The sequence below is a fragment of the Helianthus annuus genome, chromosome 11, assembly GCF_002127325.2.
Source record: "Helianthus annuus cultivar XRQ/B chromosome 11, HanXRQr2.0-SUNRISE, whole genome shotgun sequence".
In the NCBI taxonomy this organism is placed as follows: Eukaryota; Viridiplantae; Streptophyta; class Magnoliopsida; order Asterales; family Asteraceae; genus Helianthus; species Helianthus annuus.
This window is the reverse complement of record NC_035443.2, coordinates 147,372,043-147,444,131: the sequence shown is the minus strand read 5'-3', so window position 1 is coordinate 147,444,131 and position 72,089 is coordinate 147,372,043.

The window sequence follows — 72,089 nt, the reverse complement described above, 5'->3', positions numbered from 1 at the left end:
CCTGACCCATCACATCAGCGGCAGCTTCGGTTAGCTGAAAGGAATAATTATCTGTTGGAGTGGGTGGCTGCGGCGCTGCAGCAGCAACGACAGCATGACGGGTTATCTCCACTACCCTTCATTACGGATGCGGAATGGGATCAGCAGCAGGAGCAGGAGCAGTAGTATTTTATGATTTTGTTATGTATGCACAAACTTTTGTTGTATTGTTGTATATATCAAACTCTTGTATATTCTGAAAGGTTATATATATACTATGGTTTACATATAAAATTCTGGCAGGTTATATAAAATTCTGACAGGTTATGTAAAATTCTGGCGGTTTAACATGTTCTGTTGTGAATAAAAAATTGAGGAAGCTTATATACGCTGCGTATTGACCTATACGCAGCGTATATAATCCTGGCATACGCTGCGTATAGATCAATACGCAGCATATAACCTAACTAGTGTATATAAGGAATTAAGTTTCATCTTCTAACAGCTCCTAGTAGGAGGATAAACTGGTTAAGGCGTTGCGGTTCTAAACGAGAAGTCACGAGTTCGATCCATACAAGGGCCGGTTCTTTAAAGAAGACCCCCTTTTACCGATTTTTTATATATTTACACTTTGGTCCCTGAAGTTTCAAATTTTACAAAAATAGTCCTTGAAGTTTCGAAAATTGTCACAAATGGTCCCTGCAGTTCTGAAAATTGACACAAATGGTCCCTGAAGTTTCAAAAATTGACACAAACGGTCCCTGAACTGTTCAGTTAAGTATGCTAACGGAGTTAGTGTTTAAAGAAGAAATCTTTATATGAAAGTTAACCTGGCTAAACAATTCAGTTAAAATAGCTTCATTAATGACCATATTAGTCCCTGAAGTATGAGTTTCATAAAATGACCAAATAGGTCAATACGCAGCGTATATTTTTTGATCGGCGGGTAACAATTACGTAAACATACTTCTTTCCCGTTTCTTGTACCCAATTCTTAAAATCATACTTGAAAAAAGTTACGCTAAAAAAAAGTATATAAACCTGGAAAAAATTTGACACTTCAAACCTACCAAAAAGACACCAAATTTGCAGCTGTTTTATATACGCTGCGTATTGACCTATACGCAGCGTATATAAACCCCTGGCAAAAATTTGACACTTCAAACCTACCAAAATGACCCCAGATTTGCAGCTGTTTTATATACGTTGTGTATTGACCACTATGCAGCGTATATACACCTTGTTTTCTGTGCAATGATTGGTTATCAGGCTCTGAGATCTAGGGTTTATCTACGCTGCGTATTGGTCAATACGCAACGTATACGGGTAACCCTATACGCTGCGTATTGACCAATACGCAGCGTAGATAAACCCTGATTTGCTAGGGTTTTGCTAGGGTTTGGTGTGCCAATAGGCACACCCTTGTGTCTCTTTTTATTAGACTTGATCGATCAAATTGAACCCTATTCCTTGGAATTTATCTTGTAGTTGTTGTTCATAGTTTTAGCCACTTGGGTGAAAGAGCCTGCCATATACTCGGCCATTCTTATCGAAACAAGCTTCTTTTTTGCCTGCAAAACTGTTGCAGCTTTAGCAGCAGTTGACCCTCCTCCCATTGATTTAGTTTTTTACAAAACCTTTCTCCAAATACAACTAACAATTATAAATGTTCTATTTGAAACCAAACACTTAATACAATTCTGATACGATTATGCGCTTTAATATATATATATATATATATATATATATATATATATAGTGGTAGAGTTTCCCACACCTCCTATATCAGGTGTGTGAGCCGTGGTCTTCAAACTGGAACTAACACAAACCTACTATTATTATTTGTTTTTTTAAGTGACAAATGTCTATTAATGTGAAAGAACATATAATGTCTTAAATCATAAGAATTCTATTTGGTAAGTATGAAACACTAAAAACATACTTTTTATTTACAGTAACAGGAAGTTTTTTATACACTGTATTACATAGTTATAAGCTAAAAGAGACATAACAGTATAACACACAATACACAGTAACTATATAGCACTTCAATCAACGTAAACCCCGTTGATAAGGATTTATCTTTTATTTTTATTCTTCATATTTTTACCCACTTTGGAGACAGAACCTGCCACAAACTCACCCATCATGGTTGAAACATGCTTCTTTTTTGCAGGGATAACGGTTGCAGGTTTGGATTTTGTTGTTCCTTCTCCCTTCGTGTTTTTCTTGTAACAATCTTTTTGCGCTTTGCCTGCCATTTGATATATTCTTTTGCCAAGCTTTTCCCAGTCACCTTAAAGTCTTTGTGTATCAAACCAAATAACCTTAGCAATTCACCAAGGATGATATGTTATAATATATAGAGATAGAGTTCCCAACATCTCCACAAATGATGTGAGTAAGCCATTGTCCTCGAAGTTACACATATTTTTCATACTTGTTGCTAGGGTAATTTACATATTTTGTGGTGTCTTGGTGTTTCTAAGTATTTGATTTTTTAAAGTTTCAACCATCAAGGAGTGTTGCGTGGGAACACTTATCATCAATATCCTAGAACTTAATCTAAAACTTCATGGATGTTGTAAGCCTAATTTCAATGTGTGGGTGAATGGGCAAAACTAGTATCAAATGGCAATCAATTGGTGTGGGCTACTGTGGGTTAAATTTGAGTCTACATGGTTGTAGGGCTAATGCTCCTCTAATTATAGTTCCCATGTGAATTTTGTTTTCCTTTCTATGCAAATATATTGATCGAGATGGATTTTTTAAGGGCTGATAGATTTTAATTCCTCTTATCCTTAATTAGTTTCCTCAAACAATTTATATCGCCAAACAAAGTGCACTACTACGTGTTGGATTCAAATCTAAATCATCATTTTAACATGTGAATATCAAACAAGTACATGGTTAATCTGGTGCTATTTCATGTAATGCAAGATTCCAAGATACCACATAATTTGTTTTCAAAGCTCTCTCTGTAAAAAATCGTTAATAAAATACTAAAAATTGGTCGCTGTAGGATTATGTTTATGAACTTTAAAACCTGTTTAACACTCCACACATGACACATTACAATATTATAATTGCATGATTTATGGATTTCATCATATGGTACTCTTCCCCTTTTGTGATTAATTACCTCTTTCTTTCTGGATTTACGTCCTAGTACGTCTTTATATGCTTATTCTATGAGTAAATATTTTTTAATTAAAGACGACAAAATGTCTTAAACCATAAGAATCCAGTCTCATAATATTGAATAATAATAATAATGAGACACTCTCATAATATTGAATAATAATAATGAGACACTGAAAAACAAACTTTTGCTACTGAAAAAAATATATAACATATATTATTCACAGTTGTTGGTTAATGGGTTTAGATAATTAAGTCTTTGCTAGGAGTACAACTTTTTTTCAACGCTAAAAGAATATAAGATGTCTCAAATCATAAGAATTTAATTTCATACATTTAAACATATCGTAACTAAGAACAATAGAAACATACTTTTGCTACAGAAACATGATACAATTAATAAACTCCATTACATAGTTTACAACATAACACATTGTTATAATATATATATATATATATATATACACACACACACTCATAACTAGCATTTTAATCAATAGGATGTTCCCTGGGATTTATCTTTTTTTATCCTTCACATTATTAACCATTTTTGTGACGGAACCTGCCACAAACTCACCCATCCTTGTGGAAACATACTTCTTTTTGGCAGGGATAACGGATGCAGGTTTCACCTTTGACGTCCCTCCTTCCTTCGTGTTTGTTTTATGGTAGCTTTGCTTGTTATCTGCCATTGCTATTTTCTTTTGCAAAGCTTTTCCCGATCACCGCAGACTATTCTATTGCTTTGTATCAAACCAAATAACCTTTGCAATTCACAAAGGTTGATATGTTAGTCGTGTTTATATAGAAGTAGTAGAGTTCCCACATCTCCACAAATGATATGTGCGAGTCCACCAATGTCCTCGAACTTGCACATAATTTTCATTGTTGTTGTTTGGTAATTTACATAGTTTGTGTGTTTCTTAGTATTTGATTTTCAAGTTTCAAATATTGATGATTGTTGTGTGAGAGCACTTATCTTTCATTATCCTGGAACTTTATCATAAATTTCATGGTTGATGTAGGTAGAACTTCAATTGTATAAAGATGTCATGGTTGATGTAGGTAGAACTTCAATTGTATAAAGATGGGTGTGCATGGGTGTGTGCTAACGTGTGTTACATTATAGGCTACAAACAACAACTACTAGAAAAGGGCAAATTTTCCTATGTAATTTTCTGATAAAATATTTTTGTTTTCGGAAATTCCTACAAATTTTCTAAGAAAAGATTATTTTTTTTTTTTCAAAATGAAATGGCAAAGAGGTGTGGTTTCTTTTTTTTCTATCTTTTTTTTTTGTGTGGTGGATGTGGGCTAATGTGGGTCACGTTAGAGGCTACATGGTTCAAGGGCACGTCAAATTAGTTCCCATGTGAATTTTGTTTTTTTTATTTTTGTGTGAACGTATTGGGATAGATTTATATAGAAATGACAAATTATAATTCCTCTCATCTTTAATTAATTTCTCCTAACATTTTCTACCGGCAAGCAAAGTGAAATGCTATGTGTTGGATTCAAACATACATCATTTTCTTTATCTTGTTACATATGTGATAATTAAACAAGTACGTAGTTTGGATGCTATTTCTTGTAATGCGAGAATCCAAGATGTTATATAATTGGTAGAGGCATATGCCTATTAAAGGAGAGGTCCTAGGTTTAAACTTAGGCAAGTATGTTTAATTTAAGATTATTAGTGTAATAAAGTAGGAGCAAACGTTGTCAACAAATAACAAAATATAATTGGTCTTTAAATGTACCTGGTATGTGCTAAAAATCATTAACTAAAAAAGTGAAAAATTGGTTGTTGAAAGATTATGTTTTTGTCAAGGTAAGAAGTATTAAAAATGAATCACCTTTGTTTAAACATAACTAGTTAAATTACCTCACGCGTTGCGGCGGGAATTCCACCGGTATTAGTTCGATTTTGTCTATTACGGTATCGATAAGGTACTCTGAAGTCATGATATGCTAAAAGGATGCCTACACGTATTTTACATCTTTCGAAAACTATATAGAATGAATACGTGTACCGGTTCTGAATGTACTTGTACTTATACTGGTACCCAAGCTGTATATATATCATATAGTAAATATTTAAAAATAGCTTGTTAGACTCATGCATGCTTCGCAACGGCTAAAATTGTAAACAAATAAAAAGAATAAAATTAAGGATGTCGCAATTGTATATTCATGGAGATGAGTGGCTAGAAACACGAAAGCAAACGTGAAATTTCCCCGCCCGATACGGCGGGAATACAATATATGTCTAAAGCATAATTTTTTTTTCAATGGTATCAAACTAAATTAAATAAAAGTTACAACCTTAAAATTGTGTGTGGTGTGCGTGAAGCGTGATGCTAAAAGAAGCCCTTGGCGAGTCGCTCTTTGAATCAACAGAGGAGCTGCTCTTCACCTCGTTGATCTCGCTGACGATCTGTGGAATGACCTTAGCCATTTCCTTGGCGACTAGAGAGGCGATGCGTTTGTCAGCGTGGTTGCAGCGAGTAGTGTGGGAAGTGTGGGAACCAAATGACGACATTGTCTGTAGCAGACATCGTCACATGGTTTGAGTTTCAATCATATCGAGTATAGTTTTGCGTATCACCAAAAACTGCTTTGTGTAAAGCACAGGAACATGTCTATCACATAGGCACATAATCCACATAAACACATAAGCACATAAGCACATAAGCACGTAATCCACGTAAGCACATATTCAACTATATTTTGCACGTATTCACCTACATATTTTGCACGTATTCACCTATCTTTCAAGTTCGCGAAGCGCGTTCGAGAGTTGAGAGTGCGAGTAGCTATAACGAATAACATAAGTGAGTATCATAGCATGCGACGGTTCAAAGACTGGTTGCGATTTGTTAGCGTGTTGAGATAATAGTGCAGTGCGAATTGTGCGCGTTTAGTAAAGCGAAAAGCGTAAGGTTTCCAAAAATCGAAACATATAAACACATAAAACCACATAAAACACATAAAATTGGTAATTCACAGAGTCAGCGGGATTGTCCTGCAGCCGCTAAAAATAGATTGTCCTGGGTGTTAGACATCGGCTACCCAAAGAGACTCGACTATTCACAAGGACTTTGAGTACACGCTTTGGCCTAGTAGACTGTGCTCTCTCACCGACATACGGTGAATGGCACTCATCCCTTTCGGTTATTACGCGACTCAGGTCATTGGAATCCATCGAGACTTTGGTGAGGGTTTTGTAAAACCAAAATAGAGAGCGAAACAAGTCATTAAGATGCGGGTTTCACCCCTAACTTAACAACTTTGTTCCTGTTTGTGTGGTAAACCACGAGAGGTAGATAGGGAGAATTTCATCGAGATATGGATTTCACTCCTGACTCAACGCAAATTCTCGTGTTTATAGTAAAAATGCACGTATAGCGAGCGATTTTATCGAGAGTTCTCGGTTTTCACACCTAATCTCGACTAAATCACTCTGTTGTGTTATGCGAGTGTTTTCAAAAATCGTGTGTGTCGCTAGTCTTAGGAAAGGCTAAGTGGTACTGTTCGACCTTAGGAAAGGCGGATAGAGTGTAGTATGTTCGTGAGTCAAGAGAGTAACAGAAATAAGCTCGTGCAGAACCCCTACTGGGCTCGCACAAGGCGGTCTGTTGGTACTTAGACTATAGACTAGGTCAATTCTAAGACATCGAACCCGGACTAGGTCGTGTCTTACCTAAGTCCCTATAGTTATGGCTCGGATACCAATCTGTCACACCCCAACCGATGGGAAACATCGGGCCGAGACACTGAGCGAAACAGATTGTCCAAGAGAATCCATAACACTATTAGTGACAATATATTTAACGTTCATGTCCCATACCATAAACATATAAAGCATTAATAGTTATTACAGACATTGTTTCTCAAAGACAAATAATTGTTCCGACAACTCAGATTTTATTCATGGGTTTCTAGACCACCTAACTTGATTCCATAACGATCAGCAATCATAGTATCCTAGACACCTGTCACATACGTTAAAATAAAGTCAATTCACATAGTGTAAAGGTGAGTACAAAAGTTTAATAGCATAAAGTATAGTGAAAGCGATTTACGCATAACCAGCATGTAACACGTAAAAATGTGAAGCAAGTAAGCTATCGACAATGAAATATGCAACCGACATGACTGCGAGTTGTAGAATGCGCAACACATTTTCACCACTGTGACCAAGTGAAGTAAAACCCATAACAACACCTGTCCACGGCAGGTACTGAGTCCAAACTATAGTACTATCATTGCTATGGTGTCAGGCAACAATCACTGTGTAAACATAACATACAAGCATTCATCGTATAACATGCAGAGCAGTTAGCGTATAAAAGTGTTTGTGTCGTGTGTCGAAGTGATTTGATATAGGTAACGTATGTAACACCCAAAAGTGCGTTAAGCAAAAAAGGATCGAGTATACTCACAGTGCGTAGGTAGTGCTAAACATAGACTGTATTGGATTGAAGGGAGAGCTTAGAGTTAGCCTGAGCATAGAACGACAGTGTAAGCGTTGAACAACGTATAACGGTGCATCGAGTGAGATGATTGATCGGATGGTGGTTCGATTGGATGACCGTCCGGACGGATAACCATTCGGTCGGTTGGTCATTCGATTGAGGAAGTATATTTGCAAAATGTTTGAACTTTTGAAGTTTTAGTTGTAGTATAAATAAGGTCATTCGATCGGTTGGTCATCCTGACGGATGACCATTTGATCGGATGGCTATTCGATTGAGAAACTGATATTCTTTGAAGTTTTGAAAAATTGTTTAAGTAAGTTCAACACTTTGAAGTTTAACACCTGGTCGAATAGTCATTCGATCGGATGTTCATCCGATCGGATGGCTCCGATTGAATGACTATTCGATCGGCGAACTGGTGTTTTTGAAAATCTTTAAAATTTTCTAAGCTAAAATTTTTGCGGTTTAACCGAGACGGCATGATTGTGTGTTAAACAACGGAAACCTTGCCAAGTCCAACTAAGTCGATCGGATGGGAATCACTCCGTTTGATCGCACTAAACTGCTCAAGGTGAAGTCTCATGTTCAACCCGTGAATCAGTCGTCTCTTCGGTAAAATCCGTTCTCAGACCGGTTCTCGGCTAGAGTATGAGTGGAGAACCTGAACAAGCCTAGATTCCATCGGTTTTGAATAGAAGAGTGTAAAAGAGTTGAAAGAAAGTTTGAATCAGTTGTTAAACGTTTAGATTTAGTCGAAATCAGTGTAAAAGTATGTAGAAATCCTTTAAATCCGAACCATTCTTGGTGAAATGAGGTTAAATGTCACACCCCTAAAATACCAACTACGGAAACCCCGCTAGGCGTGTGATGTACCAATAACGAGCCACTAATCATGTTGAACTCATACCAGGTTTTCAAATGAAGTTGCCAATTATTAATGAAATGTACCAACAATAAGTTTAATAAAAAATCCAACAAGTTCAGCAGAAGCAATAAGTAAATCATAGTTTAAATGTTTCAAAGCAAACATGTAATATCAATAATTCCATCACATGTTTCCACTCAGATCCACCCATAACCACTCCAGCCACTCCAGACAGCAAGTTCCAAATCCAAGAAATCTAACGACCTGCGAGCATGCAACAAGTGTATCAGACAAAGCTGGCGAGTTCATAGTTTTGTGAAAACGTTAGTTACCAAGTGTTTAGTTAATAATGTTGATAATAAATCAAGTACCATACAAGATGGCTACCAGATTGTTTTGCCCGTCCCCAATGCCCCCTATCTAAGCATTGGTCATGATTTAAGGTCATTAGTTCACACCCGTCCTCTCAGGTACGGTGTGAGGTTGCCAAGCCTAATAGCGCTATCAACTAATACCCCGTTACCTCTCAGGTAACTATTCGGTATAAGATGGGACTTAAAATGATAGGAAGAGTGTATTATCTAACATTACAGGTTTACCCAAAAGATTTATCCCTCTCAGGGATACCCATTTGACTATCCCACCCACCGGGACGCATGCTCAAGAGAAATGAACTCACCTTTGGTTTGCTCGGTAAGATTAGTTACTTGTTTATCAGTTGATCACCGAAACCCTACCGTGGTTACCAAAGACAGTCAGTTTCGTGTATTCATAATTCATGTATTCATCGCACACATTACTCAAGTAACAACAAGCCTAGCACATATCATTACGTAAGTCATAGCAAGTATCCGGGTCATACTTATATTCACAACACAAGTTCATATTGCACCATAGCACATGTCAAGTGGTTTGGTTCACATTCAAGTAACATATTAGTTGTGGCAAGAAATTATGCAACACAATTAGGCGATTATCGTCGTGTAATCATTTAGCAAGTATTTGAGCCTCACATGAGTTTACATTACCACTTCATGTTTCTAATACACAATTAACCCTCCAATGCATCATCCTTATAGGTGTGCGGCCCATTAGTTCGGGCCCAATGAAGTATACGGCCAAACCCGAGTGTTCAGCCCAATATTTAAACCGTTTCATACGACCCAACCAGCGCAACCCAGCCAAACACTGGAGGGTGTGCAGCTCTGCTGCCATCGTGCGGCCCAATGTGTACCAGCCCAAGGAGCCCAAGGACAAGACAACCCAAAATACTCACCAGCCCGCCAGTGGGCCTTGCGCGGTTGCAGCCCAGATGTGCAGTGCATAACTGGCCCAGTCCACCCTAGCCCACGGACCGCATCAATGTGCAATTGATCTACCTTCTATCTTTACACACTCAATTAACAACACAGTTAATTTCTACTTCAATTATACAACCGGTTTCAACATCATCATTGAAAATCAACCTATACAATTACCACCATCTTTACGATAACATTCATCATTGTGCCATCCTAGTTTCGTTTACATATCATCCGAGTAACAATGCAAGTCGGCTCATTCAAAATAATCTAACATGTACATTATCCTAGACATCGAGTAACATCATGATCAGGTTCTAATTTCATGAAAATCACTATCATCCTACAATACTAATTCATCCTTTAACATCCTGAATGATTTCTGGTTCACAATCATATTGTCATAACACAATTAATCACTGAACAATTCTTGTTTATCACCCACATTACTCGTGTAACACATGCCAATGATTGATCACATTAAATTCCGTTTACAACCAAAACTCTAAATCATGTTCGGCCCTATTCTTACCAATACCATTTAACATGTAAACACATAACCACTACACAAGAAACAATCATATCAAAGGTGAAATCATACTAACCAAATTATGAGATGTTAAGGAAGATGTTAGAGCCGAGAAGGGAGCTTCAATCACAAGGGAAAACTACCGTTGCTGATTAGAGAGAACTAGGGTTTGCAAATAATGAGAAAACGAATTCTATGCATATCCACATGCATACCCGTACATAAAAGGGAGCTGGGTTGGGCTCGGTTTGGGTTCGGAAGGGATTTGGGCCGAGAGTTAAGAGAACCACATGTTAAGCAGTGTGCGACCCGGAACTTGTTCGGTGGTTAGCTATTGTAAACACAACCCCTAAACGGCTTCCATTCATTTGTAATATCGAATTATATAAACCAACTATATTAATTTCATATAATAGACACAAGGTCACAACATATAAACAGAAGTAGTGCATAGGTAAATAACCTTAGAAATTCGGGTTGTCACATCATCCCCAACTTAAAAGAAATTTCGTCCAGAAATTTGATAAGCAAATCTCAGAGGAGTGAAGTGGCAGATTAGGATGACTGTAGATTTTCCTCAGGTGCCACATCATCCCCAACTTGAAGAGGAATTTCGTCCCAAAATTCACGAATAATACTAGAATTAGATTGGTCATCCGGGAAAAGTTGAGGATATTTGAGCTTCATCTGATCCTCGCGCTCTCACGTGAACTCCGGTCCACGTCTTGAGTTCCAACGTACCCTTACAATCGGGAATAATCAACAACACCAAGTCCCCCTCGGTTACATATCCGGGTAAGACACCGAGTCCTTGACCACTTCTCATATACCTTCTTTTATGAATTAAAAATTTGAAAAGGGTGAGGCCCAAGTGGATCCGAATGAATCTGTGTGGCTGCCATAAGGTTTGTGTTAGGCCACTCCAACATGTATCATCACAAAGTTGAACCCGATCGATCTTGTTGAGACTAGACCCATTGCTAGACATAAATGTTAAACCCAAACTCCACAAACTAGAACCCGATAGACCACTACTAGAATCATCGCTGGACGTAAAAATTAGCTCCCATTGGACTTCTCTTTTTCATTTCTATGAAAATATATTTGGATAGATTTATAATGGAATGACAACTTTTAATCCTCTCATCTTTAATTAGTTTCCCCAAACAATTTCTACTGAGGAAAGTGCACCACAACGTGTAGGATTCAAACCTACATCATGATTTTATCTTTTAAACATGTGAATATGAAACAAGTATACATTTCGGATGCTATTTCCTCTAATGCAAGATTCCGAAATACTATGTTTGCTCTTCGGAAGTTGTCTGGCGTGTGCCTAAAAATCATTCACTAAACTAGTGACAAATTGGTCATTGGAAGATTTTGTTTTTAAAAACTTTAAAAGCCGCAGATTAATTAACATGACACACGACATGTTACAATATTATTTTTCACGGGTTTCATCTCTGTCCTCTACCTGTTTCATGATTAACATCTTTATTTCTGTATGATTTAGTTCTTAAATCCTAACACAAATACTTGCACTTGGAAAGACGGGTACAATTGAGAATAATCGACAACACCAAGTCCCACTCGGTCACATATCCGGGTAAGACACCGAGTCCTTGACCACTTCTCATATACCTTCTTTCATGAATTAAAAATTTGAAAAGGGTGAGGCCCGAGTTCCCGAATGAATCTGTGTGGCTGCCATAAGGTTTGTGTTAGGCCACTCTAACATGTATCGTCACAAAGTTGAACCTGATCGATGTTGAGACTAGACCCATTGCTAGACATAAATGTTAAACCCAAACTCCACAAACTAGAACCCGATAGACCACTACTAGAATCATCGCTGGACGTAAAAATTAGCTCCCATTGGACTTCTCTTTTTCATTTCAATGAAAATATATTTGGATAGATTTATAATGGAATGACAACTTTTAATCCTCTCATCTTTAATTAGTTTCCCCAAACAATTTCTACCGAGGAAAGTGCACCACAACATGTAGGATTCAAACCTACATCATGATTTTATCTTTTAAACATGTGAATATGAAACAAGTATACATTTCGGATGCTATTTCCTCTAATGCAAGATTCCGAGATACTATGTTTGCTCTTCGGAAGTTGTCTGGAGTGTGCCTAAAAATCATTCACTAAACTGGTGACAAATTGGTCTTTGGAAGATTTTGTTTTTAAAAATTTTAAAAGCCGCAGATTAATTAACATGACACAGGACATGTTACAATATTATTTTTCACGGGTTTCATCTCTGTCCTCTACCTGTTTCATGATTAACATCTTTATTTCTGTATGATTTAGTTCTTAAATCCTAACACAAATACTTGCACTTGGAAAGACGGGTACAAGTTTTTTTAAATGTTAAACGAACACAATATGTCATAAATCATCATAATTCAATTTCAAATGAACATATATTTACAATAAAGTGTTGAAAACATATTGTTGTTACATAAATGTAAAACAATTTATACACTATTACATAGATTATATAAGCTGCATCACAACACACAATTCCAAAGCAACAATATACAAACAACGAGCATTTCAATCTATTATTAAGGTGAACCTTTTTGCTAAGGATTTATCTTATTTTTATTCTTCAAATTCTTAGCCAATTTAGTAGCAGAACTTGCCATAGTCTCACCCATCATCGTGGAAACATGCTTTTTTTTGGAGGGATAACGCTTGCTGGTTTCTCCTTTGTCTTCCCTCCCCACTTTGTGTTTTTCTTTCTGGTAGCTATCTCCTTGCGCTTTGTCTGCCATTGATTTTCTTTTGCCAAGCTTTTCCCAATCACTAATCACTGTAGACTATTGTTGTGTATCAAACAAAACAACCTTAGCAATTCACAAAGGATGATATGTTAGGTTATATACAAGTAAAGTTCCCCACATCCTGGAACTTACAAATATTTTTCTTTCTTCTTGTTGGGTAATTTACATAGTTTGTTTGCGCTTGCTGTAAGTTATTTAGTATATTTGAAATTTTCATCTTTCAAGTGTCATGAAGTGTTTTGCGCGAACATTTATCCATCAACATCCTAGAAGTTAATCTTAAATTTCATGGCTATTGTATGCAAAATTACAAGGTCTGCGTGGAAGGGCATAACTAGTATTAAATGGGAATCTGGGTGTGGATGGGTGTGGGCTATTATGTGTTACATTAGAGGCTACTTGCTAGTCTAATTAGTTCCCATGTGAATTTTGCTTTTCATTTCTATGTAAATATATAGGGATTGATTTTTTGAGGGTTAATAAATTTGATTCCTCTTATTCTTAAATAGTTTACTCAAACAGTTTCAATTGCCAAGCAAAGTGCACCACCATGTATTGGCTTCAAACATAAATAGTTTGTCTAATTAGTTCCCATAGAATTTTCCTTTCAATTCTATGTAAATATATTGGTACAGATTTTTTAAGGTTTGATATATCACCACATCTTCAGCAAATGTCCTGTCCTGGAAACGTCCACATATTTTTCATCATTGTTGTTGGGTAATTTACATAGTTTGTAATGCCTTAGCGTTTCTTAGTATATGATGTTTGAAGTTTCAACCGCCATAAAGAGTTGTGTGCGAACGCTTTGTGAAAGCACCGGATCGATGACATACATCAAACATTGCACTTGATTCAAGACATGAAGAATAAAATATGAAGAACATGATAGAAAGATGTAGAAGATGAACTCTTTATTATGAATCAGTCATCACAGATTACACAAACCAAATGAGTATACATCATCTACAAGCTGGTTTAGATCACAAAGATCTAAACCGTAGCTTTCTCTCACTAACACATAGTCTCTCTCTCTCTAGAATTCACACAGAAGAGTGGGAGAGGTGCACTCAGCTGCAAGAGTTGCACAAAGCTTTCTCTAAATCGTTGCCCTAATCTACACAATACACACATATATATAGGCTAGGGACTAAACCTCGGACAAACCAATTCTACACCAAAACTCAGACAAAAGTTCTCCCTAGGAACTTTTTGGGACAAGTTGTCCCTAGGAACTTCTTAGGGACAAACTTTACATAAAACTCTGACTAAACAAAAACCCTTCCAAACCTTGGACAAGTTGTCCCTAGGAACTTCTTAGGGACAAATTCTCCCTAGGAACTTCTTAGGGACTAAGTTTGGGCACTTGTACAATAAAGACCCTAACAATTGGAAGCCATACACTTTTCACCCAAAGTGCATTAACAAATCCCCCTTGATTAATGCAGGTCTTCATGTGGTCTTGAATTCTTCGTTATGGTTGACTTTAACTTGGACTTCTGCTTTGGTTGACCAGAACTGATAAGCGACAGTTACCCGGCAGGAACTGCACTTACACGCTTATGTTTCAATATCCTAGAACTTTATCTTCAATTTCATGGTTGTTGTAGGCATAATTTCAATGTGTGTGTGGATGGGCAGAATTTGTATCAAATGGCAATCAGGGTGTGGGTCGGGCTGATACGGGTTACATTACAGGCTACATCCTCGTATACTCAGTTCCAATGTAAATTTTCCTTTTCATTTCTATGTAAATATATTGGTATAGATTTTTTAAGGGCTGATAGCACTACTAAATGTTGGATTCAAACGTAAATCTTTTTATTTTTTATTTTTATAAACATGTGAATATTAAACAAGTATATTATTTGGATGCTAACTCTTGTACTTCAAGATTCCAAAATACAATCATGGTCATCAAAGGTGTCTGGTATCTGGTTAAAGATCATTAACTAAACTAGTGAAAATTGGTAATTGCAATATCATGTTTTTGAATGTTTTTAAAACCTGTTTAACATGATTCATGGATTTATTCATCGTTCTCTTCACCCTTATATGATTCACCTTTTTTTTTTCTTTACGTTTTAGTCTATATACTTGAGATATAATGAGTAATTCTTTCTATTGTCAAACATTTAACACTTGTGTCTCTTTTTATTAGGGCAATCAAAACATACTACTAGCTGCAAGCACTTGATCGATCAAATTGAACCCTATTCCTTGGAATTTATCTTATAGTTGTTGTTCATAGTTTTAGCCACTTGGGTGAAAGAGCCTGCCATATACTCGGCCATTCTTATCGAAACAAGCTTCTTTTTTGCCAGCAAAACTGTTGCAGCTTTAGCATCAGTTGACCCTCCTCCCATTGATTTAGTTTTTTACAAAACCTTTCTCCAAATACAACTAACAATTATAAATGTTCTATTTGAAACCAAACACTTAATACAATTCTGAAACGATTATGCGCTCTAATATATATATACTGGTAGAGTTTCCCACACCTCCTATATCACGTGTGTGAGCCGTGGTCTTCAAACTGGAACCAATACAAACCTACTATTATTATTTGTTTTTTCAAGTGACAAATGTCTATTAATGTGAAAGAACATATAATGTCTTAAATCATAAGAATTCAATTTGGTAAGTATGAAACACTAAAAACATACTTTTTATTTACAGTAGCAGGAAGTTTTTTATACACTGTATTACATAGTTATAAGCTAAAAGATACATAACAGTATAACACACAATACACAGTAACTATATAGCACTTCAATCAACGTAAACCCCGTTGCTAAGGATTTATCTTATTTTTATTCTTAATATTTTTACCCACTTTGGAGACAGAACCTACCACAAATTCACCCATCATGGTTGAAACATGCTTCTTTTTTGCAGGGATAACGGTTGCAGGTTTGGATTTTGTTGTTCCTTCTCCCTTCGTGTTTTTCTTGTAACTATCTTTTTGCGCTTTGTCTGCCATTTGATATATTCTTTTGCCAAGCTTTTCCCAGTCACCTTAGAGTCTTTGTGTATCAAACCAAATAACCTTAGCAATTCACCAAGGATGATATGTTATAATATATAGAGATAGAGTTCCCCATATCTCCGCAAATGATGTGAGTAAGCCATTGTCCTCGAAGTTACACATATTTTTCATACTTGTTGCTAGAGTAATTTACATACTTTGTGGTGTCTTGGTGTTTCTAAGTATTTGATTTTTTAAAGTTTCAACCATCAAGGAGTGTTGTGTGGGAACACTTATCATCAATATCCTAGAACTTAATCTAAAACTTCATGGATGTTGTAAGCCTAATTTCAATGTGTGGGTGAATGGGCAAAACTAGTTTCAAATGGCAATCAATTGGTGTGGGCTACTGTGGGTTAAATTAGAGTCTACATGGTTGTAGGGCTAATGCTCCTCTAATTAGTTCCCATGTGAATTTTGTTTTCCTTTCTATGCAAATATATTGATCGAGATGGATTTTTTAAGGGCTGATAGATGTTAATTCCTCTTATCCTTAATTAGTTTCCTCAAACAATTTATATCGCCAAACAAAGTGCACTACTACGTGTTGGATTCAAATCTAAATCATTATTTTAACATGTGAATATCAAACAAGTACATGGTTAATTTGGTGCTATTTCATGTAATGCAAGATTCCAAGATACCACATAATTTGTTTTCAAAGCTCTCTCTTTAAAAAATCGTTAATAAAATACTAAAAATTGGTCGCTGTAGGATTATGTTTATGAACTTTAAAACCTGTTTAACACTCCACACATGACACATTACAATATTATAATTGCATGATTTATGGTTTTCATCATATGGTACTCTTCCCCTTTTGTGATTAATTACCTCTTTCTTTCTTGATTTACGTCCTAGTACGTCTTTACATGCTTATTCTATGAGTAAATATTTTTTAATTAAAGATGACAAAATGTCTTAAACCATAAGAATCCAGTCTCACAATATTGAATAATAATAATGAGACACTGAAAAAACAAACTTTTGCTACTGAAAAAAATATATATACTTTAAATTGGACATATATTATTCACAGTTGTTGGTTAATGGGTTTAGATAATTAAGTCTTTGCTAGGAGTACAATTTTTTTCAACGTTAAAAGAATATAAGATGTCTCAAATCATAAGAATTTAATTTCATACATTTAAACATATCGTAACTAATAACAATAGAAACATACTTTTGCTGTAGAAACATGATACAATTAATAAACTCCATTACATAGTTTACAACATAACACATTGTTATAATATATATATATATATATATATATATATATATATATATATATATATATATATTTATATATATACACACACACACTCATAACTAGCATTTTAATCAATAGGATGTTCCCTGTGATTTATCTTTTTTTATCCTTCACATTATTAACCATTTTTGTGACGGAACCTGCCACAAACTCACCCATCCTTGTAGAAACATACTTCTTTTTGGCAGATGCAGGTTTCACATTTGACGTCCCTCCTTCCTTCGTGTTTGTTTTATGGTAGCTTTGCTTGTTATCTGCCATTGCTATTTTCTTTTGCAAAGCTTTTCCCGATCACCGCAGACTATGTTATTGCTTTGTATCAAACCAAATAACCTTTGCAATTCACAAAGGATGATATGTTAGTCGTGTTTATATAGAAGTAGTAGAGTTCCCACATCTCCACAAATGATATGTGCGAGTCCACCAATGTCCTCGAACTTGCACATAATTTTCATTGTTGTTGTTTGGTAATTTACATAGTTTGTGTGTTTCTTAGTATTTGATTTTCAAGTTTCAAATATTGATGATTGTTGTGTGAGAGCACTTATCTTTCATTATCTTGGAAGTTTATCATAAATTTGATGGTTGATGTAGGTAGAACTTAAATTGTATAAAGATGTCATGGTTGATGTAGGTAGAACTTCAATTGTATAAAGATGGGTGTGCATGGGTGTTTGCCAACGTGTGTTACATTATAGGCTACAAACAACAACTACTAGAAAAGGGCAAATTTTACTATGTAATTTTCTGATAAAATATTTTTGTTTTCGGAAATTCCTACAAATTTTCTAAGAAAAGATTATTTTTTTTTTCAAAATGAAATGGCAAAGAGGTGTAGTTTCTTTTTTTTCTATCTTTTTTTGTGTGGTGGATGTGGGCTAATGTGGGTCACGTTAGAGGCTACATGGTTCAACGGCACGTCAAATTAGTTCCCATGTGAATTTTCTTTTTTTATTTTTGTGTGAACGTATTGGGATAGATTTATTTAGAAATGACAAATTATAATTCCTCTCATCTTTAATTAATTTCTCCAAACATTTTCTACCGGCAAGCAAAGTGAAATGCTATGTGTTGGATTCAAACATACATCATTTTCTTTATCTTGTTACATATGTGATAATTAAACAAGTACGTAGTTTGGATGCTATTTCTTGTAATGCGAGATTCCAAGATGTTATATAATTGGTAGAGGTATATGCCTATTAAAGGAGAGGTCCTAGGTTTAAACTTAGGCAAGTATGTTTAATTTAAGATTATTAGTGTAATAAAGTAGGAGCAAACGTTGTCAACAAATAACAAAATATAATTGGTCTTTAAATGTACCTGGTATGTGCTAAAAATCATTAACTAAACAAGTGAAAAATTGGTCGTTGAAAGATTATGTTTTTGTCAAGGTAAGAAGTATTAAAAATGAATCACCTTTGTTTAAACATAACTAGTTAAATTACCTCACGCGTTGCGGCGGGAATTCCACTGGTATTAGTTCGATTTTGACTATTACGGTATCCATAAGGTACTGACACTCTGAAGTCATGATATGCTAAAAGGATGCCTACACGTATTTTACATCTTTCGAAAACTATAAAGAATGAATACATGTACCGGTTCTAAATACTTACACTGGTACCGAAGCTGTATATATATCATATAGTAAATATTTAAAAATTGCTTGTTAGACTCATGCTTCGCAACGGCTAAAATTGTAAACAAATAAAAAGAATAAAATTAAGGATGTCGCAATTGTATATTCATGGAGACGAGTGTCTAGAAACACGAAAGCAAACGTGAAATTTCCCTGCCTGATACGGCGGGAATACAATATATGTCTAAAGCATAAATTTTTTTTTTACAATAGTATCAAACTTAATTAAATAAAAGTTACAACCTTAAAATTGTGTGTGGTGTGCGTGAAGCGTGTGTAGGTCCCTTTTCGCGGAGGATAACGAACCTAAACCTTGTTATACAAACCTACTAGCGAGTGCGGAATCCAAGCTAGCAAGCAAACCGAGTTAGTAGCAAGTAGAGAAACAAACACACAAGTTCACCGATTAACACAACTTGTATTAATGCAATGAGGGTTCGGTTACGAGCTCAATGTTTACAGAAATGTTCTATAAACTCTCTAAGTGTGTGTGTGAGTTCTGGACAGAATGCTCTCAACACTCTCTATCTCTCGGATGTGCAAAATGGCAGAACTTGCTCACACATACACTGCATGGGTATATATATACCCAGCCCATGATGCCAGATCGAAGGATCCGATAGATGGTCCGAAGGATCATCTATCGATCACAACATGTTCGAAAGATGAGCATTGACCTCGAAGGATCATCCTTCGAGGTCTAATCAGTCGAACCATATCTTTCGTGCACCTCGAAGGATTAACACCATCCTTCGAGGAACTATCCTTCGATCAGAACATCTTTCAACATACAATCTGTTGTCCAAGTCAAACCGGAGGATGGTTGACTTGGTCAACTTACAACACAAAACAGGACATCGTTACATACAGACCGAATACAGACAAAGTACAGACACAAGTGCACCAACAAACTCCCCCTTGGCTGTAGCTTTGTCTTTATCTTCTATAGTTGTAGACTCGTCTCGAACTTCGACGGTCTTGGGTCTTCGAGTTCTCAAAACTCTGATGTCCTTCTAAGTCTTCAATGTCGGAGGATCTTCAATGTCTTCACGTCTTGAAAGCAGAGAGTGTATCAACAAACTACCCGTATCATGTAGGAAGTGTGTTGACAAACTCCCCCTTAACATAAGCTCCCCCTTGAGTTATGCTCGTGAAAAGACTTTATCTTTATGAAGTGAGATCCTTGTGGTGTTGATGATGGCCAGCGGCAACTCGATCATCTTCATCTTTTGAGCGCCTTCTCGTCGTGTCTTCATTCCAAAGCTTGTCATCGACCATGTTCTCCTAGCCTTTAGAATCTGCACATGCAAGAAATCTAAACGCATGATGAGAACAACTGCCTGGAATATAGTATACACAAATGACACACGAATGACCATGTCACAATCAAACACCGTCCGACAGTTTGAAAGTTTAATAAATTTATCAATTTTAAATTCTAACTTTCAAAATCTGCAAATTTTTGACCGTTTATGAAGATTTAGTCAGTTCGGTTTTCAGTCAGGTTTCAGGTAACGAAGACTTGAGCTCCAACATCGTACGATCGAAAATAAAGTAGAAATAAAATCTTTTTGGCTTTTATAAAGTTTAAGACAACAATTTAAAATCCTTTGAGTGTTATCAAACGACATCACCGCTAATGTCGTGCTGATATGCACCAAACGACGAAACTGTTTAAAAGAAAACAATAAAAGTTAAGCAGTAAATAAATATATACAGACATTCTTTTTGCGAGTTTCGAGGGTAAGAGAATCATATCAGTATACGGTCATGCCAAAACACTCTTGTTGTTCAATTAATTAACATTAAGATAAGCATCCTATAACAATTATCGGTATTGTTGTCCACTTAAGCTCAACTTATCAGATGTAATCATGGCGAGGGGATACGTTAAGGTATGATTTATACTTACCGACCGGTGTTCATCCACATCACGACACATTCCCGTATCAAGGTATGCACGAGAGTTCATCTTACCGGTGAGTATACCGATTATCATCTGTTTGACCGTATAAATTGTGAGATACTCACTTATTTTGATTTGAAAACAAGTCCTATGTGATATAATCACTTATTGATGAGGAACTTGATTTTGTATGCATGAGGGCACAGGTGCAAGACCGTGAACAGGTCAGTACTTCCGTACAGCAGAGAGACGAACTTGACACCCGGATAAATGTGATATATTATCACTTATTTGATTTGGACATGTGATTGTTTATCACTTATTGAGGTCGAATGCAGTATGTAAATATGTACACGTATGTATAGTATCATGGAAGATCTAGACTTGCGTCCCCGTTATTTTTCGGTAAAAGATACAACCATGATACCCAGATGATAAGCAGCATAAAGACCGAATATCTCAGAACCTCGGCAATCTATCAAACGAAATTTCGGTACTAAGACCATATGCCAATGAATGGTTCCCACCTGGTCTTCAGTCGATTAAGATTTATATCACCCTGCACACTTTAAAATGATTGTGAGCCTACCGATACATCTTATATAGAGCTGCTTATCGTTTTGCATTTAAGGTTTAAAGAGGTTAGGATAGACCACTGATGTACTATCATTTTCTCTTTTGCTCGCCAGGAAACTCATTTTTGTTTTTCTATTGTTTTTGTGTTTTTGAAATTTTTCGATGTTTTTGGATTTTCTGATTTTTGGATTTACTCCCCCTAAAATCAACAAACTAAGATAAATTTAAAACACACAAAAATATTTACAAAAATGATTTTCCGATGTTGGTTTTACTCTTGCTTGACCTTAATGCCGTTTACCAATAATAAAAAGTCAAATCTTGATTTGTCAAATGCTTTGGTAAATAAGTCGGCACGTTGGTCATCGGTGTGGACCTTAACAACATCGATTAGCCTTTTCTCAAAGCAATCACGTATGAAGTGATATTTGATTTCGATGTGTTTGGTCTTTGAATGCTGCACAGGATTTCTAGTGATATCTAAAGCAGCAGAATTATCAACGTAAATAGGAGTAGTTAGGAATTCAAAACCGTAGTCCCGCATTTGTTGTTGGATCCAAAGAACTTGGGAGCAACAACTTGAGGCAGCAATGTATTCAGCTTCGCATGTTGATGTAGCTACACACGTCTGCTTCTTGCACTGCCATGTGACTAGGCGATTTCCTAAGAACTGACATCCAGCCGTTGTGGATTTACCGTCGATTTTGCATCCGCCAAAATCAGAATCACTGAAAGCTACCAATTCAAAGTTATTATCCCTAGGGTACCACAGACCGGTGTCAGGGTACGCCTTCAAATAACGAAAAATCCTTTTAACAGCAGCAAGATGTGAGGCCTTCGGGTTAACTTGATATCTAGCAAGCAGGCACGTTGGGTACATTATGTCTGGCCTTGATGCTGTGAGGTACATGAGAGATCCGATCATGGCGCGATAGATAGAAGGGCTAACAGCTTCTCCCTTCAAGTCTGGAGTAATTCCGTGATTAGTTGGCAATGGGGTACCAATGGGCGTTGCATCAGACATCTGGAACCGGCTCAAGATGTCACCAACATATTTAGTCTGATGGATGAATATCCCAGACTCCGTTTGTTGTACTTGTAGGCCCAAGAAGAAGGTCATTTCCCCCATAGCACTCATCTCGAATTTATCCTGCATGATGCGCTCGAATTCCCTACACAAGACATCATTAGTAGAACCAAAAATAATATCATCAACGTATACCTGTACCAGAAGAAGATCTCCATCTTGTTCCTTGATGAAAAGAGTACAGTCGATAAGACCTCTACGAAAACCGTTCTCCAGCAGATAGTGAGATAAGGTTGCATACCAAGCTCGTGGTGCTTGATGAAGACCATAAAGAGCTTTGTTGAGCAACCAAACCCGATCGGGATGGATAGGATCTTCAAAACCTGGAGGCTGTTCGACGTACACCTCTTCTTCAACCACACCATGTAAGAATGCACTTTTCACGTCCATCTGATAGACCTTGAATCCCTTGAAGGACGCATAGGCTAGAAAGATTCGAATTGCTTCGAGACGTGCCACTGGTGCATAGACTTCGTTGTAGTCGATTCCTTCAATCTGACGAAAACCTTGAACGACTAAACGAGCTTTGTTTCGGATAACAACTCCGCGGTCATCCTTTTTGCATTTGAAAACCCAACGGGTACCAATCTTCTTGTATCCAGCAGGTTTCTCTACGAGTTTCCAGACACCCAGCTTCTGGAATTGTTGCAGTTCTTCCTGCATTGCTTCAACCCAAGCATTATCTTTCAAGGCTTCTTTCCACGTTCTAGGTTCTTCTTGTGAGACATAACACACGAAGGACCAGTCGTTTTGTTGCCCGGATTCTCGAATAGCTGCATACAAGCCTGCATTGTTGTTGTTTCGCAACATGTTTCTTGTTTGTACGCCACTTTGCACATTTCCAATGATGTTTTGTTGAGGATGGGTATTATGAATCCTTGTTTCTGGATTATCTGGAACTGGAACATTTATACCCAGGTTGTTAAGATTAAGATCAACAACCAATTCAAGACCCGGAATTGACGAAGAGGATGATGCAGTAGTCTCAGCTGTTCTATGTGTATCCACTGGAGGAGTACCCTCTGAAGTACCATGAACTGCTGTTGTTGGAGCTTCTTGATCTGCATCTAGAAATTCATCATCCTCTGAAGATTCGTTCAATTTGTTTGCATCATGAAAATCCTCATTGTTGAGAGTATTATTGTTCACCGAAGAAGATGGTTCTTGATTAACAAGAATTGGACGAACCACCGGTGAAACTGTTGCATTGTCACTCTCGAAAAACATCCTAGCCGCAGCATTTTCTTCAACGGCTTCAACATTGATCGAATTGAAAAAGTCATCGTACTCAAACATCCAAGGTTGACCCGGATTTTTGACTGGCAAAGTGTGCCGTTGTACTCTGACCTCAGACCATTCCTCGACCCTTTTAGTCTCTAGATTCCAGACTCGTAAGTTAGGGGTGGCATACCCAAGAAAGTATCCATCAATCGCTCTTGCCCCAAACTTTCCATTAGGATCGATGATTGTGCATGGAGCTCCAAACGGTTCTAGATAAGACAAATCTGGTTTCCGTTTTTGAAGAAGCTCGAAGCAGGTCTTGTTGTGTCTTTTGACTGTAAGGACTCGGTTCAATGTATAACATGCAGAGGCCACAGCTTCAGTCCAGAATGGAATGGGTAGCTGCGACTCTACCAACATTGTCCTAGCAGTCTCGATCAATGTGCGGTTTTTACGTTCAGCGACACCATTCTGTTGAGGAGTATAAGCTGCTCTAAACTCATGAAGAATACCCTTTGAAGTGCAGAACTCCGCCATGGAATGATTCTTAAATTCAGTACCATTGTCGCTACGTATCCGCCTAACCTTCAACTTATACAAATTCTCAATCTGAATGATTAAGTTTTTGATAATACCAAAGGTTGCACTCTTGTGTGCCATGAACGCAACCCAAGAAAATCTTGAATAATCATCAGTAACCACGAGGCAGTATTGGTCACCCCGAATACTCTTGTGCTTGACAGGACCGAACAAATCCATGTGCAAACGTTCAAGAGGAACTGCCACTGTGTTGATCTTCTTTGTAGGGTGCTTCTTCTTTGTTTGCTTTCCTTTCTGGCACGAAACACAGATGTCTTGAAGATGGAAATTTTTTAGGGGAACACCATTCACCAATTCATTTGAAACCAAATGATTCATTTTTCGTAAGTGAATGTGACCCATTCGTCTGTGCCAAGAGATAGTGTCTTTTTCTGTGGCTTTGGAAACGAAACATGTTGCTTGTGCAGACGTAGTAATAGCCTGGCTCATGTCAAGGACGTACAAATCATTTATCCTTGGAGCCGACAAGAGAATCCATTCTTTTGGAATTTTGAAGCCGGGTTTCAGCACATAACATCCATTAGCATCAAAGTGTACTGAAAATTTCTTGTCACAGATTTGAGAAACACTAAGAAGATTGTGATCAAGTTGTTGCACAAAATTGATCTTGTCAAAGCTGACAATCCCGTTAGATATCATTCCTTCACCCGTAATGTATCCACCTTTATCTCCAGCAAAAGCAACATAACCTCCTCTAATAGATTTAACGTCGTAGAGAAGCTTCATGTCGCCGGTCATGTGCCTGGATGCGCCACTATCAACAATCCAATGACTACTGATAGTTCCTCCTGAAGCACCCTGCACATGAACTCAAATGAATTAGTTGGAGATGGGGACCCAAGCCATTGTGGTCTTGGGTCTTCCATTTTCATCAATGACAATAACTTCTTGTCTTTGATGGTTGGTGAATTGTGATAGTCCCCTTGATTCAACAACCGTTTTTGGTTTCCAAGTCTGTTTGGTTTCACCAGTGTTTTTCTTTAAAATTTTAACTTCTTGATGATTTGAAGTTTTAGAATTGTCTGGTTTTACAACAACAGATTGTTTTTGAACCACATCGGTTTTAATCGCTTTTTCAATCTTTTTGACCTGTTGGCGTTTCTGTTTCTTTTCCCTTTCTTTTACAAGGCGGGGATCTTGTTTTGTGGAAACAGTTGGCTTACGGTCAGTTTTGCCACGGGGATCATCGACCTTTCCTTTTTGTTTATGAAGATATGGACAATTACGAATAATATGTCCAATGGTTCCACACTCAAAACATGATCTTCGTTCTACAAACCCCGAAGTATCATGTGATCGCTTAGCCGATGATGTTGAACTTTGTGAACCCGAGGTACTAGGTTTTGAACTACTTGGTTCATTTCTTTTCTCGACAATAGCTTTCTTGACAAAATCTAAGTTAGATTGATTTTCAAACTTTTCAATTTTGTCCGTTCCCGTCGATTTCACAAAGTTAACATTTTTCCTCTTCTTTTGGTTCGGCTTCTTGTTAGCTTGAGCCGGTGTTTTACCTTTGGGTTTGGTGTGATTTTGCTGTGTTGGCACTGTTGGCAATTTCTTGTTGCCAAATTGCTTTCGAACTTCAGCCTTTGGGATTGGAGGACACTGTGTGACTGTAACTTTAGGTCCTGCCTTTCCCAAGAACTTACTCGTCGAATTCTCAAAGACTTTGCAGATTAAGGATTGATTAACATTCTTAATGGGAAAATCTTTGTCTGAGTAAATTTTATCATCACCAACTAGAGTGTACAGCAAATTCACACTCTCCGACTCCTTCTCAGATGAGGACTCAGTTGCAACAGTCTTAGCGGGTTTGACAGGGGGATCACATAGAATGTGATTCTCAAGAGGTATGTCCTCATTTTTGACTACCGCATCAGACTTTGCTGGGACAGTATCGTCAGATTCATCATCAGACGAATCAGCATCCTCAATCACAACTGGAGGATCTTGATTCTGTTCAGCACTCACAAATGTATCTGCTGACACATCTGAATCTGAGGATACTTCCTTTTGGTATCCGAGTCCTGCAGCAAACTCCTTAACATCTAGAGGCACAGAAGGTTCAAAGAAAACTCTGTCCTCTTCATCAGGCATGGCGTCATAATTATGTCTCACTGGTGGTGGACACTTCTTGTAGCCTATGCATGTGACATCTCTCTTTTCCTTCTGAACATCAATGATGTGATCTAACACATAGCTAGAGCTCAAATAACTGTCTAGCTTGAGTCGGATCGCATCACTTTCGGTTTTCACACAGGCCATCTCTTTTTGCATTGTTTCAAGACGAGAGATATACAAATTAATGTCCGTCTGTTTTCTTGAAACCATTTTTGTCAATTCAGTTTTATCTTTCTTTAATGTTTCAATCATTGACTTAAATTCTTTTTCATGGTTTTCATGAAACATGTTGGCTTCTGTGCATTTTGAGAGATCCACAGTCAATTTCTGATTGTGGAGAAATGTCACATCATATTTTTCTTGCAAAGCGTCATGCTTACTTTGCAAGTCACTCAAATTCTCATTCACAGTAGTATGTTTGTCTTGCAAGTCAAACAAACTAGCTTGTAAAGCATCATGTTTGCCTTGCAACTCAGACATACTTTTCTCCATTTCAGCACATCTAGCATGCAACCTAGCACATTCATCACAATTAACAGCAGTGGGTTCATCGACACATACCTGACTTGATGAACCGTCGACATTAGCCATAAAGGCTGAATGGAGAGAAGACGAAGTATAAGCAGCTTGATCCACCAAAATAGATCTTCTTTGAGTTTCTGCTGCAGCTTCCTCCAAGAGTTCATCAATATCTGCATCGATTGCTGCATTCGATGTCTCACCCACATAATCATCACCAGAATTGGAGGATTCTTCATCAGCACTCCTGCTATAACCAGAAGAGTCTTCATCTTCAGACGATTCACCACCACTGGCAGAAGATTCTCTACCACTGGTGTGAACCAACTCTTTCACAATTTGAGCAAGACATGCTGTTTCATCAGGAGCATCACCACCCAACTGGATTGACCAGTCACAACCTTCATCCACCTGAACTGCAAGTGCTCGGTTGGTTTGGTTATTTGCAGGCACCAATGAACGCTCAGTGTTTCTGTTCTGATTCTGCTGGTTGCCTCGGTTTCTGAAGGGATTTTGATTCCCGTGCTGTGCTGGCTTTGTACATTCCCTTTTAAAATGGCCCCGTTCACCACAGTTGAAGCACTTAACAGCCGGCTTATCGAACCCATACTTGGTGTCTCGCTTACTTTCCAAGCTGGTTCTGCCAGTACTTTCCATCCAATCCTTTGCTCTTCTCACAGCACTCGCAAAGGCCCACTTGATATCCATCAAGTCCATCTCTTCCTTATCAATCTGCCTGTAATCTTCTTGTGTCAGATTAATGTTTCCAATCTGACCTTCTATTAACCCACAGTACGCGCTCACTACAGTGTTAAGCAGCTCCATGTGTTCCTTCCCTACTTCTACACTGATTTTAGAGAAGCTTGACGTGTCGAGCTGTACTGTACTTGACTTTGATTGTTGACCTGCAGCAGATGATGTTCCTCCATAACACGCATATTGTGGTTGTTGAGTAGGAGGAGGAGGAGGTGGTTGTATTGGATTTCCATACAGATCTGTGGTTGGAGGCGGCTTTACAGGAACTTGCACTGGATTGCCATACATATCCGTGCTTGTGACAAACGCCGTTTGAAGTGGAGCATGTGAACCGGCTTTTGCAGATGAAGTAGTGGAGGTGCCATAATACATCTCTGGATTCTGTGGCACTGCAACTCTCTTTGCCTTTAACGTTTCTTCCTGATCCTTGTTCTCCAGAAGCTGCACGAAATCGTTGATATTTGTAGTTTTCAACGTTCCGTTGTACTTCAAGATTTCCAGGAAGTTATTCCATTGAGGAGGCAATGCATCGGCAAACTTCTTTACCACCTCTGTTGGAGTCGTTGTGACTTCAAAGTTGGTCAGCTCAGTAAGTAGGTGATAGAAACGGCTTGTCATATCTCCCAAGGACTCCTTATCCATACATGTGAAGCCATCGAATTCTTTCTTCAGTAGATCTCGTCGTAGTTGACGTGTGGCTTCATTACCTACTCCTCTTGTCTTCAATGCATCCCACAGCTTCTTCGTAGTCTTGAAACTGACGAACTGATGATAAATATCCTTGCTCAGTGCTTGAGTGAGAATAGCGTATGCTTTCTTTTCTAAGTCATACGTCTTCTTTTGATCATCAGGAAGATCGGCAAATGTAGCTGTCGAAGAAGCAGCAATCTCGATAGATTGATCGAATTCCGTAGTGAACCGCAACCACAACTCTGTATTTTGACCAAGAATGTATGTATGGAAACGATCTACCCATCCCGGATATTCATTAAGATGCATCAACTTTGGAGGCCTGTTCAAACTTCCGGTTTCACTTTCGCTTAGAAGAAGACTTTGAATACTCGGAGTTTGATTTGAAACAAACGCCCATTGACCAGCTGGAGTGGCATTTGTTTGTGAGGATGTAGATACTGGTGATTCGGCCCATGATGGAGATTGACTGGTATTCATGTATTTTCCACTGTCTGGAGCCGGACTTCCCCACCAACTTGGATTCATGATAGATAAGCAAAATAAATCCTAAGAAAGAATGCTCCGAAAGATACACAGACGAAAGATCCTGGTCGAAAGATCTGAAATCACAGAAATTTGTTAACAATAAACAGACCACAATCGAAAGATATAACCTTGTTCGAAGGATCAACATTACTCGAAAGATTACTGTTGACTCTCGAACAATGATCTCGAAAGACTCAAGAACACGAAAGATTCCCTTTTGAAAGATCCTTATCTTTCGTGTTAAATCCTTATCTTTCGAACAACAGATCTCGAAAGATTCACCAATACGAAGGATCCTAATCTTTCGGACACTAGTCTTTCGAAAAGATTCCTTTCTCGAAGGATATAATTCAAACTTTGAAAGATGAATCGAAAGATAGTAATCTTTCGACCCTTTCTTGATCGAAAGATGATCTTTCGATATCGAAAGATATCCTTCGAGACTTCTGACACAAACTAATCTGATGTGAAAGGTTGGTGAAAAGGTGACAGGTTGGTAGGTCAACTTTCGGCAAGATGGTATGTGCAGGCTGTCCTATCACCACCAACTTTGAAAGTTTGCCAAAAAAGTTTGCCAAAAATGACAACCTTATCTTCAACACCAGTCACCGGAATTTTGAACCGGAATATAGCCGGAAAATTCAAAATCACTTAAAACAATTTTTCAAGTTACCCAACCCCACTTTAAACACTCCCGGTTAGTTTAGACACGTTTTTACTCAAAGAAAATGCAAGAAACCAAGTAAAAACAGGTGCAAAACCAAGTGTTTCAACACACCAAAACTTGTAAAAACCCGGTTTTAAACAAGGTTAAGAGCCTTAGCTCTGATACCACTTGTAGGTCCCTTTTCGCGGAGGATAACGAACCTAAACCTTGTTATACAAACCTACTAGCGAGTGCGGAATCCAAGCTAGCAAGCAAACCGAGTTAGTAGCAAGTAGAGAAACAAACACACAAGTTCACCGATTAACACAACTTGTATTAATGCAATGAGGGTTCGGTTACAAGCTCAATGTTTACAGAAATGTTCTATAAACTCTCTAAGTGTGTGTGTGAGTTCTGGACAGAATGCTCTCAACACTCTCTATCTCTCGGATGTGCAAAATGGCAGAACTTGCTCACACATACACTGCATGGGTATATATATACCCAGCCCATGATGCCAGATCGAAGGATCCGATAGATGGTCCGAAGGATCATCTATCGATCACAACATGTTCGAAAGATGAGCATTGACCTCGAAGGATCATCCTTCGAGGTCTAATCAGTCGAACCATATCTTTCGTGCACCTCGAAGGATTAACACCATCCTTCGAGGAACTATCCTTCGATCAGAACATCTTTCAACATACAATCTGTTGTCCAAGTCAAACCGGAGGATGGTTGACTTGGTCAACTTACAACACAAAACAGGACATCGTTACATACAGACCGAATACAGACAAAGTACAGACACAAGTGCACCAACACCGTGATACAATTTTATTAATATTTAAAGTTCGTTTTACGCGTTAGTTAAGTTTTAAATTTATAAAATACGATATTGTACTAACACTAAACACACACTAGGGCAAGTGCACCCATCGCGAGCGTAGTATAGTGTTGGTAAGATACCAAGGTTGTCCAAGGACACAAGAGCTTTTAATACCGGTTTATTGTCAACGTCTAATCGATCTAAATTTTTTGATAAAAGTTTTTAAAACTGAAAATAGATAAAAACTGAAAATAAAAATAAAATAAAAATGATAGACAAGATAGAATCACTTGGATCCAACTCCTCTTTAATGTACCCTTAGATGATTTTTGCACTTTTAGACTTTTTAAGATATTATCTTAGTTATAGTAGTAGGCCCCTCTTTTGAAGGTGACGTCACCCTCAACCCAGTGGTTTGAGTCAGTAGGGATACAATCCCAAAGCGTCGAAATATTGAAAGATAATTAAATAAGTTATTAATGCAAAAAGTGGTAGGCCCCTCTTTTGAAGGTGACGTTACCCTTGGCTAAGTGGTTTGAGTCAGCAAAGATACAATCCCAAGAAGTCGGTTTAATGTTTTAATAGTAGTTTACATATGAGGGGTTCAAGCTATTCGCACCCTTGCTATCCAATACCTTTGGGGCAATGAAGGAGGTCCTAGTAAGCTTGAACCAAGTGCTTGCAGGATCTATACACTGAACGAGACAAGAACTTTACCAAACCACCCTTCTAACCCCCTTCCAAGTAGTTAACGTGCTTTATATAGACCGTAAAGACACGAATGAGCAAATCAATGACATCATGAAGAAATGGTAAAGAAAATTCACTTTCAACATATGAAACTAGTTATGAAAGTCATTAATACATACCCAATTAAAAAGTGCTGAAAGATTAAAAATCAAAAGTAATACATTAAAAACTTGTCTTCACCAAGTGATGTAAGAGATTAGCCAAGCATGGCCTTTGATTAACAAGAACTCTTACAATCAATCTTGGATCCCGAGACTACTACACACTCTAAAGATGAAAGATGGATGATAGTGGTGGGTGTTGGTGTTGTAGTGGTGGTGGAGTGGTGGCAAAGTGAGAGAGAAGTGGTTTGCTGTCACACCCCAACCGATGGCGGAAACATCGGGGTGAGGCACTGAGCGAAACAGATTGTCCAAGAGAATCCATAACACTATTAGTGACAATATATTTAACGTTCATGTCCAATACTATAAACATATAAAGCATAAAAAAGTTATTATAGACATTGTTTCTCAAAGACAAATAATTGTTCCGACAACTCAGATTTTATTCGTGGGTTTCTAGACCATCTAACTTGATTCCATAACGATCAGCAATCATAGTATCCTAGACACATGTCACATACGTTAAAATAAAGTCAATACACATAGTGTAAAGGTGAGTACACAAGTTTAATAGCATAAAGTATAGCGAAAGCGATTTACGCATTACCAGCGTGTAACACGTAGAAATGTGAAGCAAGTAAGCTATCGACAATGAAATATGCAACCGACATGACTGCGAGTTGTAGCATGTGCAACACATTATCACCACTGTGACTATGTGAAGTAAAACCCTTAACAACCCCTGTCCACGACAGGTGCTGAGTCCAAACTATAGTACTATCGTTGCTAAGGTGTTAGGCAACAATCACTGTGTAAACATAACATACAAGCATTCATCGTATAACATGTAGAGCGGTTAGCGTATATAAGTGTTTGTGTGGTGTGTCGAAGTGATTTGATATAGGTAACGTATGTAACACCCAAAAGTGCGTTAAGCAAAAAGGGATCGAGTATACTCACAGTGCGTAGGTAGTGCTAAACACAGATTGTATTGGATTGAAGGGAGCGCTTAGAGTTAGCCTGAGCATAGAACGACAGTGTAAGCGTTGAACTACGTATAACGGTGCGTCGAGTGAGATGATTGATCGGATGGTGGTTCGATCGGATGACTGTCCAGACGGACGGTCATCCGAACGGATGACCATTCGGTCGATTGGTCATTCGATTGAGGAAGTGTATTTATAAAATGTTTGAACTTTTGAAGTTTTCGTTGTAGTATAAATAAAGTCATTCGATCGGATGGTCATCTAGATGGATGACCGTTCGATCGGATGGCTATTCGATTGAGAAGCTGATATTCTTTGAAGTTTTGATAAATTGTTTAAGTAAGTTCAATACTTTGAAGTTCAACACCTGGTCGAATAGTCATTCGATCGGATGGTCATCCGATCGGATGGCTATTTGATCGGCGAACTGGTGTTTTTGAAAATCTTGTAAAATTTTCTAAGTTAAAAGTTTTCGGTTTAACCGAGACGGCATGATGGCGTGTTAAACAACGGAAACCGTGCCAAGTCCAACTCAGTCGATCGGATGGTAATCACCCCGTTCGATCGGACTCAACAGTTCAAGGTGAAGTCTCATGTTCCACCCGTGAATCAGTCGGTTCTCGGCTAGAGTATGAGTGGAGAACCTGAACGAGCCTAGATTCCATCGGTTTTGAATAGAAGAGTGTAAAAGAGTTGAAAGAAAGTTTGAATCAGTTGTTAAACGTTTAGATTTTGGCGAAATCAGTGTAAAAGTATGTAGAAATCCTTTAGATCCGAACCGTTCTTGGTGAGATGAGGTCACACTTCAGTGTTCATAAAAACCCGAGGTGACGTCACCCTAGAACAACCCAAATCAGGTGATTTCACGGTGAAAAGCAGTGATTTGATGGAGAAGATGATGAGAAAGTGTGTGCTGATGATGGAAGTACAAGATTTAGAATGAAAACTTACAAGAATCGCGAGAAATTGAGAGAAAAGAGCTTGGAAGCGTGCTTGTCGGATAGGGCTGTCACATCAATGAACAGTTGATGTGACAGGGAGGTATTTATAGTATGAGAGGGTGAAGGCGGTGTAGGGTTACGTGGTCGGACGACCGTTCGATCGGATGACCATCCGAGTCGGATGTCCATTCGATCGAATGGTCGTTCGATCGGTTGGTTTGTGCGAGTTAGTTTTCCGACCTTCGTTTCGTGCGTTGAGCGTTGCTTTGCGTTTAAGCGAGTTGCGAGTAAGCGATGCGATAGTATTAAACAATAGTTACACAAATAACATAACTAACACATAAAAGCATAAAATTAAGTAAATTTGCATTTAGAGTTTGCGATGGAATTGCGTTGCGATAGAGTTGTGATTGCATTTGCGAATAACACATTTAAACATCTACAAGGCACACACAAGTAAAGCACATAATAACGCACATAACAATACCGATAGTTGCATCTCGAGCTGCGATGCGATAGCGATGTGATTTGCATTTAGTAGATTAGCGTTTAGTTGCGTTTATCGCATTGTTACTTCACATGTAATAAATCGTAGTCTAAAATAGCGTTAACCAAATTATCGATTATCGAGAGTACAAGTAATAATTAAGCAAGAAAAGACAGATCTGAATAACAACCTGACTTTTACTTTGACTTTGACTTTCTGAAAAGTCAGGTTGTTACAGCCTCCCCTACTTTAGGGAATTTTGTCCCGAAATTAAGGCGCATGCGTAACGAAGAGCTATGGATATTTAGCCTTCATTTCACTCTCGAGGTCCCAGGTGAACTCGGCGCCGCGTTTGCCTTCCCAGCGAATCTTCACTATGGGAATGCGTGAGCGTCGAAGTTCCTTGGTCTCTCGGTCCATGATCTCTACTGGCTTTTCCACGAAGTGTATTTTTTCGTCCACTTGTAGATCCTCAAGAGGAACTAAATTCTGCTCGGCTAGACCCTTTTTGAGGTTCGAAACGTGAAAAGTCAGATGTACGTTGTTGAGTTCCTTCGGTATTTCGAGTCTGTAGGCCACTTTGCCAATTCTTTCCAGAATCTTAAAGGGTCCATCGTATCGAGGCACCAGCTTTCCTTTATTGCCGAATCGTATCACCCCATTCCAAGGTGAAACCTTTAGGAGTACGTGATCGCCAACTTCGAACTCAAGGGGCTTGCGACGTTTATCGGTGCAACTCTTTTGACGACTCCTTCAAGAGATTGTCTCGTATCTGGAGGATCTTGTCAGTCGTTTCTTGTAATAACTCAGGACCGGTAATTTGTGCATCTCTGATCTCGTGCCATACAATAGGTGATCGACATGTTCTTCCATATAATGCCTCAAATGGTGCCATTTGAATGCTAGAATGATAACTGTTGTTGTATGAGAATTCGACTAAAGGTAAATGCAAATCCCAATTACCACCAAAATCTATAACACACGAGCGAAGCATATCTTCAAGGGTGCGAATCGTGCGTTCAGTCTAACCGTCGGTCTGGGGATGGAAAGTTGTACTAAGAATAAGAGTAGTACCGAGAGCGGATCAAAAAGTTTCCCAAAGGCGCGAGGTAAATCGGCTGTCGCGGTCAGAAATGATATCACGAGGTGTCCCATGTCGACAAATGACTTCGTCTGGTACAGATTCGAGCTAATCGTTCAACCTTAGAGTCTTCTCGTATCGGCAGAAAATAAGCAGATTTCATAAGACGATCAACGATAACCTAAATGCTATCGTGACCTGATGGCGTGCGCGGGAGTTTCATAATGAACTCCATAGCTATACTCTCCCATTTCCACATCGGGATTTCCGGTTGTACGAGTAAGCCAGAGGGTCGTTGTTGTTCAGCCTTGACTTTCGAACAAGTCAGGCACTTCGAAACGTAGAGAGCGATATCCTTCTTCATTCCACGCCACCAATACCGAAGACGAAGGTCCTGGTACATCTTGTCGGCACCAGGATGAATGGAGTATCGGGACTTGTGGGCTTCAGTTAGCAATTTCTCCTAAAGGTTATTGCGATCGGGAATCCAGATGCGATCGAGATAGTAATAGATGCCGTTCGATTTGGTGACAAGTTGGGTTTCAGCATCACACTTCATCATTTCCTCTTTCAAGGTGTTCTCAATGAAGCATGCGTCCTGTGCGTCATGAATTAGAGCTTTGAGGTCATGCTGGGCTTGAAAATTACGAACACTATGCAAATAGCTTCATCGGCTGAGAGCGTCGGCAACGACATTTGCTTTGCCAAGGTGGTAACGAATCTCACAGTCGTAATCGTTGAGAAGTTCAACCCATCGGCGTTGGCACATATTTAGTTCTTTCTGATCAAGGATGTGTTGTAGGCTCTTATGGTCGGTGAAGTCCGTACACTTGGTACCATAAAGTGTAACAACCCGACTTTCCGAAGTCAAAGTCAAAGTACAAGTCAAAGGAAAAGTCAGGTTGTCGTTCAGATCTGACATCTCTTCCTTAATTATTGCTTGTACTCTCAGACTCGATAATCGATATATATATTTGTTGGTGCTATTTTAAACCACGATTTGTTAATATGTGGAGTAACAATGCGATAACAATGCTATCACATTGCTAACGCATCACAACTCGAAACGCAGTTATTGGTATTGATTCTATGTGTGTGTTATTATGTGCTCTACCTCTCTGTGTGTGTTGATGATATGTTTTGGGATGTTACTCGCAAACGCAATCGCAACTCTATCGAGTCACAATCTCATCGTAAACTCTAAACGCAAATTTACTTACTTTTATGCTGTTATGTGTTAGTTATGTTATTTGTATAATTATTGTTTAATACTATCGCATCGCTTACTCGCAACTCGCTTAAACGCAACGCAACGCTCAACGCACGAAACGAAAGTTGGAAAACTAACCTGCACGAGACAACCGATCGAACGACCAATCGATCGAATGGACATCCGACTGGATGACCATCCGATCGGATGGCCATCCGATCGAACGGCCGTCCGACCTACGTAACTTCACACCGCCTTTCACCCTCTCACACTATAAATACCCGCAATCCTATTAACTGTTCATTGATGTGACAGCTCTGTTCGACCCACGCACTCTCAGTCCCTTTTCTTTCGATTCCTCGCGATTCTTGTAAGTTTTCTTCCTAAATCTTGTACTTCCATCTTCATTACACACTTCCTAATCATCTTCTCCATCAAATCACTACTTTTCACCATGGAAATCACTGCTTTGTAACCGTACATGTTTGTGATATGCTAAGACGTATTGTGAGTATTGTGTTATATACTAAAACGTATTGTGAGTATTGTGTTATATGTTTCAAGTGTCATGAAGTGTTTTGTGCGAACATTTATCCATCAACATCCTAGAAGTTAATCTAAAATTTCATGGCTATTGTATGCAAAATTACAAGGTCTGCGTGGAAGGGCATAACTAGTATTAAATGGCAATCTGGGTGTGGATGGGTGTGGGCTATTATGTGTTACATTAGAGGCTACTTGCTAGTCTAATTAGTTCCCATGTGAATTTTGCTTTTCATTTCTATGTAAATATATAGGGATTGATTTTTTGAGGGTTAAAAAATTTGATTCCTCTTATTCTTAAATAGTTTACTCGAAAGCAAAGTGCACCACCATGTATTGGCTTCAAACATAAATAGTTTGTCTAATTAGTTCCCATAGAATTTTCCTTTCAATTCTATGTAAATATATTGGTACAGATTTTTTAAGGTTTGATATATCACCACATCTTCAGCAAATGTCCTGTCCTGGAAACGTCCACATATTTTTCATCATTGTTGTTGGGTAATTTACATAGTTTGTAGTGCCTTAGCGTTTCTTAGTATATGATGTTTGAAGTTTCAACCGCCATAAAGAGTTGTGTGCGAACGCTTATGTTTCAATATCCTAGAACTTTATCTTCAATTTCATGGTTGTTGTAGACATAATTTCAATGTGTGTGTGGATGGGCAGAATTTGTATCAAATGGCAACCAGGGTGTGGGTGTGGGCTGATACGGGTTACATTACAGGCTACATCCTCGTCTACTCAGTTCCAATGTAAATTTTCCTTTTCATTTCTATGTAAATATATTGGTATAGATTTTTTTAAGGGCTGATAGCACTACTAAATGTTGGATTCAAACGTAAATCTTTTTATTTTTTATTTTTTATTTTTATAAACATGTGAATATTAAACAAGTATATTATTTGGATGCTAACTCTTGTACTTCAAGATTCCAAAATACAATCAAGGTCATCAAAGGTGTCTGGTATCTGGTTAAAGATCATTAACTAAACTAGTGAAAATTGGTAATTGCAATATCATGTTTTTGAATGTTTTTAAAACCTGTTTAACATGATTCATGGATTTATTCATCGTCCTCTTTGTAGGTAATCGAACATGCGAATCACAGGTTAGAATATAAAGAATTTAGAATCAAGAACAATAAACTTGCTTGTATTGAATGAAAAAGTGATCGTTTTTAATTGACATACATGAACCCTATATATACTATGCGAATAGATGTGATTGTAGAGACATATCTCTTCACGAACGGTTGCGACTCTTGAACTTGTGGTTGAGATTGAACTTGAAGAGGTGTGTCTCCTTGTGAAAAATCACGTCTCTTTGTTCCTGTGATGTTTGCCGCCAAACTGACGGGGTGCGACCAGAGAGATGTCCATCCCTTTAGTTTCTAGGTTTCAAACTTTCATCTTGTCGCATCTAGTCCTCGTACTTTCTAACTAATCTAATTACAACATAAAACTAACTAACTACTAATTACAGAACGACCCCTATACCTATATTTAGTTTAAAACATCAATACTCTTCACCCTTCCATGATTCACCTCTTTTTTTCTTTACGTTTTAGTCTATATACTTGAGATATAATGAGTAATTCTTTCTATTGTCAAACATTTAACACTTGTGTCTCTTTTTATTAGGGCAATCAAAACATACTACTAGCTGCAAGCACTTGATCGATCAAATTGAACCCTATTCCTTGGAATTTATCTTATAGTTGTTGTTCATAGTTTTAGCCACTTGGGTGAAAGAGCCTGCCATATACTCGGCCATTCTTATCGAAACAAGCTTCTTTTTTGCCTGCAAAACTGTTGCAGCTTTAGCATCAGTTGACCCTCCTCCCATTGATTTAGTTTTTTACAAAACCTTTCTCCAAATACAACTAACAATTATAAATGTTCTATTTGAAACCAAACACTTAATACAATTCTGAAACGATTATGCGCTCTAATATATATATATATACTGGTAGAGTTTCCCACACCTCCTATATCACGTGTGTAAGCCGTGGTCTTCAAACTGGAACCAATACAAACCTACTATTATTATTTGTTTTTTCAAGTGACAAATGTCTATTAATGTGAAAGAACATATAATGTCTTAAATGATCATAAGAATTCAATTTGGTAAGTATGAAACACTAAAAACATACTTTTTATTTACAGTAGCAGGAAGTTTTTTATACACTGTATTACATAGTTATAAGCTAAAAGATACATAACAGTATAACACACAATACACAGTAACTATATAGCACTTCAATCAACGTAAACCCCGTTGCTAAGGATTTATCTTATTTTTATTCTTTATATTTTTACCCACTTTGGAGACAGAACCTACCACAAACTCACCCATCATGGTTGAAACATGCTTCTTTTTTGCAGGGATAACGGTTGCAGGTTTGGATTTTGCTGTTCCTTCTCCCTTCGTGTTTTTCTTGTAACTATCTTTTTGCGCTTTGTCTGCCATTTGATATATTCTTTTGCCAAGCTTTTCCCAGTCACCTTAGAGTCTTTGTGTATCAAACCAAATAACCTTAGCAATTCACCAAGGATGATATGTTATATAAATAGAGATAGAGTTCCCCATATCTCCGCAAATGATGTGAGTAAGCCATTGTCCTCGAAGTTACACATATTTTTCATACTTGTTGCTAGAGTAATTTATATACTTTGTGGTGTCTTGGTGTTTCTAAGTATTTGATTTTTTAAAGTTTCAACCATCAAGGAGTGTTGTGTGGGAACACTTATCATCAATATCCTAGAACTTAATCTAAAACTTCATGGATGTTGTAGGCCTAATTTCAATGTGTGGGTGAATGGGCAAAACTAGTATCAAATGGCAATCAATTGGTGTGGGCTACTGTGGGTTAAATTAAAGTCTACATGGTTGTAGGGCTAATGCTCCTCTAATTAGTTCCCATGTGAATTTTGTTTTCCTTTCTATGCAAATATATTGATCGAGATGGATTTTTTAAGGGCTGATATATTTTAATTCCTCTTATCCTTAATTAGTTTCCTCAAACAATTTATATGGCCAAACAAAGTGCACTACTACATGTTGGATTCAAATATAAATCATTATTTTAACATGTGAATATCAAACAAGTACATGGTTAATTTGGTGCTATAATGCAAGATTCCAAGATACCACATAATTTGTTTTCAAAGCTCTCTCTGTAAAAAATCGTTAATAAAATACTAAAAATTGGTCGCTGTAGGATTATGTTTATGAACTTTAAAACCTGTTTAACACTCCGCACATGACACATTACAATATTATAATTGCATGATTTATGGATTTCATCATATGGTACTCTTCCCCTTTTGTTATTAATTAACTCTTTCTTTCTTGATTTACGTCCTAGTACGTCATTATATGCTTATTCTATATGCTTATTCTATGAGTAAATATTTTTTAATTAAAGATCACAAAATGTCTTAAACCATAAGCAGTCTCATAATATTGAATAATAAAAATGAGACACTGAAAAACAAACTTTTGCTACTGAAAAAAATATATATACTTTAAATTGGACATATATTATTCACAGTTGTTGGTTAATGGGTTTAGATAATTAAGTCTTTTCTAGGAGTACAACTTTTTTTCAACGTTAAAAGAATATAAGATGTCTCAAATCATAAGAATTTAATTTCATACATTTAAACATATCGTAACTAAGAACAACAGAAACATACTTTTGCTACAGAAACAGGACACAATTAATAAACTCCATTACATAGTTTACAATATATATATATATATACACACACACACACACACACACACTCATAACTAGCATTTTAATCAACAGGATGTTCCCTGGGATTTTTATCTTTTTTTATCCTTCACATTATTAACCATTTTTGTGACGGAACCTGCCACAAACTCACCCATCCTTGTAGAAACATACTTCTTTTTGGCAGGGATAACGGATGCAGGTTTCACCTTTGACGTCCCTCCTTCTTTCGTGTTTGTTTTATTGTAGCTTTGCTTGTTATCTGCCATTGCTATTTTCTTTTGCAAAGCTTTTCCCCGATCACCACAGACTATTCTATTGCTTTGTATCAAACCAAATAACCTTTGCAATTCACAAAGGATGATATGTTAGTCGTGTTTATATAGAAGTAGTAGAGTTCCCACATCTCCACAAATGATCTGTGCGAGTCCACCAATGTCCTCGAACTTGCACATAATTATCATTGTTGTTGTTTGGTAATTTACATAGTTTGTGTGTTTCTTAGTATTTGATTTTCAAGTTTCAGATATTGATGATTGTTGTGTGAGAGCACTTACCTTTCATTATCCTGGAACTTTATCATAAATTTCATGGTTGATGTAGGTAGAACTTCAATTGTATAAAGATGTCATGGTTGATGTAGGTAGAACTTCAATTGTATAAAGATGGGTGTGCATGGGTGTGTGCTAGGTTTCACCTTTGACGTCCCTCCTTCCTTCGTGTTTGTTTTATTGTAGCTTTGCTTGTTATCTGCCACTGCTATTTTCTTTTGCAAAGCTTTTCCCCGATCACCACAGACTACTCTATTGCTTTGTATCAAACCAAATAACCTTTGCAATTCACAAAGGATGATATGTTAGTCGTGTTTATATAGAAGTGTTGATGCAGATTTTGTGTCCGATGCTTGTCGAATAGATTAGATTTTATTTTACGTTGAATATGTAACAGTTAGTGAAACGGTCAAACGAATGTGTTTTGACCCGCTCGTTTGAAGTGGTCAAACGAGAGGGTAATGTGTTTGACCGTGTGTGTGTGCAAGTGAAATGGGTGTGGGTATAAATACCACCCTTGTCTTTCATTTGCACTAGAGAGAAGGGGAGCTCATTTGAGAGTTCTCTGTGAGCTTCATTGTGTGGGGGAGAGATCACCACTTGGTCTCTCCCCGGATGTATACTCCTTTGGTATTAGTTCGGTTATCATATAATCAGGCCGATTTGTAATGTTATACTACCGGATTAATACAAAGTTGTTTGTTTATCCATCTCTAATCTCTCCCGTCTTGAACCGATCTCACACGAATCACGGTTTCGGTCCCCAAACACGGTCCTACAATTGGTATGAGAGCCATGGTGCCCGATTTAGTAAATTTAACCGTTTACTAAGTCACATGTGCTCTAGATCTGTGATTTTTGTTCAAGATGTAAAGTTGGGTGAAAATGAGAAAAACCCAGATCTGGACCGAAATATTCGGGTCTAGATGAAACAGAACATGTGCGAGTGTTGGGTTTCATGTTTCACACCAAGTTTAAGAAGTTTTCATCATCCCTTATCATTTTTTAGGCATTTCTGGTCAGATCTGCAGAATAAACAGTGGCTCTGTTCTTGATGTTCTTGGCGGCTGTTAAAGAAATTTTAGGGTTTCCGACGAAACCCCACTTCCCATGACGAAACGAAATCCTTCGGCGAAACAGATCCTGTTTCGTCGACTTCAGACATCATCCTGTTTCGTCAACAAGAATTCAAGATCCGTTTCGTCGTTCAACACACTTTTAATCTGTTTCGTCGAACAGAGATCTGTTTCGTCGGCCAACATTAAGAAATCAGTTTCGTCGTCTCTTGTGTTTCATCGAAGTTGTGTCGTCGGCTCCCCAAGTCTTTCAGCTGTTGCTTATTGGGTATCGAAGAAGATGATGATGTCTTACGGCGATGATAATGCCTTCCGAGATATGAAATTAACGAGGTGGTCTCTGTACAAAATAGATGGTGGCCGCTGTTGATTGTTCATCGAAGAAGAAAGGGGTTTCAGCTGGTATCGATGAGAAAGAAGAAGGTGATGTTAGCGGCTGGGATAATTTTTACAGCTGGGTTGTTGGCTGAGGAAGATGATAAGAGCGGCTGTACCATGTTGCTGTCGACAGAATTATGTGTTGCAGCTAGGTTTCCTTTCTGTTGGACCCACATATGCTTATTTGTTCACAAGATTGGGCCTATTTTCTTTGCTGGGCTGTTAAAAGGTTATTGGTTCTTAGTGGACTTAACTTATTATTTGTGGAGTCCAGCCATATTCCTACTAGAGTGTGTGGGATTATCTTCACGAAATACCAGCCATATTCTTCATGGGCTTATTATTTGTGGAGTTATTTGGAGTAGGTTATTTTTTGTGAATGATAAGGAGTGACATAACAGTAATATATATATATATATATATATATATATATATATATATATATATATCCATTTGATTGGCCAATTAATTATGGGCAAATGATTAAAGATGGGCTCCATTGGAACAAATGTGTTAAATGAGACATGGAGTCGTGGACCCGTCCTTATTTGTGAGTGGCAAAGTGGGGTCGGGTGTTAGCAAAGTTGATTTGAACCGCGCCTCTAAATGTCGACGACAAAATTCGTACAAGTTCGGGAGCGCGCGGAATCACTTTAGGATGATGAAAACAGATGATATTTTTGAAAAATGTGGGGTAGTCACGGTTACCGATGCAAACGTCAAATTTGGTGACTTGACTACTATGGGCAAAAAACAAGAACAGTACGTTCACTTCCGCACGTCAATGTTTATGAGTGTTATCGGTTATTCGTAAATGTTTGAAAGCATTTTGTTTATTGTCATATTCTCGCATTTGAAAATGAACGTATGAACCTGGAATGTCAATACCGATCCTAACGAGTTCACAAAGTCTTTGGAGGGATACAAGTCGGATCCTATGGGGTACTAGGCGAACTTTCTTTATCAACTAGAATATGCAACGAAGAAATCTTTTTGTTTATTGTCATATTCTCGCATTTGGTAACGAATGAATGAACCTAGAATGTCAATACCAGTCCTAACGAGTTCACAAAGTCTTTGGAGGGATACAAGTCGGATCCTACGGGGTACTAGGGGACGTTCTTATTCAACAAGAATATGCAAAGAAGAAAGTCGTTTTCGTGATTTTTCGGAACCGAGAACATTCAATGAAGATTGACGACAGTTCCGCTCAGTGGAGGGAATTGGTGAACATTTGATGACAGTTTCTTTGAAGTGGAGAGAATCTGTTAAGGTTTAGAGATTTTACCAAAGAAATGGGGGGATAAAAATTTTTCAAATGTTGAATTTCTTCGGTAAATTTCTAAACGCAATCACAGGTGGTAGATTTTGTGATTTTCTAGTGATACAAACGGTTCGGCGTGGACTGTTTTGTACATACACATATTTGAGGATTTTAATTAATTCTCCGGCCAGCGTGAAGGGTTTTGCACGGAAAAATACAGGTTTCTAAAGTCTACAGTAGTTACAAAAGCGCTGTTCACTGAAGACCTGGGGAATCTTTATGAAAGCTGATAGTTCAAGACTGAAGACCTGCAGGATTCGGTTTTGGGTTTGATGTTTCTTTGGGATTTTACAGGGATCTGGGGGTAACTCAATTCGTTGAGTTTGCAAACGATGTACTTGGTCTAGCTGACTTCCTGAGTACTGATGCTGAAGATCCATAGTGCATTACGGGGTCAACTTCACAAAGGCGAGACAATGAGATCTGGATGTAGTTCAACTAAGCATGTTGGTTGAGCTTGCAAGGGATACACTTGGTCTAGCTGACTTTCCTGAGTGTTGATGCTGAAGATTAAAGTGCATTACTTGGTCAATTCCACAAAGAGGGTTTACAGAAGACAGTTCACCAGAAATCTCTATCAATGTAGTATGCTTGAATGAAATAAAGGTCTTATGACATATCAAGACTTGATGCAGTTCTTAAAGATTGGAACCCTTATCAAATGCCGGTTGGAGTATTGGAAGATCAGCGGAAGATCGGTCAATTGAGGAAATTGCACAACACCCAACACGGATACGCGTACTTTAAGGGGGAAATGTTTTACAAGGAGCATCAAGATACTACTTACCTGGATCATCGGTCAAGGGGGAATATGTTGACACATAGAAGATAAATACTTGACTGAAGATCGATTGCAGTTGCATTTTCAGCATTCGACAGCAACGGACAAGGGGGAATTTGTTGATGCAGATTTTGTGTCCGATGCTTGTCGAATAGATTAGATTTTATTTTACGTTGAATATGTAACAATTAGTGAAACGGTCAAACGAATGTGTTTTGACCCGCTCGTTTGAAGTGGTCAAACGAGAGGGTAATGTGTTTGACCGTGTGTGTGTGCAAGTGAAATGGGTGTGGGTATAAATACCACCTTTGTCTTTCATTTGCACTAGAGAGAAGGGGAGGTCATTTGAGAGTTCCCTGTGAGCTTCATTGTGTGGGGGAGAGATCACCACTTGGTCTCTCCCCGGATGTATACTCCTTTGGTATTAGTTCGGTTATCATATAATCGGGCCGATTTGTAATGTTATACTACCGGATTAATACAAAGTTGTTTCTTTATCCATCTCTAATCTCTCCCGTCTTGAACCGATCTCACACGAATCACGGTTTCAGTCCCCAAACACGGTCCTACAAGAAGTAGTAGAGTTCCCACATCTCCACAAACGATATGTGCGAGTCCACCAATGTCCTCGAACTTGCACACAATTTTCATTGTTTTTGTTTGGTAATTTACATAGTTTGTGTGTTTCTTAGTATTTGATTTTCAAGTTTCAGATATTGATGATTGTTGTGTGAGAGCACTTATCTTTCATTATCGAGGAACTTTATCATAAATTTCATGGTTGATGTAGGTAGAACTTCAATTGTATAAAGATGTCAGGGTTGATGTAGGTAGAACTTCAATTGTATAAAGATGGGTGTGCATGGGTGTGTGCTAACGTGTGTTACATTATAGGCTATAAACAACAACTACTAGAAAAATGCAAATTTTCCGATGTAATTTTCTGATAAAAGATTTTTGTTTTTGGAAATTCCTACAAATTTTCTAAGAAAGTATTATTTTTTCAAAATGAAATGGCAAAGAGTTGAGGTTTCTTTTTTTCTTTATTTATTTTTTTGTTGTGTGGTGGATGTGGGCTAATGTGGGTCACGTTAGAGGCTACATGGTTCAAGGGCATGTCAAATTAGTTCCCATGTGAATTTTATTTTTTTATTTTTGTGTGAACGTATTGGGATAGATTTATTTAGAAATGATAAATTATAATTCCTCTCATCTTTAATTAATTTCTCCAAACATTTTCTACCGGCAAGCAAAGTGAAATGCTATGTGTTGGATTCAAACATACATCATTTTCTTTATCTTGTTACATATGTGATAATTAAACAAGTACGTAGTTTGGATGCTATTTCTTGTAATGCGAGATTCCAAGATGTTATATAATTGGTAGAGGCATATGCCTATTAAAGGAGAGGTCCTAGGTTTAAACTTAGGCAAGTACGTTTAGTTTAAGATTATTAGTGTAATAAAGTAGGAGCAAATGTTGTCAATAAAAAACAAAATATAATTGGTCTTTAAATGTACCTGGCGGTATGTGCTAAAAATCATTAACTAGAATTGGTCGTTGTAAGATTAAGTTTTTGTCAAAGTAAGAAGTATAAAAAATTAATCACCTTTGTTTAAAGAGTAAATTGCCATTTTAGTCCCTGAGTTTTTGTCCAAATTGTCATTTTAGTTCAAATAGTTTTTTTTTTTCTCTTCTGGGTCCTGACTTTTTCTTTTTCTTGTCATTTTGATCACATTGCCTAACTTAGTCTAAAAACCAGGTATTAATTTAATTGGGGGTATTTTTGGCATTAAATTATTATGAGGCTTATAAATTATGTTGTAAACTACCCCTTGTTATCACTACACAACAGTTATGCCAAAAATACCCCTGCTTATAACTAGATTTTTAGACTGAGTTAGGCAATGTGATCAAAATGGCAAGAAAATAGAGAAGTCAGAGACCCAAAGAAGAAGAAAACTATTTGGACTAAAATGGCAATTTGGACCAAACCTTAGGGACTAAAATGGCAATTTACTCTTGTTTAAACATAACTAGTTAAATTACCTCACGCGTTGCGGCGGGAATTCCACCGGTATTAGTTCGATTTTGTCTATTACGGTATCGATAAGGTACTCACACTCCGAAAAGAATGAAATCATGATATGCTAAAAGGATGCCTACACGTATTTTACATCTTTCAAAAACTATAAAGAATGAATGCGTGTACCGGTTCTGAATGTACTTATACTGGTACCGAAGCTGTATATATAGCATATATTAAATATCTAAAAATAGCTTTTTGGGCTCATGCTTCGCAGCGGCTAAAATTGTAAACAAATAAAAAGAATAAAATTAAGGATGTCGCAATTGTGTGTATATTCATGGAGATGAGTGTCTAGAAACACGAAAACAAACATGAAATTTCCCCGCCCAATACGGCAGGAATTCAATATATGTCTAAAGCATAAAAAAACATTTTACAATAGTATCAAACCTAACTAAATAAAAGTTACAACCTTAAAATTGTGTGTTACAAAGTTACCTTATAATTCAATTTCAAAATTAATTAAAAGAAATGAGGACAATTTTCTAAATGTTAAAAGAAAATAAAATGTTCTAAATTATTATAATTCAATTTCAAATGAACATATGATAAGTTGATAACTATGAAACAGAAAAACATACATTTGTTACAGCCATGAAAAACAATTTCTGCACTTTCTTACATAGTTTAAAAACTATAAAACAACACACAATTCCGACGCAATGGTGTACAAATAACTAACACTTCAATAACAAGCTTCTTTTTTTGCAGGGATAACAGTTGCAGGTTTCGTCTTTGTCATATCTCCTCCCTTCGTGTTGTTCTTTTGGTAGCTAACTGAATTTCCCCGCCCGATACGGCGGGAATTCAATATATGTCTAAAGCATAAAAAAAAACTATTTACAATAGTATCAAACCTAACTAAATAAAAGTTACAACCTTAAAATTGTGTGTTACAAAGTTACCTTATAATTCAATTTCAAAATGAATTAAAAGAAATGAGGACAATTTTCTAAATGTTAAAAGAAAATAAAATGTTCTAAATTGTTATAATTAAATTTCAAATGAACATATGATAAGTTGATAACTATGAAACAGAAAAACATACATTTGTTACAGCCATGAAAAACAATTTCTGCACTTTCTTACATAGTTTAAAAACTATAAAACAACACACAATTCCGACGCAATGGTGTACAAATAACTAACACTTCAATAACAAGCTTCTTTTTTTGCAGGGATAACAGTTGCAGGTTTCGTCTTTGTCATATCTCCTCCCTTCGTGTTGTTCTTTTGGTAGCTAACTTGTTGCGCTTTGTTTGCTAAGCTTTCCACAATCTCCGTAGACTATGGTTGTGTATTAAACCAAATACCTTTAATATTTCACAAAGGATGATATGTTAGGTTATATACAAGTGGGGTTCTCCACATATCATCAAATGATGTGTGCGAGTCCAGCAATGTCCTCGAACTTCCACCTATTTTTCATTGTTATTGTTGGGTAATTTACATAGTTTGCGATGGCTTGGCGAACAAATATCCTAGAACATCATCTTAAATTTCATGGTTGTTATAGGCATAATTTCAATGTGTGTGTGGATGGGCATAACTTGTATGGTGTGGGCAAATATGGGTTACATTAGAGGCTACATGCATGCCCGCCTAAGACCATACGGTGTGGGCGTGGAAATCTGGCATGGAGGCGAGTCCACGCCCACAAAACCACCATGTGCTTGGCGTTTTCAACGGCGTTGTGTGTGGGGCGGGGGATTCTTCACCAGCGTGGGGGGCAATTAGGTTGGTGATATGGTGCGAGTTGATTGGTGGTTTGTGGTAGGAGGTTTGTGATTGGTTAGTTTTTTAAACACTTGGTGGGGCCTTTTCCACGCCCAACACCACCCTTTGTTTTTTACCACGCCCTCTTGCTTACGTGGCTGTTACATGGCGCTTAACGCCCTCTCTTCATGCCCCTCGTCTAGTTAGTTCCAATGTGATTTTTCCTTTTCATTTCTATTTAAATATATTTAGATATAAATTTTAAGGGTTGGTAAATTTTATCTCCACTTATCCTTAATTAGTTTTCTCTAACAATTTCTATTGCCAAACAAAGTGCATATACGTATTGGATTCAAACATAAATCATTTTTTTTTAACATCTAAATATTAAACAAGTACTTGGTTTCAAAGCCAACCCTGAGCAAGGTCGAGGTGGGCACCCTCTCAGGGCCCAAATCGATATAGGGCTCGTAAAATTTTTTAGATCATATATATATATATATATATATATATATATATATATATATAAAACAAAATCTTAAAGGGCCTGGATTAAAGAACAAAAAATGTTAAAAGGTCCTTTTCAGTTAACAGTTTTGGATTTGTGGCCTAATTTGCCAATCAAATTTGTAGAGGGCCTGAATCATGTTAAGAAGCCCAACTGTGAAAGTGTAATGGATTAATGAATGGCCCAACTCAATACACAAAACTAATTCAAAACGCAATTAAAAATTGATGGGCGAAGGCGGTAAAACAAAGAAACCGAACGTCCTTAACATCATTATCACTAACTTCCTTAGCATCATTATCACTAACTACCTTAGCATCAGTAACCTGCTTATCTAAAAAAGATAAATTCATCAATAAACTTACTATCATGGATATGTTCATGACATGTAGCATTGGATGGAAGCTCAGATGTTTGGCTTAATGTGACATGATACTCTAAATCAGCATCCTTTGCTTCATCACTAGCCTTTGTGCCACTTGATTCTCCAACTTCCTGTGCCTCATTGTCATCTTCATGCCAACATATTGATAAGATAGTACTGCTTTATGATTGACTGAATCTTTGAACATTTGATGCCCCATTTTCCAAATACACATTAAGATACTAGTGACCATCCCTTACAAATGCAAGCAGCTTCTCAACATCTTCATCATTACTTATTAATATCAGTCCATTATCTAGGTCATGGGCTATAGGGTCACACAAATGGAAGTAATGGGGGACATCATGGTTATAACCTAGTGTTGATACATATTAAGTGGACACGACTCGGTTTGGTTCGACTCAGCTCGGCTCGGTTCGGTTTGGCTCGGTTAGGTTTGGCTCAAGCCCGACGTCACGACATTCCTCCGTCGTGCGCCCCAGAGTTCGACACGCGAAGCACGGAGAGCCGCGGACCAATTCCCGTTTACACATCACCATGACATCATCATGATGATGTCATGATGATGTCACATGTTGACTATGTTTTACAATCTGCATGTTTGTTGGATCATGTACGTAAATGGTAGTTGGGCCACTACCATTGGGCTGAAACAAACTCTCTTGGGCCAAACCTTTAAAGATCTGCATGACGAAGCTGTTGTTGGACGAAGGTTAACCTTCGTTACTAAGCTTAATGTTCGTCACATATGTTGTCGACGAAGGTTCAACCTTCGTCGACTTCATGAAAGTTCGTCGCACAAGTGTAAGGTTCGCCGAAGATTGCACTATATAAACAAGAGACTGAAGACACAGATAGTTAGACAAGTCTGAATAGATTTGAGAGCGAACACATTGTAACACACACACTGAGAGTTTACAGAGACCATTTGTAAACACCGCATTGTAACCATTTCATAGCATTTATACATTGAGTGTTAATCGTTGAATCTTGTGTTTTACGTGTTTGTAACTTGTTTTAACTTACCCGTTTGGATTCCGCACTCTCGGGTTCGTCGGAAAACAGGGAATAGAGGTTACTCGATCCTCCGGGTGGACCGGTATCAGAGCATTGGCTCGATTCCTTGTTAAAACCAAGTTTGTGTTCTTGATTTTCTTAGTTTTTAATGTGTTTTTCTTGAGTTTTGATCTTTAAAGTTCATACATTTTCTGGAAAAACGTTGTTAAAATCTTGAAAATCTTGGTAGTTTTGCTTCTAGTGCATATAAAACCTTGTTAAACTCTTCTATACATTTTAGTATTGGGTTTTTATTGAACTTTATTGCGAAATTGTTGTTCAGAAAATTTTCAGGTTGCCGGAATCATCATACAGTTCATCAGATCTTCAACAAGTTCATATTTTTCTTCAAATATTGTTTATGTTTGATCTGTATTGTGTTTGAATTAAGTGTTATTGTTATATAATACTAGTGTTTGACTTGTGTGTACAAAACCATGATGGTTTACTGAAAAAGAAGGAAAGCATGGTGTAAAGTTGAAAATTGGTGTAATGTGTCAGGAGATGATAAGGCTTGTTTGAAATATCTCACCAAACATCAATGTGATCTTATCTTTTTGTTTTCACCTCAACCTTCCTCACCTCAACCTTCCCCACCTCAACCTTCCTCACATACAATCAAACTTCGCCACTCACAACCTTCGTCACACTCACCTCAACCTTCCTCACCTCAACCTTCCTCACTTCAACCTTCCTCACCTCAACCTTCCTCACATTTAAACCTTCGTCACAACAAAACAACCTTCGCCAGTAAACAACCTTCGCCATACAACCAAACTTCGCCAGTCATTACAACCTTCGTCAAACCCTTTTAACCTTCGTCGATCATACTTAGAGGTTTTAACAGAAGCTTTCTAACTGTTTGTTTTGTGTGATTTAATCAGGTTTTCATCAATAGACATTTAAAATGAATCCGAATTGGTGGGGTACTCCGTCTAATGCGGAAAGCAAGTATAGAAGTACGGGATTATCGCCATCATGGGCCGAATCTCCCGCACCCGCATCTAATACGGAAAGTAAGTATACAAACACGTGTTTGTCACCATCATGGGCCGAATCTCCCACACCACCTCGAATTACGGCAGAACAATGGGCATCGGTTACTAATCAAAAGCAAAGGGAACCGAAAATGACAACAGACATATATGGAAATCTAATACAATCAGTTCCCAAACCGGAAAGAACAACAGACTTGTATGGAAATTCATTACCACCAGTTGCTTCACAACGCCATCGTTCTACTGTAGCACCATCATCTCTTGATCCAAGGAACTGTAGTCAAACAAAAACGGCGTTTTATGCTAAAATTGTCAAAGATGCCAGCAATGGTGAATCCTCGGGAAACGATGACAGTTCTGAACATGACAGTAGTTCAGTTAAAGACGTTTCAACTTCAGTTGAAGATGTTACAACTTCAAGTTCAAGTTCAAGCGAGGATGGATCTGAATGTGAATCATTAAAGGAGGTTGTTGATTCTGATGCAGATAGGTCAACATCTGAGAGTGATTCCAGTCAGGTACGTGTCGATGAATCAAAATCTGATAGTTGTGATAGATGTGATAGGTGTGTTGGATTAAATGTTAAATTGTCTGATTTGCAAAGCAAATATGACGATTTGCAAAGCAAATATGATGTGACATTTATCCACAATCAACATTTGATCGTTGATCTTTCAAAATGCACAGAGGCCAACATGTTTCGTGAAAATTATGAAAAGGAATTTAAAAAGATAATTGAAACATTAAAACAAGATAAGACCGAGCTAACGAAAATGGTTTCAAGAAAAAAAAACTGAAATAAACCTTTACATCAATAGGCTCGAGTTAATGCAAAAAGAAATGGCTTGTGTTAAAACTGAAAGTGAGGCGATCCGACTCAAGTTAGACAGCTATTTAAGCTCTAGCTATGTGCTGGATCACATCATTGATGTTTAGAAAAAGAAAACTGATGTCACATGCATGGGTTATAAGAAGTGTCCACCACCTGTTAAACACGATTATTCTTCGATGATGCCTGATGAGGAAAATAAACCTCATTTTGAGCCCTCAGTTTCATTGAGCCTTGAGGAATTCACATTTGGGCTAGGTTACAAAAAGGAAGTATCCTCAAATTTGGATGAATCAGCAGATGCGAAAGTGTCAACAGCTGAACGAAATCAGGATCCTCCGGTCATTGTTGAGGATGCTGATTCGTCAGATGATGAATCCGAGGATACTAACTCTGAACAGTCAGAAACGGTAACAAAAGAGGAAAACATACCTCTCGAAAATCACATTCTTTGTGATCCACCTGCAAAACCGTTTATGACTGCTACAACCAAGTCCGTTGAATCCTCATCTGGAAGTTGTGAAAGCGGGAACTTGCTTTACAAGTTGATTGGATCTGATAAAATATATTCAGACAAGGATTTCCCTATAAAAAATGTCAATCAATCTTTGATTGATAAAGTTTTCGAAGATTCTACCAGTAAGTTTTTGGGAAAGACGAGCCCAGGAGTTGTCGTAACTCAGTGTGCTCCTATCCCAAAATCCGAAGTTAAAAAAAATATGGGAATCAAAAATTGTAACCACAACACAATCAACGAAAGCAAGGTCACGTTCACCAAGGAAAGGGAAAAGGCAAACAAAGCCAAAACAAGAAAACGATTTGGAAGATAAACTTTGTGAAATCCAGAGGGACTGATAAAATTGAAACTTTTGAAAACAAATCCAATGCAGATTTTGTTAAATAAAGTAAAATTTTGAAAAGAAACAGTCAAAACAACTACACACAACACACAAACGGTTGTGATGTAGGACCAAGTACCTCAAGATCACGAAGTTCATCATCAAGCTCTTACAGTTATGATACTCTGAGGTTTGTTGAGCGGAGATCATGCTTTGAATGCTGTGAGTATGGACACATTGTTAAGAATTGTCCATATCTCACCAAGGGAAAGTCAAAGGTTGATGCCCCTCGTGGTAACAAATACCATAAAAGATATGTTTCACCAAAACAGGACCCTCGTCTTGTTAAACAACAAGAAGGGAAACAGATAAAGAAACAACGAAAAAATGTTGAAAAGGTTTTAAAACCGGAGGTTGTCCAAACAAAATCTGTTGAATCAAATGTTAAACATGAAAAACAAAAACAGATTTGGAAACCAAAATTGGAAATTGTTTCAAGGGGGGATACATCATTTCTGAATCATCGGGAAATGGATGTTACAATTCTCGATGATGACGGACGACCCAAGTCTGTGAAGGCTTGGGTCCCCCTCTCCAACTAATCTCTGAATGAGTGTGTAGGATGTTCCAGGAGGAACTATTGATAGTCTTAGGATTGTTGATAGTGGAGCGTCCATGCACAAGATCGACGACAAAGAAATTGTTGCCTTTGATGGAGAGAAAAAGAAAAGAAGACAGAATTGTCTGTCGAAAGAAATTGAAACCTTCGACAAATTGAATATCATTCCAAAGTTTGATTGTTCAAGGCTTTGATCGGGTCCCCAGGATAGATTCAATCAAAATGTACGCACCTGCAGCACGTCTGAAGTTCAAAATTAACAAAATGATCGTGCAGTGTACATTTCTCCACGGTGCAATTGAAGAAAATGTATTTGTTGAACAAACCAACCGGGTGTGCGGATGCCTTGGTGTGGATTGAACAACCGCACACTACTTCTGAAAGAGAAAGATAAAGACCTTCGCTGGTGCAATGTAGAAGACCAGACGGACCCAGAGGTCTATGATCTTGTTGCTGTGAAGAGATTTCTCAGTAACTACAGAATCGACTTTGAAATCCACACCTGGTGGATATCCAGTTTGGGAGAGCACTCAGATTCCTTGCAATGCATGAAACAGTTGCAGGATACGGTTTTGAATTTCTAATCTCTCCTATACTTGTCGATATTTAAGTTGCTTTATGAATTATTATCATCTCATACAGCACTCTTTGGCCTGACACGTTGATCTCAAATATCACCTCACACGTGATTGTTTCACTATGAAACCCGTCAATGTTGTCATGGTCCGCACCGCTTACCGACGTGCCAACTCATTTTCCCAAAATTCGATATATCATTTCTGATTAAAATTAATTTTGGTAAACGGCACTGAGGTAAAACATGAGTTAACCGACATCGGAAAATCGTTTTTGTAAATATCTTTGTGTTTTTAAAATTATTTTAAGTTTGTTGATTTTAGGGGGAGTAAATCCAAATTTGAAAAATTCAAAAACATCGAAAAATTTCAAAACTCAAAAACAATAGAAAAACAAAAATGAGTTTCCTGGCGAGCAAAAGAGAAAATGATAGTACATCAGTGGTCTGTCCAAACCTTTTTAAACTGAAATGCAAAATGAAAAATGTTAAGCAGCTCTATATAAGATGTATCGATAGGCTCACAATCATCTTAAAGTGTGCAGGGTGATAAAACTTAAATCGACTGAAGACTGTGTGGGAACCATGCATTGGCATATGGTCTTAGTACCGAAATTTCGTTTGAGAGATTGCCGAGGTTCTGAGATATGTGGTCTTTATGCTGTTTATCATCTGGTTATCATGGTTGTTTCTTTTACCGAAACAAACGGAGACGAAGTCTAGATCTTCCATGATATCATACATACGTGTACATACTGCATACGACCTCAATAAGTGATCAACAATCACATGTCCACAAAACAAGTGATAATATATCACATTTATCCGGGAGTCAAGTTCGTCTCTTTGCTGTACGAAAGTACTGACCTGTTCATGGACTTGCTCATGTGCCCTCATGCATATGAAAATCAAGTTCCTCATCAATAAGTGATTCTATCACATAGGGCTTGTTTTCATCAAAATAAGTGAGTTTCTCACATTCTCATATACGTCAAAACAGATGATAAATGGTATACTCACCAGTAAGATGAACTCTCGTGCATACCTTGATACGGGAATGTGTCGTGATGTGGATGAACACTGGTCGGTAAGTATAAATCATACCTAATCGTATCCCCTCGCCATGATTACATCTGATAAGTTGAGCTTATGTGGACAACAATATCGATAATTGTTATAGGATGCTTATCTATATGTTAACAAAAAGAACAACAAGAGTGTTTTGGCGTGACCGTACACTGATATGATTCTCTTACCCTCGAAACTCGCAAAAAGAATGTTTGTATATATTTACATTTCTTAGTTTCTGCAACTCTGTATATATTTATTTACTGCTTTCAGTCTTTACATTTCAAATATTCAAAATACCAAAAAGATTTTAGGTGTGTTTTAATATAAACTTTATAAAAGCCAAAAAGATTTTATTTCTAATTTCTTTTGATTACCCGATGTTGGATCTCGAGTCTTTGTTACCTGAAATCTGATGAAAACCAAAACGACTAAATCTTCATAAACGGTCAGAGTTTGCAAGTTTTGAAAGTTAATAATCAAAATTGAAAAATATGTTAACTTTTCAAACTAAATTGTCGGACGGTAGTTGAATGAGAATTGGTCTCATATGTGTCATTTGTTTAATGTTAACTATATTCCAAGGAGTTGTTCTCATTACGTGTTTAGCTTTCTTGTATGTGCAGATGCGACATCCAAACAGCTAAAGGCGAAGAGAATGTGTTAGATGAAAAGCTTTGGAATGAAGACACAACATGGACACACTCAAAAGATCAAGAAGATCGTGTTGCCGCTGACCAATCAGTCAACACCACAAGGATCTAAAGCATTGAAGATCAAAAGATTCACGAGCATAACTCAAGGGAGAGCTTATGTTAAGGGGGAGTCTGTTAACACGCTTCCTAAATGAAAAGGGGAGTTTATTGATACACTTTCTACTCACGAAGCGTGAAGACTTGGAAGATCCTCCGACATGGAAGACATGGAAGATGAACCTCACGAGTAGCGTCCAAGGGGGAGTTTGTTGATATATATTAAGTGGACACGACTCAGTTCGGTTCGACTCAGCTCGGCTCGGTTCGGTTTGGCTCGGTTAGGTTCGGCTCAAGCCCGACGTCACGACATTCCTCCGTCGTGCACCCCAGAGTTCGACACACGAAGCACGAAGAGCCGCGAACCAATTCCCGTTTATCACCATGACATCATCATGATGACGTCACATGTTGACTATGTTTTACAATCTGCATGTTTGTTGGATCATGTACGTAAATGGTAGTTGGGCCACTACCATTGGGCTGAAACAAACTCTCTTGGGCTGAACCTTTAAAGATCTGCATGACGAAGCTGTTGTTGGACGAAGGTTAACCTTCGTTACTAAGCTTAATGTTCGTCACATATGTTGTCGACGAAGGTTCAACCTTCGTCGACTTCATTAAAGTTCGTCACACATGTGTAAGGTTCGCCGAAGATTGCACTATATAAACAAGAGACTGAAGACACAGATAGTTAGACAAGTCTGAATAGATTTGAGAGCGAACACATTGTAACACACACACACTGAGAGTTTACAGAGACTATTTGTAAACACCGCATTGTAACCGTTTCATAGCATTAATACATTGAGTGTTAATCGTTGAATCTTGTGTTTTACGTGTTCGTAACTTGGTTTAACTTACCCGTTTGGATTCCGCACTCTCGGGTTCGTCGGAAAACAGGGAATAGAGGTTACTCGATCCTCCGGGTGGACCTACACCTAGATTATTCCTAATCATCTCTAATTGTGCATAACCAAACTTATCACTGTCAAGCAAATCAAAGAAGTCTATGTCTTCATTCATATACATTCGGCCAAGCGAATATGTAAAATATCCTCCATGATACATGTGCACGGAACAATGTTGGATAATCACCTACATTGCATGTTAAAGATCTCAATCATCGATAAGAAAAAACCTTTAAAGTGTCAACCATCAAGGAGTGTTGTATGCGAACACTTATCATCAATATTCTAGAACTTAATCTAAAACTTCATGGTTGTTGTAAGCATAATTTCAATGTGTGGGTGAATGGGCAAAACTAGTATCAAATGGCAATCTGGGTGTGGGCTACTGTGGGTTAAATTAGAGTCTACATAGTTGTAGGGCTAATGCTCCTCTAACTAATTAGTTCCATGTGAATTTCGTTTTCCTTTCTATGTAAATATATTGAATTAGTTCCCTCAAACAATTTATACGGCCAAGCTAAGTACACTACTATGTGTTGAAATCAAATATAAATATTTATTTAGCATGCGAATATTAAACAAGTACATGGTTTGGTGCTATTTCATGTAATGCAAGATTCCAAGATACCATATAAATTGTTTTCCAAGTTCTCTTGTATCTGCTAAAAATCATTAATAAAATAGTGAAAATTGGTCGTTGTAGGATTATGTTTCTGAACTTTTAAACCTGTTTAACACTTCACGCATAACACATTACAATATTATTATTGCATGACTTATGGATTTCATCATGGTACTCTTCCCCCTTTTATGATTAACCTTCTTCTTTCGTGATTTACGTCGTAGTACGTCTTTATATACTTATTATATGCGTAAATATTTTTTTTATAATTAAAGATGACAAAATGTCTTAAACCATAAGAATTCAGACTCATAATATTATATAATAATAATGAAACACTGAAAAACAAACTTTTGCAACTGAAAAAAATATATACTTTAAATTGGACATAAATTATTCACAGCTGTTGGTTGATGGGTTTAGATAATTAAGTCTTTGCTAGGAGTACAACTTTTTTTCAACGCTAAAAGAATATGAAATGTCTCAAATCATAAGAATTTAATTTTTATACATATGAACATATCGTACTAAGAAAAATGGAAACATTCTTTTGCTTCAGAAATAGGATACAATCAAGAAACAGAAACAGGATACGATCAATAAACTCCATTATATAGTTTACAACACAACACATTGCTATAATATATATATATATATGTGTGTGTGTGTGTGTATACACACAATCATTACTAGCATTTTAATCAATAGGATGTTCCCTAGGATTTATCTTTTTTTTATCCTTCACATTAATAACCATTTTTGTGACAGAACCTGCTACAAACTCACCCATCCATGTGGAAACATACTTCTTTTTGGCAGGGATAACAGACGCAGGTTTCGCCTTTGAAGTCCCTCCTTCCTTCGTGTTTTTATAGTAGCTTTGCTTGTTATCTGCCATTGCAATTTTCTTTTGCAAAGCTTTTCCCCAATCACCTCAGACTATTTTGTTGCTTTGTATTAAACCAAATAACCTGCAATTCACAAAGGATGATATGTTAGTCGTGTTTATATAGAGTTCTCACATCTCCACAAATGATATATGTGCTCGAACTAGCACATAATTGTAACGCCCCAAAACTCGAATTGTTTAATTCGCTAATATGAATCCATATTCTATAGTATGAAATAAAATAACTAGGCTACATAACCTAGTTAAATGTATGGTAAAAACTAGTAAAGAAGGAAAGTTGTAACAATTATTGTTGGGATTGAACCCTATCAGAGGAACATATAATTAAAGCCAAAACTGGATCAGAGCAGTGGATCCAGAATAAGCAGATGTTTACATACAAGTCTCTCCCCTTGAAAGTGATTTCAACATCTGATGACCTCCTATCTGCTGATCTTGCTAAACTGCTGACCTACAACTGCTGATCAAGTAAAGACCTGATGAAAGACTAAAGCCCTGCTGATTCAATCTACTGCCTTGAGTCAAGCTCTGCTGATCCGGACAAGTACTGCTGGGTTCACAGCAGTAGAAGGTTGCAGCAGCTGATCAATAGTCTGTTTTGTAATATAATGTAGTAGCAGTAGTTAACACAGAAGTGTTTGTATAGATCAGAGGTTAGAGTTTGTTAGGAGGTTAGATGTCACTTTCATGGTGACGTCAGCTAAGATGCTCAGTAGTTTGCAAGTGCCTATAAATAGTTCAGTATTTTGTACTGTTCTATTAGCTCTTTTGCACAATCGTCTTCTTTGCACGAACAAACAACTGAGCTCTGGCTGAGGGGGAGTTTGCATTCATTCATCAATCATTGTAATCGTTGTTGAAATAAATTCAATCTTTCGGTTCATTGTGTAAAGATGTTTGATCAAAGTATTACTCTCGTTTGATTGTATGCAAAGTTTGTTTTCACCATAATTCCTCTGCACACTCATTCACTTTCACTTTAATTACAAACACAAAATACAATCAAAATCGAACTCAGATCCAACAATTGGTATCAGAGCTTGGACAGTCAAATTTGATTTAACAATCATTTTGACGTAAATAGTTCAGCTCATAACAGTTGATACCGATCGTTTGTTCGTTTGTTGAAAAACAGAGCAAGGATTAATCACCATTAAAGTTGATTTCTCAGTGTCTGTAAAACAACAAGAATGACGTCACAATCTCAGGATGATAAAAACATCGGCTCTCTTTTTTAACCACCTATGCTAAAAAGAAATGAGTACAACATCTGGCAGAGGAGGATGGGTCACATCCTCGCTCAACAAAGCACAGGTTGTTGGAGGTCTGTCGTCTTTGGTCCCCATGTTCCTACAGTGCCAAGCGCTGAAGATACTAAAAAAGTTCGTTCCAAAACCAGTTGAAAACTATACCGAAACCGGCTTTCAAAAGATCAAACTAGATGCTAAAGCGTTTAGCATCATAGCTTCAGCGCTGCCCAATGAAATATATGCTGGACTGTTACACTGTAACAGTGCCAAAGAATTGTGGGACGCGCTTAAGGAACAGTTTGGGGGTACCGAAGAAGTCATAGAAAACAATAAGGAAATCCTGAACCAACGGTATGAAACATTTTGTCATGTTAAAGGTGAATCACTGACGCAACAATTTGAGCATGTCAGTTGTCTCATCAGTGAACTGAGGCTTGTTAAAACCACTTTTACAAACTCAACTCAAAGTAGCAGGTTCCTCAGGTCACTGCCAGAAAAATGGGACACCATAGCTTTTGTCACCCGAAATTCACCTGAGTTCAAGGATCTGACCTTGACCCAAATCCATGGTCGACTCCTGACCTACGAAAGGGAGTTGAATCAGAAAAGGAATCATCTAACAAAATATTGTTTCCACTTAAAAGCTTATGATATAAACAGAACAAGTGTCATAGTTCCAGCTGAAAGCTGTATTGTTTGTGGAAAAACAAACCACAAAACTCAAGCATGTGTATATCTCAAAAACTTTGAAGTGAAAAAGAATGAGTACCTTTCTAAAACATCCTTGAGTTCATCATCATCATCTGTCATCACCAAGAAACAACCACTGTTTGTACCAGTTCAAACAGCTGTCACAAAAAAGCTGAACCAAACATCTGTCAAAAGAGATGTTCAGGTTACTGATGCACCCCCTGCCAATCAGTTCAGAAAAGGCAAGGAAAAACAGTCTTACCAAAGGATTCCACACGTTTATGAGGCCTACAAAAGGCCCTCTAAACCTAAAGTGAATAGGCATCCTTTTGGCTATCAGCAGGTGATTGGTCAAGACCCTCAACAGTGGTTAGCAAGAAACAGTACTAAAACTGTCCAAACCCCTGACCTAACCACTGTCCATCACTCTGCATCCATACCAGACACTGCTGAATCCCCATCCAAAGCCATGTTGGCTTTGGAGCCCTTAATGAACTAATCCTTTACTTCATGTGCAGGGAGCTTCTGCATGCTTTGATAGTCTTTGGTATGTAGATAGTGGAGGCTCCAGGCACATGACAGGATGTAAAGCCCTCCTCAAAGACTTTAAAATCCATGGAGGGGGTGATATATCCTTTGGGAATAATAGTAAAGGGAAAGTTCTAGGGTCTGGCACAGTGCAATCTGGAAATGTAAAATTTGAAAATGTCAATCTAATAGACAATCTAAAATTCAACCTTCTGAGTGTATCACAAATGAGTGACAAAAGGTTTGGGTCATTCTTCACAAAAGATTGTTGTAGGATTGTTGGACCAGAAATGGTCAAAGAGATTGAAGCAATAATCAAAACTGGTCACACTAAACTTGTTGCTCAAAGAAGTGGCAATGTTTATGTTGTTGATATGTCAAAAGAGTGTCCCAGAGCTGATGCCTGTCTGTTCTCAGCTGCCTCTAACAAAGAGACAGAACTTTGGCACAGAAGGATGGGGCACACAAATCTTAAGACAATCAGTGAAATTTCAAAAAATGGTTTCGTGAGAGGCCTACCACAAAAATTGTTTTCATATCCTGAACATTGCATTTCCTGTTTAAAAGGAAAACAGCATAAAAGTTCTTACAAGTCCATTGAAGAGTCCAAAACAACCCAGTGTTTGCAAATGCTACACATGGATTTGTTTGGCCCAGTTCAAGTCATGAGCCTCAAAAAGAAAAGATATTGTTTGGTTATTGTTGATGACTTTTCTAGGTTTACATGGACTTTCTTTTTGCACTCCAAAGATGAAACTGCAGGCATTTTGCAAGACTTTGTGACACAGGTTGAAAAGCAATTTAACCTTCCAGTGAAAAGCTTCAGGGGTGACAATGGCACAGAACTTAAAAATAAGGAGTTGGATGCCTTCTGTGTGAAGAAATGGATTGTAAGGCAGTACAGCATCCCTAGAACACCAGAGCAAAATGGGGTTGTTGAAAGAAAGAATAGAACTTTAATTGAGGCTGCCAGAACCATGCTTGCAGATTCAGGTTTGCCACTAACTTTTTGGGCCGAGGCAGTAAACACTGCTTGCTATGTCCAGAACAGAGTTTTAATAAACCCCAGGCACAAAAAGACTGCTTATGAAATTCTGTATAAAATTAAACCACTGATCTCATACTTCAAGGTGTTTGGCTGCCCATGCTTTATTTTGAACTTAAAAGACTCCATTTCAAAATTTGCAGCCAAAATTGATTGTGGTTATCATCTGGGATACTCAGCCACTGCCAAGGCCTACAAAGTGTTCAATACACGGACCAAGGCAGTGGAGGAGACTTTGAATGTAAAGTTAAATGAACTTTCCTCAATGAAAATCCCAGCAAATCCTGCTGATCTGCTTTATCTTGAAAAGTTTACTTTTGAAAATACTGCTGTCAAGACTAACAGTGCAGGTCCAACAGAGGATACAACACCAGACTATGGGTATGAAATCATCATCCCTCAAAGGTCTGCCACAAATGGAAAAGCATCAGCTGTTCAAAACAACTGTCAAAGCTCAACCACTGCTATCTCAACAGTTGTTGACCAAAGTAGCCCATTCACCACTGCTTCCACATCCTCAAACACTGCTGACAAAAGTCCTCAAACAGTGGATAAAAGTCAGCAGTTGTCCACTTCATTACCTCCTATTCCACCACCTTTTGAAGCCACTGCTGGGTCATCAAAGTCACCAGCAGTGGTTAGCTCAGATGATACACATTTGCAGCCTTCACCAACAAATGCCATCATACCATACCAAGGAGATTTAATCTTCTTGAGATCTCATCCACCTGATCAAATCATTGGCAACATCAATGAAGGGGTGCTCACAAGAAGCCAAACCCAAAACATTTGTCTTTTTGCTGGTTTTCTATCACTCCAACAGCCAGTCAAGTACCAAGAGGCACTGAAAGACAACAGCTGGGTAGAAGCCATGCAAGAGGAGCTCCAACAGTTTAAAAGACAACAAGTATGGGAGCTTGTACCACTGCCAGCAGAGGTTAGTCCCATTGGCACAAAGTGGGTCTTCAAGAACAAAACTGATGAAAGGGGCATTGTTGTCAAGAATAAAGCCAGGCTTGTGGTTCAAGGTTACAGACAGGAAGAGGGGATTGATTATGATGAAACATTCGCCCCTGTTGCAAGATTGGAAGCCATTAGACTGTTCCTGGCCTTTGCTGTCAACCACAACATGAAGGTGTTTCAAATGGATATCAAAAGTGCTTTTCTCTATGGTACAATTCAAGAAGAGGTGTATGTATGTCAACCTCCAGGTTTTGAGGATCCATTTTATCCTGATCATGTCTACAGGCTAAACAAAGCCTTGTATGGCCTGAAACAAGCACCAAGGGCCTGGTATGAAACTCTTTCCAACTTCTTACTCTCAAATGGTTTCAAAAGAGGTACCATTGATAAAACATTGTTTCTTAAATGGAGAGGGAAGGATTTAAGGATTGTCCAAATTTATGTGGATGACATTATTTTTGGAAGCACATGTAACAAAATGTGTGAAGAGTTTAGAGAACTCATGACAGCTGAGTTTGAAATGAGTGCAATGGGTGAGCTGCAATGCTTTCTTGGTCTCCAAGTACAGCAAATGCAAAATGGAACTTTCATTCATCAAAGCAAATATGCTAAAGAACTTTTGACCAAATTTGATATGAATGATTGTAAACCATGCAGCACACCCATGGCAACAAATAAGCTGGTCATGTCTGATGAAAAGGATGAGCTGATTGACCAAACACTCTATAGAAGCATGATTGGGTCTTTATTGTACCTAACTGCATCTAGACCAGACATCATGTTTGCAACATGTGTCTGTGCAAGAAGTCAATCAACTCCCAGAAAATCAAATCTCATTGCTGTAAAAAGGATCTTCAGATACATAAAAGGTGCTCCCACACTTGGTATCTGGTATCCAGCTAATGGGAATATCAAGCTTTCAGGTTTCTCATACAGTGACTTTGCTGGATGTCACACCACAAGGAAGTCCACTTCAGGAGGGTGCCAGTTTCTAGGTGATTGCTTAGTTTCTTGGCAAAGCAAAAAGCAAGCAGCAGTTTCAACATCCACTACTGAGGCTGAATACATTGCTGCTGCAAGCTGTACAGCCCAACTCTTGTGGCTTCAAAATCAGTTACTGGATTTTGGTATCACTGCCTTAAAAACACCACTCATGTTGGACAGCCAGGCAGCAGAAAATATCATCAAAAATCCAGTTTCCCATTCTACCACCAAACACATCGACATCAGACATCACTTTGTGAGGGATTGCTATGAAAAAGGTTTGATTTCTCTGCATCATGTCCCAACTAAAGACCAACTGGCAGATGTGCTCACAAAAGCACTTGATACAGCCACTTTTGAAAGGCTGGTCTCTAGGATTGGGATGTTGAACATGGAATAACAAGCAACATCTTGTTTTTCTATGAATAAAAGCAACAAAATGTTTTCAGAAAATCAAAAATTCATCCTTAAAAATAGCTGAAAATGAAATTTTCATTAAAATCCTTAAAAGTCTGCCATAACCACTGATTGTTCAAAAGTCTGCTCTACTTCTAAAGACTATCAACTGCTGAAAGGCAACCTCTGCTCTCTCATTTCTTGATAACCTCTGTTGTTCAAAAGCACTGTCTTATCTACTGATATGCTATCCACTGATAGTGAAAATCATCCACTGCTTCCTTATCACTGCCTTCATCAGTTGCTTTCATCAAAGTATTGTCCTACACTTTCACCAGGGGTTGTCGCGTGGGCAGTACATAGTAGTCAGACCTTTTGTAACGGCTGCCACGTCAGCATTCACTTTCTTCCCTATAAAATCCCCCACTCACCACCAAAACAGGGTTTTATTGTCGAATTGAATTCTTAAAAATTCTCTTCTCAAAGCAGTTTTTCTTCTCATTTCTCACAAATTTCTTCGATCATTCGTTTCAAAAATGACAAAATCGAAGCCATCTGCAAAACCCTCATCCAAATCATCATCGAGAACAGCCTCTCAAAAGGCAACTTCCACTGAAATTCCATACAAATCATCTCACAATCTCCTGGGTCTTCTAACAAAACCAGGAACCACCGATGTTTTCGATTCCATCATCAACATCATGGCAAAATCAAAGTACAAAACTTTGTTCACCGCCGATGCACCAATCTATTTGGAGACCCAAAGGGAGTTCTGGAAGAATGCAACCCTTGACAAACAAGGAGACACTGCAACCACCATACACTCTTCTATAAAGGGGAAAGAAGTCCAAATCACACCACAATCCATTTCAGAGGTCTTTCAACTCGATGACCAGGAAGGTAAAACTTCTTTCACTAAAAACGAGTTACAAACTGACTTCATTGAAAGAGGGTATGAAGCCACAATGATGAAGAAACTTACCTTACAAAAAGGTTATTTTCCTTCAGCAACCAGATTTTTATTTCATAACCTCCTACTATGTGTTTCAAACAAAACCACTCCTTTCAATGAAATCCCTTTAAAGATTCAAAATCTGGGATATGCAATTCTTCAAGAAGAAAATTTTAACTATTCTCGGGAAATCTTTAAAGATTTGGTTAATAATGTTGAAACAAAATCATTCTTACTGTTTCCAAGGTTTTTAAGTTACTATTTTGCAAAGAAATTCAGTAAGGATGATTTAGCCATAATAAACCAAGGTGAGACTACTCAAATAAACAGCTTAACAACTGAAACTTTTTCAAGAATGTTAGCACCTTGTAAAACAAGGGCAGAGGTGCCTGAGCAGAATTTAGCAGCCACCACTGCTCCTCAGGTATCTGCTGCTGAGCCTACTGCTCTAGGTGATCAAAGCAGCAGACCAACTGTTTTGAAACCCACACCTACAAATCCCAAAAAGCCAAACAAAAAGAAAAATCAAAAACCCCCCAAACCAATCAAAACGGCAACTCTGGAGGATGAGATACCAGAGCTACTGCCTGTGACAACACAAATGTCACAAGAAACCACTGCTGCTACTTCCTCACAGCAGTTGGTACAAATATCTCAACCCATAACCATAACTCCTCCTGCTTCTTCACAAAAAGAACAGGTTGTACACAAAGGGCCACCACATTATGATGCTCTTCATACACTCGTTTCCATCATCCACAGCTCAATGCCTGGGGCAAATCTTCTTTCTACACCCACCATCACATCCACAATTCCACCAAAAACACAACTTTTGTTGGATGCAATAGATTTGAACCAGGCATTACTCAGTCCTTCTCATTCACCTGTCAATGAGAATATGCCTCAACAACTGACTGAGCCTGATGTATCATTCATTGCTAACCCACCAACACAACCTGAGGAGGTTACACCCCTTGAGTTACAAGTAACTCTTGGTGGTAATCCAAGTGAAGCAGCCACTACAACTGTTGAACCCACTGGTTTACAGTTGGACAGTGGTTACATCAATAAGACTTCCTTGGAGGCAATTCCTTTTATAGCACCTCTGCCAACCACCAGTGGATTTATCTATCCTACTGGCAACATCAAAAGGTTGTCAAGTGTTGAAGGAAGAAAACCCCAGTACCAAGAAAAAGGGGCATCGGTGATTAAAGTTTGGAGTAAACTCCCTACCTCTACCACTGATAAAACCACTGCTAGTGGGAAATCAGATGATCCCATTCATTTGGGTGATGGTTTAAAGTACCAGAAATTGACGGCTCGTGTTGAAAAACTTGATAACTCTGTTGCAGAACTCAAAGATATGCTACAACAGTTGTTACAAGTACAAAAGGTACAATCCACTGCTGTTCCACCTCAAGCACCTGCTCCACCACAGGCATCTGCTACAAATGAGCTCTGGAATCTATTTCAACCTTTTCTCCATCATCAAGCACAACTAGCAGATCAGCAACATGAAAAACATGTTCAACAGCTGAGAAATGCAATGGAGTCAAGGTTCAAGAACACTCAAGCTGATCTAAAGGCTCTCAAAACTCAGATCCTGCACACCACTGGCACTGCTCCTCCACCAGTTTTCTTCATTGATCAACTTCCCAAAGATAATGCCAAAAAGGGGGAGAAAATTTAGGAATGGAGAAGGAAGGGAATAGAGGATGGTCTCTACATTGCACCAGAAAATTCAAATATGACCAAACAGATCCCTCTGCCAGATGGAAGCAAGAAAATTGATGTAACCACCAATGCACTGGCAGAAGCAGTTGCAAGTGTAAAAAGGGATAGAGAGGCCAAAAGGGAAGCCAGGGTGGATTATCCAGATCAGGGTACTTCAGGGTCAAAAGATGATGAAAATCTTGTTGATGAAAAGAAGAAGCCTACAAGAAGAGTAAGGCTACCCAAATCCATTCCAATCAGACGTTCAAAGTCTGCTACAAAACCACCACCTAAAATAGCTGTTGTAACTCCTGTTATATCCACTACTGTTGGTACTTCAGTGGTTTCAACATCTGCTCCCATTTCAACACACACCACTTTAACACACACTACATCCACTGCCTTACCACCATCACCACCAAAAACAAAATCACCTCCTGCCAAAAGGCAGAAGACAGCAGCTGTTACAACATCTGCTGTAAAGACAACAGTGGTTGGAACACCAGTTGTTTCAACAACTGTTAGTCTATCACAAACCACTGCCACTACAACCATTGTTCCATCTAAAACATCATCGGTCCTTTCTCAACCAAAGAGGAGAAGGCTAATTCTCAAAGATGATGACACTTCACTATCCCAAACATCTTCAAAATCTTTAGCTCTTGTCACAATACCAAAACCAGTCCCTCTTTCTTCAGTTCCAATGCACAAGCCCTTACCTCCTACAGGTGTTCAATTTCCTCTTGAACTAGAAGCTGTTAGAGAAGAAATAAAATCTTTTTATTATGAGGATGACCCTGCCAAAAGAAGGTTGCCATCAATAAAAGGATATCCCAGGCCTAAAAATGTTGATGAATATTTGAAGATCAAGGCCAAGCAAGCAGAGGATATTTCAAAGAGAAACACACAAGGGAAATCTGACAAAGAAATTTCTAGAAACTATCAATATCTGCTCACACAAGTCAGCTCCCTTGAACGATTTGCAAAAAATGTCAGTCAACAAATTTCAGAAAGAGCAACTGAAAATTTGAAGAAAGACTACATTGAAAGCATTATGGCTCACAAGAAGTACAAAGGAGAGAGATATATGTACAAAGAGTGGACTGTTCCTGAGCTTGAAAATGAAGCAGCAAGAATTCAAGACATGATAAACAGGAAAGTCACTCACACTCCTCCTGATTGGGCAAAGTTCAGAAAGAATGTACCTGACAAACAGGTAGAACTGAGGAGAATGAAAGAAGAACTGGTTGCTGCTGAATTTGGAAACAAAAGACAAGTTGCTAGATGGAAAGAAGATGTGGTCAGGACAACCTACAAAAGGTTGGAAGAATTAAGAAAGAAAGACCCAAAGGTTCCTCAAAAGCCTGACTATCCTGAAGCAGAGGTTTCAAAAAGACCAACAAAGCTGCAAATCAGGAGAGCCACTGCTCCTGCTGGTACTGCCTTCTATAAAAGAAGAAAACAAAGCCAGTTAGGATTTGAAACAGTTCAAGAGATTCTTACTGGAAATGCCATTGTGAAAGAAGGCTTGTTGATAAAGTTAAAAGAAGAATCTGAACTGGAGAACTCTGCTAAAGCTGCTCAGCCAGTGATGAGCAGGCCAGCCTCACCAAATACTTCTGCAAGTAAGCATCTCCCAAGAAACCCACCAGGCTCAAAAATACAAAAGTGGGAAACTGACAAACAGACCTGCGTATTGACTTTGCTCTGGGTCTGGTGGAGAAGTGGAGAAAATATCAAGGGAACAAGCTCTTGGCCTGAGTCTTGAAGATTTGTAGGATCTCCTTGATCTTCCACTTAGCAGGGATGATGAAGACACAGATGCCCTTAACTTTGAACTACAGTTTAAAGGTCAAATAAGGGAACTGTTGATGAGGCAATAAATGTCCACAATAATGAAGAGTTTTGGCATTATCTGTTCCAGGGGAGATTGTTGGGATTGAACCCTATCAGAGGAACAGATAATTAAAGCCAAAACTGGATCAGAGCAGTGGATCCAGAATAAGCAGATGTTTACATACAAGTCTCTCCCCTTGAAAGTGATTTCAACATCTGATGACCTCCTATCTGCTGATCTTGCTAAACTGCTGACCTACAACTGCTGATCAAGTAAAGACCTGATGAAAGACTAAAGCCCTGCTGATTCAATCTACTGCCTTGAGTCAAGCTCTGCTGATCCGGACAAGTACTGCTGGGTTCACAGCAGTAGAAGGTTGCAGCAGCTGATCAATATTCTGTTTTGTAATATAATGTAGTAGCAGTAGTTAACACAGAAGTGTTTGTATAGATCAGAGGTTAGAGTTTGTTAGGAGGTTAGATGTCACTTTCATGGTGACGTCAGCTAAGATGCTCAGTAGTTTGCAAGTGCCTATAAATAGTTCGGTACTTTGTACTGTTCTATTAGCTCTTTTGCACAATCATCTTCTTTGCACGAACAAACAACTGAGCTCTGGCTGAGGGGGAGTTTGCATTCATTCATCAATCATTGTAATCGTTGTTGAAATAAATTCAATCTTTCGGTTCATTGTGTAAAGATGTTTGATCAAAGTATTACTCTCGTTTGATTGTATGCAAAGTTTGTTTTCACCATAATTCCGCTGCACACTCATTCACTCTCACTTTAATTACAAACACAAAATACAATCAAAATCAAACTCAGATCCAACAATTATGTTTTAGTAACAAACAAGAGGGACTAAACTTGGTAAATGGGGTTGAAGTTTAATAAATTAGCCTAAGTGTGTGTAGTGTGTGTGGATGTGTCGTATAAGGAGAGAAAGAAAGGAGAAAACCCTTTCTTGAATGAAGATGCAATTCAACCCCAAATCAAGGCCCGAATCGAATGGAAAACGTTGCATGAATGAAGATTTCTCACCATCTAGCTTGAACAAACATGTGGTAAGTTGTAATTTTTGATTTGGAGATTTTGTATGAAGTGGGTTTATGATGAATCTATGAATTGTATGAAATTGAGTATGAAGATGTGTTAGAATCATAAAAGAGGACTTGAATTATGAATGATTTTAAGTAATTTGATGATTGAAGTTGAAACCTACCATTGATGGTGAAGGTAGTAACATGGGTGAATCGCCCATGTCTAAATCATGTGCAAATTCAATTGATTATGATGAATATGGTGAACTCTTTCAAGTTAGGTTGAATATGGTATGAAATTAGTTTGATGTTTTGTTGTGTTGATGATTAAAAGTAAGATCTTGGAAGATTATGCATGAATTAGTTGTACACTGTGCATTGTATGGTGTACGCATACCAAGTGTTTGATGAAATGCCTAGTATAAGTTAGAATGTGAAATTATATGCTAAAGAATGAATGAATATTAGTGGGATGTGGTAATGACATGATTAATGATAAGTAAACTTGAGAAGATGTATTGTAGAAGGATTTCGTGAGAAGGTGTAGTTCATGGTATGATGGGGTAGAATTATGCATTAGAACTTGTACTCTATGCTTGAATGATGAATGTGCACTAAGTATATAACATATAAACTTGCTAGTAAAGAATGATGTTGTGATTATGTTAAATAGACTAACCTTGTATGTGGCTGTCAAATGTGAGATAATGAAAGCATTAGCATGTGAAAGTATGTGTATGTGAATATGTATGTGTATATAATTAGGTGATCATGTGGTTGTAAGCATATTACATCATGAGTGTGAAAAGTATATAGTGTCATTAGTATAGCCTAATATATTGACATGGATATATGAGGTTAAGTCGAAAATTCATATGTTAAACCGTTGACTTCTGAAAGTCAACTGCGCATAAGAAGCATGCTAGACTTGTTGTCACAATTGTAAGATTATAGAAAGTCATATGGTACGTGATATATCAATATGTGTTATATGGGATGACATGATGAATTATATGAGTTTGAAAGGATGTGATTTTGGGTATATGCCTTATGCTTGTTAGAATTGACTTATGAAAGTCAAATGTCAGATATGTATTTGATATGATCGTTAATATGTACAATCAAGTATGCTAACAATAATGTGATTGCGATGACATGAAAGTATAGGGATCATGTCGAGAAGGACTTAAGCACAAAAGGCTAACGGGTCAAGAGGAGACAAGGAAGCGGATACGAACACGAACGCATAAGGTAAGTGAATTTCGGAACCTCACTTCTTAGTACATAATTAAAGTCTATTGTATGAAGGTTAGGAGTCATGTGGGAATGATTGAGAAAGGTAAGTAAATGGGCAAGAATGTTGTAGTAAGTTGTTAACAGTTTCAAAGTAACGAAAAGTGCATGGTGAAATCAAACGGGTCAAAACACTAAACGTAATTTGGTGTGATGTAATAGGTAATTCGATCTTATGATTAAGAATTAGAAGGATATGGGACTTGATTATGGTTAGTTTACGTCATGGAAGTATGAAAACGGGGAAGAAAGAAGTTCGGGGGCCTAACGGTCGTTTACGAAAGTAAAAAGAGAACAAAAGTTGTTTGAACTGGGCTCTAGCGTAGCTTAGGATAGCCACTGTAAGCTACGGTAGGTGGTGATGCCACAATTTCCACTGTAAGACAGTATCTCCACACCGTAGGGACTTCCTAGCCACCGTAAGCTACGGTGGCTGCCGTAGGTTACGGTAGGGTTTCCACCAGCAAGGTTGTTTTCTTCGTTTTTCTTCGATCTCAGACCTCGTGAATCCATTCCAAGCCTCGTTATACTTCCATATTGTACCTCAACCTTACCAAATGGTTTTGTGAAGTATGGGTAAGTATTGAACTCATTTTTAAGATCCCGAAATGTATCCGAAAGTCAATAAAAAGTGTTCATCATGTACAAGTAAGAATGAGTCGTGTAGGCAAGTATGAGTGGAACAAAATAAGTTTGTGGGCATGTATGTATAGATCTAATTGCATTCCAGTAGATGGAACCCTTTGGTAAGCACAAATAGGTATTTTATTAGAAGTTATTAAACGAGAAAGAGTTAGATTAGATAAGAGGAAAGTGTGTTATTGATCCATAGGTATTCGAATGTACGAATTATCATATGTAACTTGTATGTATGTATGGTGTTAAATACACAAGTAGTAACGATGCTAACCGGGTTGCCTTTGAGAATGAAATGTTACGCAGGTACATTATTGTTGACTCACTGAAGATTAGACATGGAGATGAAATGCTTGAATTTAGAAAGATAACGGAATGGGAAGTATACAAGGATAGAACGTGATGACACCCTATA